We start from the raw sequence: 71,690 nt of genomic DNA, 5'->3' as shown, positions 1-71,690 counted from the left end.
GGCTGGATGGCAGCGTTCTGCTGCGGTCCAGCCTGTCATCTCGATGTAGCAGAGCTGAAGCTGTCCTGGGAACCATGGAAAGGTAAGGATGAGGTTGCTTTATTATTTTACTTTTATTGCAGGAGATCGTTGGCTTCAGCTGGAATGGGTGTGGCGGTAAGTATGGTTTAATTTAGAACAATAAAGAATTGTGTCTTTATTTCAATTAAAGGACTTTTTTCTGGGTGTTTGTGTTTTTTTTAAATACTTTACTAGAAATTCATGGCGGTCATGTCTAATATTGGCGTGACCCCATGAATTTCGGGCTTAGGGCCAGCTGATAATGCCAAGCTGGCCTTAACCCCTTTATTACCCAGTGAGCCACCGCACCAGGGCCCTGGATGAGTTGGGTACAGCGCCAGAAGATGGCGCTTCTATGAACGCGCCATTTTCCGGGGCGGCTGCGGACTGCAATTTGCAGCGGGTGGGACCCAGAAAGCTTGGGTCTCCCTGCGCTGCAGATTCCAGCCCCCAGCTGCCTAGTTGTACCTGGCTGGACACAAAAATAGGGCGAAGCGCCACACATTTTTTTTTTTAATTATTTCATGAAATTCATGGAATAATTAAGAAAAAAAGGGCTTCCCTATATTGTTGTGTCCGGCTAGGTACAAATAGGCAGCTGGTGGTTGGGGGCAGCCCGTTCCTGCCTGCTGTACCTGGCTGGACACAATTATAGGGCGAAGCCCCACATAATTTTTTTTTAATTATTTCATGAATTTCCTGAAATAATTAAAAAAAAATTGACGTGGGGCTTCACACTATATTTGTGTCCAGCCAGGTACAGCAGGCAGGAATGGGCTGCCCCCAACCACCAGCTGCCTATTTGTACCTAGCCGGACACAACAATATAGGGAAGCCCTTTTTTTCTTAATTATTCCATGAATTTCATGAAATAATTAAAAAAAAAAAAACGTGGAGCTTCTCCTTATTTTTGTGTCCAGCCAGGTACAACTAGGCAGCTGGGGGATGGAATCTGCAGCGCAGGGAGGCCCAAGCTTTTTGCCCTCCCCCCCCCGCTGAAAATTGCAGTCCGCGGCCGCCCCGGAAAATGGCGCGTTCATAGAAGCTGGATGCTGTACCTGGCTGGCATACAAAAATATGGCGAAGCCCACGTCAAAAGTTTTGGGAAAAATTTATTAAAAAATAAATAATAATTTAGGGACTGCATCTTTATTAAGTCCTCAAATGTCATTTAGTGTTAAAATAAAGGATTTATTTAAAAAAAAAATGGCGTGGGATCCCCCATAATTTTAGTCTCTAGCGGAGGTTAAGCAGACGGCTGGGGCAGATGTTTGAAGCCTGGGAAGGGGGTAAAACCCACGGAGCTTCCCAGGCTACTAATATCAGCCCCCAGCTGAATACCTAGCCTTTACTAGCTATTAAAATGGGGGACCCCCCAAAAAAAAATGACGTGGGGTCCCCTCTATTTTAATAGCTAGCAAAGGCTAGGCAGACAGCTGGGGGCTGATATTAATAGCTCAGGAAGGGTGCCATGAATATTGGCCCCCTCCCAGGCTAGAAACACCAGCCGTCAGCCGCCCCAGAAATGGCGCATCCATAGGATGCGCCAATTCTGGCACTTAGCCTCGCTCTTCCACGCTGCCCTGGTGCGGTGGCAGGGGGTAATAGTGGTGGGGTTCATGTCAGCGCCAGCTGCCATGAAGCCCAGGTTAGTAATGATGGCCGTCTATATGACACCCCCATTACTAACCTACAAAGTGTTAAAAAGAAAAAACACACTACACCCAGAAAAAAATAATTTATTTGAAATAAAACACCATTTTATTTAATTCTTAGTTTACTAAAAAAAAAATAGTTACCTGTCCACGTTCCTGCGCTGATCTCCCATGCACAGCTGTCACATCTGGAGATGGTGACAGCTGTGCATGGCTGCTGTAAGCTCACGCTGCCGGGAACACGTCCGCTCCCGGCAGCGGGAGCCACTGACTGAGGTCACCGGAGTGCATTCAGGCAGCGCAGCTCCGGAGACCTCCTTTACGGCAGTGCTGTACCGTGGGAATTTCTCACGATACAGCAGTGCCGTAAAGGAGCTAACCGGAGCAGCGCTGCCTGAACTCCGGTGAACCCTTACGGCCCCGTCATTCTAGCGGCGGCAGCGGTTCAGAGCGGTCACATTCTATGTGGCTGCTCTGAACTGGAGATCTTCGTGGGACACTCGTGGACTGCTACGGAGGGGTAAGGATAAGGTTGTGGTTTATTATTTTATATTTTATTACAGGAGATCGATGGCTTCGGGGAATTAGGTGTCTTGGTGAGTATAGGTGTAGTTTTTTATTTTTTACTTTATTTTAGGTGGCGATCGGCGGGGACAGGTAATGTATGAACTAATTTCTTTTAGGTAACCACTGGCCACCAATGACATGTATCTAACATTTATTGGGGACACAGTAGGGCAATTTAAATAGCAGGATCAGGCTGATGGGAACTACTGCTCCCATCGAGCTGATCCTGCTGGCAGGAGTGGACGGGGGACAGACATAGGCCGATGGGAGTAGTAGTGTCACATCGGCCTATGTCTGCCCGCACACACACCCGCACACATCGCACAGACACCCCGCACACACACCCCGCACACATCGCACAGACACCCCGCACACACACCCCGCACACACACCCGCACACACACACACCCGCACACACACACACCCGCACACACACCCGCACACATCGCACAGACACCCCGCACACACACCCCGCACACATCGCACAGACACCCCGCACACACACCCCGCACACACACACACCCGCACACACACACCCCGCACACACACACCCCGCACACACACTAATCATGACGGGTCTGGGAGGAGTGGCTGACCTGTGCGGCCGTGGGAAAGTTGATGTGAGTTCATGCAGTCAAGCATGAACTCACATGAACCCTCTGAGGGCACCGCGGCTACTTCAAATGAACAGCTGATCGGCATCACCTGATACCTCAGCTGTTCATTTGAAATAACCGGCGGGAAAGCGCAGCACAGAACGGGAAAGCCGGCGGTGAAGTCTTTTCACTGCCGGCTTCCCCGCCCGGGTCCTTCGCTCCTTGGTGCTGTGCTCCCCGCCCGGTCCTAATTTACGATCGGGATGGGAGGTGGCGAGGGGAGCGGAGGATCGGGGTGGGAGGCTGCGGGGAAGCAGTATGGGGCTGCGTGATTGTTTAAAAGCCGGCGGCTTTTTACCGCGCGCCGGCTTTTAAACAATCAGGAGAATTCTCCCACGCTGGGATGGCATTCTGATGACAAGCTGGATCGCAGCTGAGCGCTGCCATCCAGCTTGTCATCCTTCAGAGACACTGCAGAGCGCAGGCATTATGGGAACTTCCGATTCCGGTATTCGATATTATAAAAGTATCGGAATTAAGTATCGGAATTCCGATACAGTGAATATCGGCCGATACCCGATATTTCAGTATCGGAATGCTCAACACTAGTAAGCAGCACTCGGAACATCCGGATGCGGATACTGCTTCCTTGACTCAGGAGAACTACAGATTCCTGTATGGAACACAATAGGTTAAAGAAGTTACATCATTCCAATCACAACAAACTTTTAACCCTTCAGTGCCAGTATTCTCAGAGTTCGTTCTCAACAATGAGTGAACATTTAAACTCCTTGTGAACAGCGTATAAAGCTTGTACTGTTATTCACACAAGCACAGGGATTATTACTCCACAACAGGAGATTGTAGCCTCTCATCTAGAAGATGTGGTGGCTCTGAAAAGAGCCTTTGGGTTGTCAGGATGGAGCAGAGAATACAATTAACCTCCGAAGCCGTAGAGAGTGCGGCCCTGGCGCTTGAGCGCGTACACCACGTCCATAGCGGTGACGGTCTTCCTCTTGGCGTGCTCGGTGTAGGTGACGGCGTCACGGATCACGTTCTCCAGGAAGACTTTCAGGACACCGCGAGTCTCTTCATAGATGAGGCCGGAGATGCGCTTGACGCCTCCTCTGCGAGCGAGACGGCGGATGGCAGGCTTGGTGATGCCCTGGATGTTATCACGGAGCACCTTCCTGTGCCGCTTGGCACCGCCCTTCCCAAGACCTTTCCCTCCTTTACCGCGACCAGACATCTTCCAAATAGTCAGCAGAAAACTGTGATTAAACCACACGGACTCCTCTTTTATATAGCGTCAGGTGGACCGGAGAGAATGCTGCTGGGATGACGCGTTTCCAGGGCGGGTCTTACAGAATCGACATTAGCTCCTCCTTCCTCTGCTGATTGGCTGAACACAGGACTATTGGGGAGTTTGAATTTCCCGCTCATTGTGCAGTTTCCGCAGCTTCTAATATATATCTTTTACCTGTGATGAGAAATGTTTCAGAAACAGTCTATAAATAAAAGTGCAGACACGACACCAGCTGCAAGTGATCTACACTTCATATAGAAGCTTCAGATCACTGCTGAATATATATATATACATAACGGCACTGACAGTGATTAACCCCCACTTCCATCATACCAACATATTCGTAACATGCTATTCACTAATGTCCAGGAAGGGTCATTTCCGCACCTTACTACTCCCCTCATCATCCCTTGCATTCTGTACAATCTACATGTGACATTCTGGCTGCTCCCGGTGACTAATCTATAGGATCCTGACTGAGCTCTGACATTTCTAAGATGGGCTTGTCACTTCAGATAGAATTGCTCTTGGGGTGCGGTGATGTGAGGAGGATTGTGGCAGCCAGGATTATTGCCTCTTCTAAGGACAGTGCAGGGAGGAAGCCGCGGTCAGCAGCACTGCTCCGATACTGACACCAGCTCATAAGCCGGGAATCCCCTCAGTCTGGCTTACAGAGGGTCTCTCCCTGCAAACGATAATGGCACGACAGTACTGATATCAATTGGGAACAGAATTCTTCCTGTAGAAGATAATGACAACAGCTCAGATTGGTCAAATAAAAAAGGAACCGTATAAATAACATAATCACTGAGCAGCTGATTGATTCTCATTCCAGTGGTCCCATATCCAATGGAGAATACACTGTGATCTGGAAGGTGATTACATGAATGTGGTCAGTGGAGTTTATCTATAGACCGGACAATTCTCTTCACAGCAGAAGTAGTAACACAATTACATGTAGAAGCTGCGGAAACTACAAGGAGCGGAAAATTCAAACTCCCTAACGTCCTGTGTTCAGCCAATCAGCAGAGGAAGGGGAGGAGCTAATGTTAATAGTTACCGAATATGAAGTTCCCGCTCAGGGGCTGATGGCTTTTTCTGTTCTTTGTCCTTCTGGATCACGTGGTTTCAGGACGGTCGGATATCAGGAAATTTGCTTGTGTTGAGCGATCAATGGTCTCTTGGTTCCATACAGGAATTTCTATCATTTTCCAGGATCCAGGGAACAGTATCCGCTTTCTATAACACAAAGTGCAGAACTGATTCTAACAATGGTGACTCCATCACACCAGCAATATTCCGAGTGCCGGGAATATAAAGAAACGAGATACTGCAGTTTACAGAGAACTTTGAAAGGAGGTGGAGATTTTATAAAATGTAGGTTAATATTATCTAGATAAACCTACTACAGAGCTGCAGAGGATATTAGTCTCTTAATCCTGATGCGTTTTCAGGATCAGACCCGTGCGGCTGATAGGAGTCAGCGAGTGTTCACAGGAGATAGCGCTGGATAATGGACGTCCTATAATGATCGCATCATATACACCAAGAAATCTGCGCATGTTTCCTAGATTCCTTCACAACACAGTCCAGACTCCTAATAGATTATATAAAGATATTATTCAATAATCAGGGCAGAGAAGCTGATGTGAGGGATTAGCTCGTTATTATGGAGGATTTGGTGGCTCTGAGAAGAGCCTTTGTTATAGTCAGACGTGTAGGACGGATCTAAGCTCTCTCCCCACGGATCCGGCGGGCCAGCTGGATGTCTTTGGGCATGATGGTGACCCTCTTAGCGTGGATCGCGCACAGATTTGTGTCCTCAAACAGCCCCACCAGATAAGCCTCGCTGGCCTCCTGCAGCGCCATGACGGCCGAGCTCTGGAAGCGGAGATCGGTCTTGAAGTCCTGGGCGATCTCTCTCACCAGGCGCTGGAAGGGAAGCTTACGGATCAGCAGCTCGGTGGACTTCTGGTAACGGCGGATCTCACGGAGAGCGACTGTCCCTGGCCGGTAGCGGTGAGGCTTCTTCACTCCGCCAGTGGCGGGAGCGCTTTTCCTGGCGGCCTTAGTGGCCAGCTGCTTGCGGGGAGCTTTCCCTCCGGTGGATTTACGAGCGGTCTGCTTAGTTCTGGCCATAGCTCTGTATAGAGGAGAACAGAAGTGATGAGAGGAGCGGAGAGAGCGGGATATTTATACTCCTCTGCTCCTGTTACCGCGTCATGTGAACACGCCCCCTGCACTGCATTGGTCAATTTGTAGAACAAGCCGACAAATAGTGTGCGATATCCGCGACCAATCATCGTTCAGAAACTCAGCCTAGAACTCAGTAACCCCATCCTCCAAAAGAGGGAGCGGGGTCTGTCCAGTTCACACAAATTACCAGCTGCTCTGATCAACATGCGGCTTCTAGAGCAGGAGCCGCCGATGTCTCCGTATTCCCATGTTCTCCATACACGGAGCTGGACTATAGCTCCGCAGCCTTCACTCTCATTCCGGGCTATACTGATCTTCTTGGTCTCCCATAGGAATAATCCCCCCTTTACTAATTCAGACGCAGGTTATAAGGGTCGCAGCAGAAGTCTGCAGTAAGGATTGATGGGACGAGTGACAAGATTGCTGTAACACATCGGCCCTTCCCTTCTTGCGCTGTTGCCTATCGTTCTGCAGTCCATCCATACAATCCTGTCCCCAGTTCACGGACCTGTACAGTAGTCATCAGTCACATGCAGGGAGACGCTGGTTTTATAGGTATCACATTGGAGTTAGAACCACACACACCTTCCTTAAACGAAATTAGTTACAAGGATCACAGCCATATCAAGTGGTGAAGATGTGACAAAGCTTAGGTAGGAGATCGGCTTCTTCCAGTCCCTCCATGACACATCACTCCTGATGTACAGACACCAGAGGGAGCGCTGCCTGGAAGACAAGTGAATAAATGAAAAAATCACCGCACAGCTGTTGATGAGTGGTGCTCGAGTAGGGGCCGAACCCGTAACATATAAGAATAACCTCGGCACTCAATGGATATGCAAAGAAGGTAATTTTATTATGCAGTCCACACAAAAAATAAACGTTTCGGTCACAGTTGACCTTCATCAGTATTGCTGCAAAATAAGTAGATGCAGTCAGAAAATAATAAAATGAAAACAAAATAATACATTCAAGGATTATAACATAAAGTATAAATGCAACACAATGGGATCTGGGAAGGAAAGTGGAATAAGGGTGGAGGAGGATGTAGGGTAGAGGAGGATGTAGTTAATAGAGGCGGAAGAAAACATACCAAGAGGAAGGAGAAGGTGTATGTGGCTGGATGGTCCAGAAGAAAGGTTTCTGGAGTTACCTGTGTAAAAGTATATGCAGAGGTAAGGCGCCAGGTATAATGGAGACACACAGTCTAAAAGACATAGTAAAAATACCTGAGTAGTAGTAGAAGTAGTAGTGAATGAGGAGAACTGTATAACGCGGTATCCCCCGTTCGTATGATATGGACAAAAGGTAACAAGGCTTCCTGGAAGCGTATAAATTTAAAGAGGTGAGACGCTTGCTGAAGAGCAGTGTATGTCCAGGGAGAGACAGTACTATACCTGGGTGAAGAGGGCAGAGCTACGCGGTATCCCCCGCTAGTAGAAGGCACAGGTAAGAGGTGTGGAGGGTCCCTATTTATATATGTAGTGAGAGGAACGAGGCGCTGCAGAGCGCGCTAGAGCGGAAGAGGAAGTGACGTCACCGGATGTGACGCGTGCGGTCCAGAGGCTTGCGTTCCACCAACAGGAAGTGACCGGCCGAGAGAATCAGGAGATCTGGGCAAGCGCAGTAGTCAAGGAAACGGAGGAGGGGACTGGAGGGGAGAGCAGGAATGGAAGGCAGGGCTTTCTAGGGAGAAAAGAAACAACGAATGAGTACATGTAAACCGAGCATTGTGCATCATATACTATAGAAATATAGTCATGTTAAAGAGATACATTGAATGACAATATAAATCAGAGTTACTAGTTACATTACAGAAAACAGCGTGGCTGAGCATAAAATCACGATATAGAGCAGGGTACTATGTATCCTATTAGATGAAAGCAGATAAGTCATATTCCCTGTTCAGACCTTTGGGGGTCCTGGAATCCAACTCGTGGATCCAGAATGCTTCCCTTTGTTTGAGACGTAAGATCCGATTACCACCTCTGCGTAATGGTGGTACCTGTTCCAGGATTTGGAATCTAAGTTGTGATATATTATGTCCTACTGTAATGAAATGGTGCGGGATCGGTAGTAACATATTTCTACATCTGATTGTCGATTTGTGTTTAGAAATACGATCTTTTATAGGTTGTGTGGTTTCTCCAATGTAAATCATGCCACACGGACATTTAATGAGGTAAACCACAAACGAACTGTCACATGTGAAGTAATTTTTGATAGTGTATCTCTTGCCTGACTGGGGATGAAAAACGGAACTGCCTTTAAGCACATTATTGCATTGATGGCAATGAAGGCATGGGAATGTGCCTGATTTAGGATTGCAGAGAAAGCGTTGTGTCTGGCCTGTTTTGTTGCTGCCAATATCAGCATGTACCAGTGCATCTTTGATGTTGGGAGCTCTTTTGAAACAGGGCATAAAAGGTTGTTTAAATGACAATATGGTAGGGTGTGCTTCTTGTAGTAAGTGCCAATGTTTTTTTATGGTTTTGTGAATCAGATAGGCATAAGGATGAAATGTATGAACAAAAGGGATGCGTTCCTTGGAGCCCGAAGCCGTATTGTTGCTGGAATTCCCTGTTCCGAGTTGGAGAGTGGAAGAGGGGTAACCCCGTTCTCTAAATTTGGATTGCATCTCTTGTAGTCGAAGATTTCTTGTGTCTGGATCTGAGACAATACGTTCGACCCTTTTAAACTGGGATCTGGGGATAGATGTTTTCATAGGTTTGGGATGATTGCTAGTAAAATGTAGTAGACCATTCCGGTCCGTCGATTTGCGAAAAAGATCTGTGCTAAGGCGCCCCTCAGTGTCCTTAAGTACCAAGGTGTCTAAAATGCTAATCTGAAATTTGTCATGTGTCATGGTGAAGCCCAAATCAGGCCATGCACTGTTCAGGAAATTGTGAAATAACTCAAGGGACTCCAATGGACCGGCCCAGATGCAAAAAATGTCATCAATGAATCTTTTCCATACGATGGAGTATGACTGGAATAATTGGTTTGTGTACACCATGCAATTCTCAAAGTTGGCCATGTAGCAGTTCGCATATGGGGGGGCCACATTGGAGCCCATAGCAGTGCCCTTAATCTGAAGGTAGTAGGTGTCCTGAAATAAGAAATAGTTCTTGGTGAGGACGAGTGTGAGTAACTCGATGGAGAGGTCTATGATGGAAGGATCTATAGAAGACTCGGTCATGAGAGTCTTGACAGTGGCTATACCGGTGTCGTGAGGTATAGATGTATATAAATTTTGGACGTCAAATGTGACTAATAAAGCTTCTGGGGGCACTTGTCCCAAATTACCCAGTGTCGTCAGGAAGGCTCCTGTATCCAGTAGAAAAGCCGGACTTCTCTGAGTAAGAGGAGTCAAGATTTTCTCCAGGAAAATGGCCAGAGGAGAGAGAAGAGAGTCCGTGGAGGCTACGATCGGTCGGCCCGGAGGATTTATTAAGCTTTTGTGAATTTTCGGTAGTATGTAGAAGACCGGTGTCACAGGGTGTGTTTTAGTGAGGAATTCGCATGTTTTAGTGTCAATAACACCGGCTCCAGCAAATCGGTCAGTAACAGTCTTGATCAATTTGCTGAATTGAAAGGTGGGGTCATGAGATAGACGGCGATATGTGGTGGAGTCGTTAAGTTGTCGTTCGATTTCAGCGATGTATTGTGTACTGTCCATCACCACTATGGCACCCCCTTTATCAGCGGGTTTGATAATGATGTTTTTGTCCTGTCTCAGGCTGTTAAGGGCCTGTTGGTCAAGAGATGATAAATTGGATTCGTAGTGTAACTTGCCTCTGTCAGCTTTGGACCGAAGGTCCTGAAATGCACTGTCAACGAAACCAATGAATGTTTCGAGGGCATGTGAGCCTTGAGGTGGTCTATATGGGCTGCGAGTATAGAGGCCTAGGCTTTTGGAAGTAATGGCTACCTGGGGTTCTGAGGAAGATACTGACACGTGATCAGTGGCTACAGGACCGGTTGTTTGGGCAAAATGAACCTTCAATCTAAGTGAGCGATAGAACCGTTGAAGTTCCATCTCCAGTTTGAAGGTATTCGGGCGATAAGAGGGGCAAAAGGAAAGTCCTTTCTGTAATAGGGAGGTTTGGGCACCGTTCAAGGTTTTAGATGATATATTTACCACCAGGGGCGTTGGGTCTGCGAGCGAGTTATCCTGGTGAAATCCATGCCTCCTCTGATGCTGCCCGCCTCTTCGCGTCTTCTTCTGGATGGGCGTCTTTTGTACTGTCCTAAAAAACGAGAAGAGGAAACAGATTGGTCTCTTCTGTCGGTCTCCGAACCTGAAGAGGAGATATCTGTTGAGTGGAAAAAACGGCGAGAATTTCCCCCCGTTGTACGTTTCTCTTGCCATCGGTAGACTCTTTGTAGTTCGTAGTCCTCAGTGTCTCTCTGGAATTTTTGTCTTTTCCGGGTCTCGGTTTCCTGTCGGTGTAGATCAATGTTAGTTTTAATCTTAGCTTGTAAGGTGGACCACTCATCAGCATTGAATGTAGATGAGAGTTGTCTCTCGGTGTTCTTGATCTGTTCCCTCGTTGAAGAAATCGCCTTATTTAGAAAGTCTACAGTTAATGTCATGAGATCAAGTGAACATTTGTTAAGAATCTGTTCAAAACGGTTGCAGTAATCCGGTAGATCAGAGAAAAGGGTGGGTCTTAAGGGTACTCTGAGACCTCTGGGTATACGTTGGACCCTCAGATATTCTGTAAGGGTGGCACAGTGAAGTTCAAGATTGGTGAGGTGTCTCTGTTCTTTTTCAAGATCACGACCTCTGGTTTCCTTAGGGGGGACCCTCAAAAAATCACAAGATAAATTAGCTTGTGCAAGTATGGAAGAGGCTTCTTCCGCGTTGTAAGAAAAAGTGTTGGAAGTCATATCCCGACAGCGTGCAGGTGGACCGGTAAATCAGATAAATGAAAAAATCACCGCACAGCTGTTGATGAGTGGTGCTCGAGTAGGGGCCGAACCCGTAACATATAAGAATAACCTCGGCACTCAATGGATATGCAAAGAAGGTAATTTTATTATGCAGTCCACACAAAAAATAAACGTTTCGGTCACAGTTGACCTTCATCAGTATTGCTGCAAAATAAGTAGATGCAGTCAGAAAATAATAAAATGAAAACAAAATAATACATTCAAGGATTATAACATAAAGTATAAATGCAACTCAATGGGATCTGGGAAGGAAAGTGGAATAAGGGTGGAGGAGGATGTAGGGTAGAGGAGGATGTAGTTAATAGAGGCGGAAGAAAACATACCAAGAGGAAGGAGAAGGTGTATGTGGCTGGATGGTCCAGAAGAAAGGTTTCTGGAGTTACCTGTGTAAAAGTATATGCAGAGGTAAGGCGCCAGGTATAATGGAGACACACAGTCTAAAAGACATAGTAAAAATACCTGAGTAGTAGTAGAAGTAGTAGTGAATGAGGAGAACTGTATAACGCGGTATCCCCCGTTCGTATGATATGGACAAAAGGTAACAAGGCTTCCTGGAAGCGTATAAATTTAAAGAGGTGAGACGCTTGCTGAAGAGCAGTGTATGTCCAGGGAGAGACAGTACTATACCTGGGTGAAGAGGGCAGAGCTACGCGGTATCCCCCGCTAGTAGAAGGCACAGGTAAGAGGTGTGGAGGGTCCCTATTTATATATGTAGTGAGAGGAACGAGGCGCTGCAGAGCGCGCTAGAGCGGAAGAGGAAGTGACGTCACCGGATGTGACGCGTGCGGTCCAGAGGCTTGCGTTCCACCAACAGGAAGTGACCGGCCGAGAGAATCAGGAGATTCTCCTGATTCTCTCGGCCGGTCACTTCCTGTTGGTGGAACGCAAGCCTCTGGACCGCACGCGTCACATCCGGTGACGTCACTTCCTCTTCCGCTCTAGCGCGCTCTGCAGATTCTCCTGATTCTCTCGGCCGGTCACTTCCTGTTGGTGGAACGCAAGCCTCTGGACCGCACGCGTCACATCCGGTGACGTCACTTCCTCTTCCGCTCTAGCGCGCTCTGCAGCGCCTCGTTCCTCTCACTACATATATAAATAGGGACCCTCCACACCTCTTACCTGTGCCTTCTACTAGCGGGGGATACCGCGTAGCTCTGCCCTCTTCACCCAGGTATAGTACTGTCTCTCCCTGGACATACACTGCTCTTCAGCAAGCGTCTCACCTCTTTAAATTTATACGCTTCCAGGAAGCCTTGTTACCTTTTGTCCATATCATACGAACGGGGGATACCGCGTTATACAGTTCTCCTCATTCACTACTACTTCTACTACTACTCAGGTATTTTTACTATGTCTTTTAGACTGTGTGTCTCCATTATACCTGGCGCCTTACCTCTGCATATACTTTTACACAGGTAACTCCAGAAACCTTTCTTCTGGACCATCCAGCCACATACACCTTCTCCTTCCTCTTGGTATGTTTTCTTCCGCCTCTATTAACTACATCCTCCTCTACCCTACATCCTCCTCCACCCTTATTCCACTTTCCTTCCCAGATCCCATTGAGTTGCATTTATACTTTATGTTATAATCCTTGAATGTATTATTTTGTTTTCATTTTATTATTTTCTGACTGCATCTACTTATTTTGCAGCAATACTGATGAAGGTCAACTGTGACCGAAACGTTTATTTTTTGTGTGGACTGCATAATAAAATTACCTTCTTTGCATATCCATTGAGTGCCGAGGTTATTCTTATATGTTACGGGTTCGGCCCCTACTCGAGCACCACTCATCAACAGCTGTGCGGTGATTTTTTCATTTATCTGATTTACCGGTCCACCTGCACGCTGTCGGGATATGACTTCCAACACTTTTTCTTACAACGCGGAAGAAGCCTCTTCCATACTTGCACAAGCTAATTTATCTTGTGATTTTTTGAGGGTCCCCCCTAAGGAAACCAGAGGTCGTGATCTTGAAAAAGAACAGAGACACCTCACCAATCTTGAACTTCACTGTGCCACCCTTACAGAATATCTGAGGGTCCAACGTATACCCAGAGGTCTCAGAGTACCCTTAAGACCCACCCTTTTCTCTGATCTACCGGATTACTGCAACCGTTTTGAACAGATTCTTAACAAATGTTCACTTGATCTCATGACATTAACTGTAGACTTTCTAAATAAGGCGATTTCTTCAACGAGGGAACAGATCAAGAACACCGAGAGACAACTCTCATCTACATTCAATGCTGATGAGTGGTCCACCTTACAAGCTAAGATTAAAACTAACATTGATCTACACCGACAGGAAACCGAGACCCGGAAAAGACAAAAATTCCAGAGAGACACTGAGGACTACGAACTACAAAGAGTCTACCGATGGCAAGAGAAACGTACAACGGGGGGAAATTCTCGCCGTTTTTTCCACTCAACAGATATCTCCTCTTCAGGTTCGGAGACCGACAGAAGAGACCAATCTGTTTCCTCTTCTCGTTTTTTAGGACAGTACAAAAGACGCCCATCCAGAAGAAGACGCGAAGAGGCGGGCAGCATCAGAGGAGGCATGGATTTCACCAGGATAACTCGCTCGCAGACCCAACGCCCCTGGTGGTAAATATATCATCTAAAACCTTGAACGGTGCCCAAACCTCCCTATTACAGAAAGGACTTTCCTTTTGCCCCTCTTATCGCCCGAATACCTTCAAACTGGAGATGGAACTTCAACGGTTCTATCGCTCACTTAGATTGAAGGTTCATTTTGCCCAAACAACCGGTCCTGTAGCCACTGATCACGTGTCAGTATCTTCCTCAGAACCCCAGGTAGCCATTACTTCCAAAAGCCTAGGCCTCTATACTCGCAGCCCATATAGACCACCTCAAGGCTCACATGCCCTCGAAACATTCATTGGTTTCGTTGACAGTGCATTTCAGGACCTTCGGTCCAAAGCTGACAGAGGCAAGTTACACTACGAATCCAATTTATCATCTCTTGACCAACAGGCCCTTAACAGCCTGAGACAGGACAAAAACATCATTATCAAACCCGCTGATAAAGGGGGTGCCATAGTGGTGATGGACAGTACACAATACATCGCTGAAATCGAACGACAACTTAACGACTCCACCACATATCGCCGTCTATCTCATGACCCCACCTTTCAATTCAGCAAATTGATCAAGACTGTTACTGACCGATTTGCTGGAGCCGGTGTTATTGACACTAAAACATGCGAATTCCTCACTAAAACACACCCTGTGACACCGGTCTTCTACATACTACCGAAAATTCACAAAAGCTTAATAAATCCTCCGGGCCGACCGATCGTAGCCTCCACGGACTCTCTTCTCTCTCCTCTGGCCATTTTCCTGGAGAAAATCTTGACTCCTCTTACTCAGAGAAGTCCGGCTTTTCTACTGGATACAGGAGCCTTCCTGACGACACTGGGTAATTTGGAACAAGTGCCCCCAGAAGCTTTATTAGTCACATTTGACGTCCGAAATTTATATACATCTATACCTCACGACACCGGTATAGCCACTGTCAAGACTCTCATGACCGAGTCTTCTATAGATCCTTCCATCATAGACCTCTCCATCGAGTTACTCACACTCGTCCTCACCAAGAACTATTTCTTATTTCAGGACACCTACTACCTTCAGATTAAGGGCACTGCTATGGGTTCCAATGTGGCCCCCCCATATGCGAACTGCTACATGGCCAACTTTGAGAATTGCATGGTGTACACAAACCAATTATTCCAGTCATACTCCATCGTATGGAAAAGATTCATTGATGACATTTTTTGCATCTGGGCCGGTCCATTGGAGTCCCTTGAGTTATTTCACAATTTCCTGAACAGTGCATGGCCTGATTTGGGCTTCACCATGACACATGACAAATTTCAGATTAGCTTTTTAGACACCTTGGTACTTAAGGACACTGAGGGGCGCCTTAGCACAGATCTTTTTCGCAAATCGACGGACCGGAATGGTCTACTACATTTTACTAGCAATCATCCCAAACCTATGAAAACATCTATCCCCAGATCCCAGTTTAAAAGGGTCGAACGTATTGTCTCAGATCCAGACACAAGAAATCTTCGACTACAAGAGATGCAATCCAAATTTAGAGAACGGGGTTACCCCTCTTCCACTCTCCAACTCGGAACAGGGAATTCCAGCAACAATACGGCTTCGGGCTCCAAGGAACGCATCCCTTTTGTTCATACATTTCATCCTTATGCCTATCTGATTCACAAAACCATAAAAAAACATTGGCACTTACTACAAGAAGCACACCCTACCATATTGTCATTTAAACAACCTTTTATGCCCTGTTTCAAAAGAGCTCCCAACATCAAAGATGCACTGGTACATGCTGATATTGGCAGCAACAAAACAGGCCAGACACAACGCTTTCTCTGCAATCCTAAATCAGGCACATTCCCATGCCTTCATTGCCATCAATGCAATAATGTGCTTAAAGGCAGTTCCGTTTTTCATCCCCAGTCAGGCAAGAGATACACTATCAAAAATTACTTCACATGTGACAGTTCGTTTGTGGTTTACCTCATTAAATGTCCGTGTGGCATGATTTACATTGGAGAAACCACACAACCTATAAAAGATCGTATTTCTAAACACAAATCGACAATCAGATGTAGAAATATGTTACTACCGATCCCGCACCATTTCATTACAGTAGGACATAATATATCACAACTTAGATTCCAAATCCTGGAACAGGTACCACCATTACGCAGAGGTGGTAATCGGATCTTACGTCTCAAACAAAGGGAAGCATTCTGGATCCACGAGTTGGATTCCAGGACCCCCAAAGGTCTGAACAGGGAATATGACTTATCTGCTTTCATCTAATAGGATACATAGTACCCTGCTCTATATCGTGATTTTATGCTCAGCCACGCTGTTTTCTGTAATGTAACTAGTAACTCTGATTTATATTGTCATTCAATGTATCTCTTTAACATGACTATATTTCTATAGTATATGATGCACAATCCTCGGTTTACATGTACTCATTCGTTGTTTCTTTTCTCCCTAGAAAGCCCTGCCTTCCATTCCTGCTCTCCCCTCCAGTCCCCTCCTCCGTTTCCTTGACTACTGCGCTTGCCCAGATCTCCTGATTCTCTCGGCCGGTCACTTCCTGTTGGTGGAACGCAAGCCTCTGGACCGCACGCGTCACATCCGGTGACGTCACTTCCTCTTCCGCTCTAGCGCGCTCTGCAGCGCCTCGTTCCTCTCACTACATATATAAATAGGGACCCTCCACACCTCTTACCTGTGCCTTCTACTAGCGGGGGATACCGCGTAGCTCTGCCCTCTTCACCCTGGTATAGTACTGTCTCTCCCTGGACATACACTGCTCTTCAGCAAGCGTCTCACCTCTTTAAATTTATACGCTTCCAGGAAGCCTTGTTACCTTTTGTCCATATCATACGAACGGGGGATACCGCGTTATACAGTTCTCCTCATTCACTACTACTTCTACTACTACTCAGGTATTTTTACTATGGCTTTTAGACTGTGTGTCTCCATTATACCTGGCGCCTTACCTCTGCATATACTTTTACACAGGTAACTCCAGAAACCTTTCTTCTGGACCATCCAGCCACATACACCTTCTCCTTCCTCTTGGTATGTTTTCTTCCGCCTCTATTAACTACATCCTCCTCTACCCTACATCCTCCTCCACCCTTATTCCACTTTCCTTCCCAGATCCCATTGAGTTGCATTTATACTTTATGTTATAATCCTTGAATGTATTATTTTGTTTTCATTTTATTATTTTCTGACTGCATCTACTTATTTTGCAGCAATACTGATGAAGGTCAACTGTGACCGAAACGTTTATTTTTTGTGTGGACTGCATAATAAAATTACCTTCTTGGAAGACAAGTGACACCTGTGGTCGGGATACAGCGCAGCTCCGGGAGCGCTGTAGATTAGTAGGAAAAGACCCTCTTTATAGAAAAACTGTTCTGCCAGGGACAAGATGGTGGCTCTGTTTATACAGCTCTGCCGGGGACAAGGTGATGGCACTGATTATACAGCTCTGCAGGGTACAAGGTGGTGGCACTGATTATACAGCTCTGCCGAGGACAAAGTGATGGCACTGATAATACAGCTGTGCAGGGGACAAGGTGGTGGCACTGATTATACAGCTCTGCAGGGGACAAGGTGGTGGCTCTGAAAAGAGCCTTTGTGGTGTAATAACAGGGCGGCTTTGGCTTATTTCTTAGCCGCGGGCTTCTTGCCTTTAGCTTCCTTCTTAGCAGGACTCTTGGCAGCTTTGGGTTTGGCCGCTTTCTTAGCCGGACTCTTCGTCACCTTCTTGGGCTTCGGAGTGGCCTTTGGCTTCTTGGGGCTCTTGGTTGGCTTCTTGGCAACAAGAAGAAGAAGAAGCTTAACAAGACAGTTTAATGCCCCTTGGAAGAGAAGTCGTTGTCACAGTAGCTTGACAAGACGGTTTTAATGCCCCTTGGAAGAGACGTGGAGGTCACAGTAGCTTAACAAGACGGTTTTAATGCACCTTGGAAGAGACGTGGAAGTCACAGTAGCTTAACAAGAAGGTTTTAATGCCCCTTGGAAGAGATGTGGAGTACAGAGTGGTTTAACAAGACGGTTTTAATGCCCCTTGGTAGAGACATGGCCGTCACAGTAGCTTAACAAGACAGATTTAATGCCCCTTAGAAGAGTTACATAGTTACATAGTTTATAGTTACATAGTTTATAAGGCCGAAAAAAGACAAGCGTCCATCCAGTTCAGCCCATTTCTTGTGCACTGCAGCTATTCCGCTATTCCTATACCATGCGGTATAGGCCAATTTACATAATTGACGAAAAATTCACTTCCCGACACCAATCTGGCAGTTAGTTAATTAATCCAGGGATTTAATCTATCACTAAGCATAAGATGTAATTTTATTGTTCTCAAGAAAGGCGTCCAGGCCTCTCTTGAACTCATTAAGTGAGTTGGACATCACCACTTCCTCTCCCAGAGAGTTCCAGAGTCTCACGGCTCTGACCGTAAAGAATCCCCTTCTATGCTGGTGCAGGAACCTCCTTTCCTCCAGACGCATAGTGTGCCCCCTCGTCTTTGTCACCATCCTTGGTATAAACAGGTCATGGGAGAGATCTCTGTACAGCCCCCTGATGTATTTATACATGTTTATGAGGTCTCCCCTAAGCCTTCTCTTTTCCATTGTAAATAGGCCTAATTTTGACAACCTCTCTGGGTATTCTAGTCCCTCCATTCCCTTTATTACCTTAGTCGTCCTCCTTTGTAACCTCTCTAGCTCCAATATGTCTTTCCTGAGCACCGGAGCCCAGAACTGTGCACAATATTCTAAGTGCGGCCTTACCAGCGCTTTATACAGAGGAAGAACAATGTTCTCATCATATGCCCCTATTCCTCTTCTGATGCATGCCATGACTCTATTTGCCTTCGCAGCTGCTGCCTGACACTGGGCACTCCAATTTAATTTGCTATTAACCAAGACGCCCAGGTCCTTCTCCATGTCAGATTTCCCCAACGGTTTCCCATTTAATATGTATGGGTGACTGCTGTTTTTCTTTCCCATGTGCATGACCTTACATTTATCGGCATTGAACCCCATTTGCCATTTTTTGGCCCAACTCCCCAATTTATCTAAATCCTCCTGTAGCTGTGCCCTATCCTCATCTGTATTAACTACTTTACAAAGTTTATTATTATCTGCAAATATTGCTATTTTACTATGCAACCCTTCCACTAGATCATTAATAAATATATTAAATAATATAGGGCCCAAGACAGACCCTTGAGGCACCCAGCTAGTAACCCTGACACACCCTGAGCTTACTCCATTGATAACCACCCTCTGCTTTCTATCACTCAGCCAGCTATTTACCCACTTGCACACATTATCCCCCAGACCAAGCATTTTCATTTTATATACCAACCTTTTGTGTGACAAGGTATCAAACGCTTTGGAGAAGTCAAGGTATACAACATCCACTGACTCTCCCGGTCCAGCTGTGAGCTCACCTCCTCGTAGAAGGCGATCAGGTTTGTTTGGCAGGAGCGATCCCTCATGAATTCATGTTGATATGGAGTTAGACAGTTATTATCATTAAGATATTCTACAATAGCATCTCTAAGAAATCCTTCAAACAATTTACCCACAGCAGACGTTAAGCTTACTGGTCTATAGTTCCCAGGGTCACTTTTAGACCCCTTTTTGAATATTGGTACCACATTTGCTTGGCGCCAGTCTAGTGGGACAGTCCCTGTCCATAAAGAGTGCTTGAATATAAGATACAGCGGTCTGTCTATCACATTACTTAATTCTTTTAGTACCCGGGGGTGTATGTCATCTGGGCCTGGTGACCTGTCTATTTTGATATTATTTAGGCATTTCTGAACTTCCTCCTGGGTTAGGTGGGTGATATTTAGCGGAGGGTTTACTTTATCACTCTGCATTTCCTCCGATAAATTGTTTTCTTTTGTGAAAACAGTGGAAAAGAAGCTATTGAGTAGGTTTGCTTTACCCTCATCGCCCTCTATGATTTTACCCAGGTTATTTTTCAATGGGCCAACTCCATCCGTTTTAATCCTTTTACTGTTTATATAGTTAAAGAACAGTTTGGGATTCGTTTTACTTTCCTTGGCAATTAGTCTCTTTGTTTCCTCTTTTGCTATTCTTATTTGTTTCTTACAGATTTTGTTTTTTTCCCTATAAGATATTAGCGCTTCCTCGCTGCCTTCTTGTTTAAGTTTACCGAAAGCCCTTTTTTTGTTTTTCATTGCCCTCTTGACTTCCTTATTTAGCCACATTGGCTTCCTCCTATTCCTAGCCCTTTTATTCCCATAAGGTATGCACCTTCTACAGTGACTATGTAGGACTGTTTTGAAAATTTCCAATTTTCTATCCGTGCTCCTCTTACTGAAGATACTATCCCAGTCTATAAGGTGAAGGGCATCTCTTAGCTGATCAAACTTTGCCCTCCTGAAGTTCAGTGTTTTTGTGACTCCCTTGCTTGGCACCCTACTGAAGCACATGTGGAATTGTATAATGTTGTGGTCACTATTTCCCAGGTGGCCCCCGACCTGCACCTCAGTTATTCTGTCTGGCCTGTTAGTTAATATTAAGTCTAAAAGGGCCGTCCCTCTAGTTGGTTCCTGCACAAGTTGTGACAAATAATTGTCTTTGATAATTGACAGAAACCTGTTTCCTTTTTGAGATCTACAGCTTTCGGTTTCCCAGTCTATATCGGGGTAGTTGAAGTCCCCCATAAAAATCACCTCGTTTTTTTTTGCTACTTCGTCTCTTTGTCTCATTAATAGACTTTCCGTGGCTTCTGCTATATTTGGTGGTTTATAACAGACTCCTATGATAATTTTATTATTGTTTTTTGCCCCATGTATCTCCACCCATAAGGACTCGACCTCCTCATTTCCCTCCCATACATCCTCCCGTATTGTAGGCTTTAGACACGTCTTTACATATAGACAGACTCCACCCCCTTTCCGACTTCTTCGATCCCTTCTAAACAGACTGTAACCCTGTAAGTTAACTGCCCAGTCATAGCTTTCATCTAACCATGTCTCGGTTATTCCCACTATGTCATAGTTACCTGTAGATATTTTTGCTTCCAGTTCATCCATCTTATTTGTCAGGCTCCTGGCATTTGCTAGCACGCAGTTTACACGATTTTGTTTTGTTCCAATCTTCTCCCTGTGGATTGTATTAGAAATTTTCTTACCTCCCTTCCAAGCATCTTGTCTTGGACCTTCTTTGTCGCACTTCATATCTTTCATTAGTATGTTCTCTGGTTGCATGTTCGTGTCCGGCGTTTTTCTTCCCATCCCCTCTTCTTCTAGTTTAACGCCCTCCTGATGAGTGTTGCGAGTCTCCTGGCGAATGTGTGTTTCCCGAGTTTGTTGAGGTGTAGCCCGTCTCTGGCAAGGAGTCCGTCATAGAGGTAATTCACACCGTGGTCCAGGAATCCAAATCCTTGTTGTCTGCACCATCATCTCAGCCAGTTGTTCACATCAAGGATCCTGTTCCATCTCCTGACGCCATGCCCGTCTACTGGAAGGATAGAAGAAAAAACTACCTGCGCATCCAGTTCTTTTACTTTCTTCCCCAATGCTTCAAAGTCCTTGCAGATTGTCGGTAGGTCCTTCTTTGCCGTGTCATTGGTGCCAACATGAATCAGAAGAAATGGGTGGACATCCTTGGAACTGATGAGCTTCGGTATCCTATCGGTAACATCCTTGATCTTCGCCCATGGGAGGCAGCATACTTCTCTTGCGGTTATGTCCGGTCTGCAGATAGCTGCTTCTGTTCCTCTCAGTAGTGAGTCTCCCACCACCATCACTCTTCTTCCCTTCTTGGCTGTCCTTTTTTCTTGTCGCTTCTGGGTGTTTCTGGGTGCTCTTTTCTTTTTTGCTTGCTGGTAGTTCCTCATCCTTAGGTGTGCCATCTTCGTCCTCCACAAGTCCTTGGAATCTGTTTGGTGGAGGTCCAAGTGTAATAACAAGACAATATTAATGCCCCTTAGAAGAGTGGTGGAGGTCGCAGTGTAATAAAAAGACAATATCAATGCCACGTGGAAGACGTGGAGGACGATTTTAATGCCCCTTGGAAAAGACGTGGAGTTCAAAGTTGTTTAACAAGACAGTTTTAATGCCCCTTAGAAGAGACGTGGAGTTCAGGGTGGTTTAACAAGACGGTTTTAATGCCCGTTGGAAGAGACGTGGAGGTCACTGTAGCTTAACAAGACAGTTTTAGTGCCCCTTGGAAGAGACGTGGAGGTCACAGTAGCTTAACAAGACCATTTTAATGTCCCTTGGAAGAGACGTGGAGGTTCCAGTGGAATAAAAAGACAATATCAATGCCCCTTGGAAAAGTGGTGGAGGTCCGAGTGGAATAAAAAGACAATATTAATGCCCCTGGGAAGAGTGGTGGAGGTCGCAGTGGAATAAAAAGACAATATCAATGCCCCTGGGAAGAGTGGTGAAAGTCCCAGTGGAATAAAAACACAATATCAATACCCCTTGGAAGAGACGTGGAGTTCAGAGTGGTTTAACAAGACGGTTTTAATGCAACTTGGAAGAGACGTGGAGTTCAGATTGACTTAACAATACGGTTTTAATGCCCCTTGGAAGAGACATGGAGGTCACCGTACCTAAATAAGATGGTTTTATTGCCCCTTGGAAGAGACGTGGAGGTCACAGTATCTTAACAAGACGGTTTTAATGCCCCTTGGAAGAGAAGTGGAGTAGAGATTGGTTTAACACGATGGTTTTAATGCCCCTTGGAAGAGTGGTGGAGGTCCCAGTGGAATGAAAAGAAAATATCAATGCCCCTTGGAAGAGACGTGGAGTTCAGAGTGGTTTAACAAGACAGTTTTAATGCCCCTTGGAAGAGACGTGGTGGTCACAGTAGCTTAACAAGACGGTTTTAATGCCCCTTGGAAGAGACATGGAATTCAGAGTGGTTTAACAAGACGGTTTTAATGCCCCTTGGAAGAGACGTGGAGTTCAGAGAGGTTTAACAAGACAGTTTTAATGCGACTTGGAAGAGACGTAGAGTTCAGAGTGGTCTAATAAGACGATTTTAATGCCCCTTGGAAGAGATGTGGAGGTCACAGTAGCTTAACAAGATGGTTTTAATGCCCCTTGGAAGAGACCTGGAGGTCACAGTAGCTTAACAAGAAGGTTTTAATGCCCCTTGGAAGAGATGTGGAGTACAGAGTGGTTTAACAAGACGGTTTTAAATGCCCCTTGGTAGAGACATGGCGGTCACAGTAGCTTAACAAGACAGATTTAATGCCCCTTAGAAGAGTGGTGGAGGTCCAAGTGTAATAATAAGACAATATTAATGCCCCTTAGAAGAGTGGTGGAGGTCGCAGTGTAATAAAAAGACAATATCAATGCCACGTGGAAGACGTAGAGGACACAGTAGCATTACAAGACGGTTTTAATGCCCCTTGGAAAAGACGTGGAGTTCAGAGCTGTTTAACAAGACAGTTTTAATGCCCCTTGGAAGAGACGTGGAGTTCAGGGTGGTTTAACAAGACGGTTTTAATGCCCCTTGGAAGAGACGTGGAGGTCACAGTAGCTTAACAAGACCATTTTAATGTCCCTTGGAAGAGACGTGGAGGTTCCAGTGGAATAAAAAGACAATATCAATGCCCCTTGGAAAAGTGGTGGAGGTCCGAGTGGAATAAAAAGACAATATTAATGCCCCTGGGAAGAGTGGTGGAAGTCCCAGTGGAATAAAAACACAATATCAATACCCCTTGGAAGAGACGTGGAGTTCAGAGTGGTTTAACAAGACGGTTTTAATGCAACTTGTTAGAGACATGGAAGTCACCGTACCTAAATAAGATGTTTTTATTGCCCCTTGGAAGAGATGTGGAGGTCACAGTAGCTTAACAAGACTGTTTTAATGCCCCTTGGAAGAGATGTGGACGTCACAGTAGCTTAGCAAGACGGTTTTAATGCCCCTTGGAAGAGACGTGGACGTCACAGTAGCTTAACAAGATGGTTTTAATGCCCCTTGGAAGAGTGGTGGAGGTCCCAGTGGAATGAAAAGAAAATATCAATGTCCCTTGGAAGAGACGTGGAGTTCAGACTTGTTTAACAAGACGGTGTTAATGCCACTTGAAAGAGACCGTGGAGTTCAGACTTGTTTAACAAGACGGTTTTAATGCCCGTTGGAAGAGACGTGGAGGTCACAGTAGCTTAACAAGACAGTTTTAATGCCCCTTGGAAGAGACGTGGAATTCAGAGTGGTTTAACAACACGGTTTTCATGCCCCTTGGAAGAGACGTAGAGTTCAAGGTGGTTTAACAAGACGGTTTTAATGCCACTTGGAAGAGACGTGGAGGTCACAGTAGCTTAACAAGATGGTTTTAATGCCCCTTGGAAGAGATGTGGTGGTCACAGTAGCTTAACAAGACGGTTTTAATGCCCCTTGGAAGAGACGTGGAGTTCAGAGTGGTTTAACAAGACAGTTTTAATGCCCCTTGGAAGAGACGTAGAGTTCAGAGTGGTCTAACAAGACGATTTTAATGCCCCTTGGAAGAGATGTGGAGGTCACAGTAGCTTAACAAGATGGTTTTAATGCCCCTTGGAAGAGATGTGGTGGTCACAGTAGCTTAACAAGACGGTTTTAATGCCCCTTGGAAAAGACGTGGAGTTCAGAGTTGTTTAACAAGACAGTTTTAATGCCACTTGGAAGAGACGTGGAGGTCACAGTAGCTTAACAAAATGGTTTTAATGCCCGTTGGAAGAGACGTGGAGGTCACTGTAGCTTATCAAGACGGTTTTAATACCCTTTGGAAGAGACGTGGAGGTCGCAGTAGCTTAACAATACCATTTTAATGTCCCTTGGAAGAGACGTGGAGGTTCCAGTGGAATAAAAAGACAATATCAATGCCCCTGGGAAGAGTGGTGGAAGTCCCAGTGTAATAAAAACACAATATCAATACCCCTTGGAAGAGACGTGGAGTTCAGATTGACTTAACAATACGGTTTTAATGCCCCTTGGAAGAGACGTGGAGGTCACAGTAGCTTAACAAGACAGATTTAATGCCCCTTAGAAGAGTGGTGGAGGTCGCAGTGTAATAAAAAGACAATATCAATGCCACATGGAAGACGTGGAGGACACAGTAGCATTACAAGACAGTTTTAATGCCCCTTGGAAGAGACGTGGAGGTCACAGTAGCTTAACAAGACGGATTCAATGCCCCTTGGATGAGACGTAGAGATCACAGTGGTTTAAAAAGACGGTTTTAATGCCACTTGAAAGAGACGTGGAATTCAGAGCTGTTTAACAAGACGGTTTTAATGCCCGTTGGAAGAGACATGGAGGTCACACTAGCTTAACAAGACAGTTTTAATGCCCCTTGGAAGAGACGTGGAATTCAGAGTGGTTTAACATGACGGTTTTAATGCCCCTTGGAAGAGACATGGAGTTCAGGGTGGTTTAACAAGACGGTTTTAATGCCACTTGGAAGAGACGTGGAGGTCACAGTAGCTTAACAAGATGGTTTTAATGCCCGTTGGAAGAGACGTGGAGGTCAATGTAGCTTAACAAGACAGTTTTAATGCCTCTTGGAAGAGACGTGGAGTTCAGAATGGTTTAACAAGAAGGTTTTAATACCACTTGGAAGAGACATGGAGGTCACAGTTGCTTATCAAGACGGTTTTAATGCCCCTTGTGTAACGGGTCTGGGAGAAGGAACCTCTGAGCAACTATACAAGGGGGCAGTGCTTATAAGGAAGCGGGTGGCTCCCAGGGAAGGCGGGCAGGTAGTCACGGCTAGTGACGGGGACAGTCTCTTGACAGGCGGGTTGTCACGGCAAGTGACGGCAGAGCCTCCAGGTAGGCTAGCAGGCAGGTAGCAGGTGGACGCTCCCAGGTGAGCGGGCAAGAGTCTCTGGACAGGCCGGTGGTTACAGCAGGTGACGGCTCCAGGTAGGCTAGCAGGCAGGTAGCAGGTGAGCACTCCCAGGTGAGCGGGCAAGAGTCTCTGGACGGGCAGGTGGTCACAGCACGTGACAGCGGAGCCTCCAGGTAGGCTAACAGGCAGGTAGCAGGTGAGCGCTCCCAGGTGAGCAGGCAAGAGTCTCTGGACAGGCAGGTGGTCACAGCACGTGACGGCGTAGTCTCCAGGTAGGCTAGCAGACAGGTAGTAGGTGAGCGCTCCCAGGTGAGCGGGCAGACTGATCCATAGACAGACTGTCGGACTGCAGATAGATAAGTAACAGGCAGGAATCTGGCAGGTGACTGGCAGGTGACTGGTAACGGGACCTGAGGGCTGAAGCAGAGTTGAAAGGCTTTGCAACAACATTGCTCGGGCACCTCCATTTTGGAGAAGGTGCCTTATATATGGTGAGGTCTTCCCGGCCATTGGCCGGGGACTGCTTAGGACGGCGCGCGCGGCCACTTTAAGAGAGGGGGAGCGCGCGCGCGCCCTAAGCACAGTGGCCGGGAAGCAGCGCGCGCTGCCAGCAGAGCGGGAGAAGGACACCGGGCACGGAGCGGAGAGGTGAGGGGAACAGCGTCCCGGCCTAGCAGGAGGCAGGGACGCCGATGCTACAGTACCCCTCCCTTTAGGCCCCCCCTTTTTTAGGCCAGACAGAAATTTATCAAGGATGAGAGGGGCATGGATGTTCTCCCGGGGCTCCCAAGTTCTCTCCTCAGGACCAAACCCCTTCCAATCCACTAGAAAAAAGGTCTTTCCTCTTACCATTTTGGTGGCCAGAATGTTCTCTACCTCAAACTCGTTTTCAGCGGAAACCGGAGCAGGAGGCGTACCTGTAGACTTGGAAAAAGAGTTAAGTACCACGGGTTTGAGGAGAGATACATGGAAGGAGTTAGGGATCCGCAAGTTGGCCGGGAGTTTCAATTTATAGGCCACTGGGTTGATTTGTTTGATAACTTCCAGTGGGCCGATGAACCGAGGCCCTACCTTGTAGGAAGGAATCTTGAGCCGGACATACGTGGACGAGAGCCAGACTTTATCTCCAGGACGGAATTGTGGAGGATCCAGGCGGTTTTTGTCAGCGTGTTTTTTCATCCGCTCGGACGACTGAAGGAGTGCGGATCGGGTACTCTCCCAAATGGAGGAGAATTCGCTAAAGAGAGATTCCGCAGCCGGATTGTCCACCGAGGTGGAGACGGGAAATGGGATCCGAGGATGCTGACCGAAGACAACGAAAAACGGGGATTTGGAGGAAGATTCGCTCTCGTGATTATTGTAAGAGAACTCGGCCCATGGTAGGAGATCCACCCTGTCCGAATGGTGGGCATTAACGAAGTGCCGGAGGTAACTGGTCAGGATCTGATTGATCCGCTCCACTTGACCATTGGACTGTGGGTGGTAAGCGGAGGAGAAGTCCATGGTGACGTCCAGCAGCTTGCATGTGGCTCTCCAGAAGCGTGAGGTGAACTGAACCCCACGATCCGACACGATGTGGAGGGGCAGGCCATGGAGACGGAAGATGTGGGGGATAAAGTCTTTAGCCAACTCTGTTGCAGACAGGAGGCCCGGCAGGGGAATGAAGTGAGCCATCTTGGAAAAGCGGTCAGTGACCACCCAAATGACCGTACAACCGGCAGAGACAGGGAGATCCGTTATAAAGTCCATAGCTATATGCTGCCACGGGGCAGCAGGTACTGGAAGAGGAAGGAGGCGACCGGCTGGCAGATGTCTCGGAACCTTGTTGCGGGCGCAGGACACAGGCTGAAACAAAGTCTATTACGTCCTTGTGCAGGGTAGGCCACCAGTAATGCCGGGTAATAAGCTGGAGGGTCTTTTTCTGACCGGCGTGGCCAGCTAGCTTAGACGAGTGACCCCAGTATAGGATCTTCTTCCGATCAGGTACTGTTACGAACGTCTTACCGGGAGGGAGACGATTTAGATTCACGGGGGCCACCTGCATTACTCTGGCGGGATCAATGATGTGCTTAGGCTCCTCCTCTAGATCAGACACCAGGAAGGATCGGGACAAGGCGTCAGCTTTGATGTTTTTGTCTGCCGGGCGAAAATGAAGAACGAAATCAAAGCGGGCAAAAAACAAGGACCACCGGGCCTGGCGCGGGTTAAGTCTCTGGGCGCTCTGGAGGTAAGCCAAGTTCTTGTGGTCCGTGTAAATAATTACCGGTGAAGTGCCCCCTCGAGCAGGTAACGCCACTCCTCCAGTGCCAGCTTAATGGTCAATAACTCTTGGTCTCCTATAGAATAATTGCGCTCAGAAGGGGAGAAGAGTTTGGAGAAGAAGCCGCAAGTTACCATTCTACCGGAAGACGACTTTTGGGTAAGTACCGCTCCGGCTCCAGAGGAGGAGGCGTCCACTTCCAGGAAAAATTGTTTGTTGCCGTCCAGACGATGCAGCACAGGGGCGGAAGAGAAAGCCTGTTTTAAGGAAAGGCTTCCTCGGCTTCGGGCGGCCATTCTCTGGGATTAGTGCCCTTACGGGTGAGCGCAGAGATTGGGGCAGTCCGGGAAGAGAAGTGCGGTATGAAGAGGCGATAGTTGTTAGCGAAGCCCAGGAACCGCTGAATAGCCTTCAACCCCTCTGGTCGGGGCCACTTCTGGATGGCAGACAGTTTCTCAGGATCCATTCGTAGGCCGGTCTGAGAGATTATGTAGCCCAAGAACGGAAGTGAAGTCTGCTCAAAGAGGCACTTCTCATATTTAGCGTAGAGGTGGTTCTGCCTGAGCCTGAGCAGGACCTGACGAACATCCCTCCGGTGAGTGAGAAGATCCGGAGAGAAGACCAAGATGTCGTCCAGGTACACCACTATGCAGGAGTAGAGAAGGTCCCGGAAGATGTCATTGATAGTGTTGAGCATTCCGATACTGAAATATCGGGTATCGGCCGATATTCGCGGTATCGGAATTCCGATACTTTTGCAATATCGTATACCGGAATCGGAAGTTCCCATAATGCAATGAGCCATTTTCATTTTATTCAGCCAATGAGGATCCTAAGAAGTGTGGGCACATCCTGTTAGGCATGTAGGCATCTTAACTAATGGCATGGCTGTGATTGGCTGCTGAAATGATGTCATGATGCACTATAAAAGCCGCTGCCGCTATTTTGAGCTCACTCTGCTGTGAATTCAGTTAGGGATAGGACGCTGTTGTTCTGAGGGACAGTTTTAGCTACCTATTTGGTCTATTCTGCTTTACGCAAGCTACTTTATAAATCGCTGTGCCTTGCAGTGCTAGTGCACAGTTCTCTGTGCTGTTCACCGCTTTCTGCAAGGTCTCTGTGTGTGAGTGCGGCTCACCCTGTAGTGTGTGCTTCAACCACGTCTGGTTGTAGTGCACTCAGTGTGTGTCACTGCCTCATACATTGTCCTTTTTTGCCAATTCATAATTTTTCCTGATATCTCCTATTAGTGTGGTGGTTCCATCCGTATTCAGCTAAATTGGTTCCAAACACACTATATAGGAGTAGATAGAGGAGCCTTTCTGCAGCATTGGGCCCTGCAGCCCCAGCCAGATTAGTATTAGCCTATTTTTTGCAGCCTCATCTATTGCATTGTAGGTTACCTTCCTACATTGTAATAGCTACAAAAAGTTTGTGATACTATCGTTATTACATCTTTAGGCACATCCAGTGTCTTTTTGTGACAAAAAAAAAACTAAATAAAGTTCACCAAACACTCCACTTTACAGTTGTGTAGGCCACATTACCTCATATTAAAGTCTAGTCCACACTTTATAAAATTAGTGTTTCTTATACCTGTTAGCAGCTGTTCAGGAATAAGCACACTAAGCCCTTAGTACTTTGCTGCCTATCTTTATCAGTCTACCAAGATGAAGAAGGCAGGGAGTAAGGCATGTGGGCGTGGAGTTTCTGCAGGGAGAGCATGTGAGGATTCTGTGCCTGCAGGGAGAGGACGTGGGGATTCTGTGCCTGCTGCGAGCACCAGTGACTCAGCATCCCCAAGTTTTACCAGGGAACAGTGCTTTATGCGCAGCTTTGTAGGAGCTAGCCGTACCCCACTGCTGCGGGAGGACCAAATAGAAGCCGTTGTCGGATGGATGGCAGCTAACGCATCGACTTCAATTAGTTCCAGATCCTCTCAGGTCCTGAGCACTGAAGAGCACCCATCTGTCTCTTCACCACCTGCCAAATTGCTCAGGCAGTCAGAGAGCCCTGGACAGGAGCCATCTCTACTTCTGTTCTTTGAATCTCTTGGCTTGGAAAGAGGGGGCCAGCCAAGCAGAATTCGAGAATTTGAAGAGGTAGTATGCAGTGATGCGCAACCGTTTTGTCTCTCTGAATCTGAAGAGGCGGGTGGGCCAGTGCCTATGGTCAGCAGCACACCTCAGTACGCATCGGATGATGAGACTCAGGTGCCACTTTCTGGTGCGTACTGTGCTGTCGAGACTACCCAGGAGAAGCAGTTGTTTGAAGAGGGTGGTGTAGATGATGAGGTCCTTGACCCATCATGGCGTGAGGGACAGGAAGGTGGTGGGAGCAGCTCTGAGGAAGAGATTCCCCGAACAGCCCAAAAAGGAGGGAGAGGGAGGAGGCAGACTTGGTTGCCTGTAGCCTCCACTTCGGCACCCATTAGGAGCATGGCTCTTCCAAAATCCAAAGCGGGCGCTCCAAAGACTTGCAGTGCCTGGTCCTTTTTTGACACAGTTGCAGATGACGTTTGCTTTGTCAAATGCAAGCTGTGTAATCAGAAGGTGAAAAGAGGGAAAAGTGTCAGCAACCTCAATACCACAAATATGTGGAAACATGTGCGGACCAAGCACGTGGTGGAGTTACAAAAACACACTGAAGACCTAGGCCAACCTACAGCACCACCTACCACCTCTTCAGCTCGTGTTGTAGCCTCTTCCTCCAGCTCACACACAGCTGGTTCGACTTCCTCACAGAATCGCCATGGAAGAATCTCTGGCACTGTTGTACAGAGACACAGTGTAATTCCACCCACAGCACCACTTTCCCAGTCATCCTCACACTCCCAGGCCAGTCTACAGCCACCGTTAGCACATGCATGGGAGAAAAGGCGCCCATACTCGGCAAACCACCCCCGAGCACAGGCTCTGAATGCTGGCATTGCTAAACTACTGGCCCTTGAAATGCTATCATTCAGGCTGGTGGAGACTGACACATTCCGTAACTTTATGGCATTGGCAGTCCCACAATACAACGTGCCCAGCCACTTTTATTTCAGCAGGCAAGCCGTCCCTGCCCTGCAACGTCATGTGGAGGGAAAAATTAAACATGCGCTACAAAACGCCGTCAGTAGCAAGGTCCACCTGACCACCGATGCGTGGACCAGTAAGCATGGACAGGGACGATACCTTTCCCTCACTGCCCATTGGGTAAATGTTGTGGAGCCAGGTACAGATCTTGAGAGTGGCGCTGTACGTGTTCTGCCAACTCCAAGGATTGCAGGAATCCAGTCTGTACACATTGACTCCTCCTCATACTCCAGTTCCTCTGAATCAGCGCTGCAGGAGCCGTCACGGTCTACCTCCACATCGACCCGTGAACGGTTACCTGTTATGGTGACCAATATGAGCACAGCCGTGGCCAAACGTCAACAGGCCGTATTAAAATTTCTTTGGGGAATCGAAGCCACACAGCGCAGGAGCTCTGGAATGCCATCAAGCAGCAGAGCGACGTGTGGTTTGTGCCAGCGAATCTCCAGCCAGGCATGGTAGTGTGTGACAATGGCCGAAATCTGGTGGCAGCTCTGGGCCTAGGCAACCTCACTCACATCCCATGTCTGGCACATGTGCTCAACTTGGTCGTGCAGAGTTTTTTGACGGACTATCCGGATCTTGATGCACTGCATCACAAGGTCCGCATAGAGTGCGCTCACTTGCGGCGTTCCAGCAATGCAAGATCACGCATTGCAGCTCTGCAGCGCCGATTACGTCTTCCGGAACATCGCATCATATGTGACCTAGCCACCAGGTGGAATTCAACGTTACATATGTTGGAGAGGTTGTGTGAGCAGCAGGCAGCAGTAATGGAGTACCAGCTGCAGCAGGCACAAACAAGTCGCAGTGCGCGCCGTTCACACTTCACCACCACTGAGTGGGCCTCTATGAAGGACATTTGCCACGTTTTGCGTGCCTTCAATTATTCCACGCGGATGGCGAGTGCAGATGATGCACTAGTCAGCATGACTATCCCCCTTATCTGCCTGCTTGAAAAAACACTGCAAGCACTAAGGGACGAGGTTTTGGAAGAGGTGGAGGATGAGGAGTCAAATGCCATCTGCTTCTCTACAGTCTGCGCAACGTGGTTCCTCACAAAGGCCTAGGCAGGGGACACTTTGTGAGGAGGATGAGGAGGAGTCAATGGATGAGGAAGACATCTGTCCAGAGGAGGGAGGTACACAATGCTCTAGTAGTCAGTATCTAGAGCGAGGGTGGGGTGATGCAGAGCAGGCAGAGATCACGCCTCAAGCAAGGGACAGCGTTTCTTGGCCAGTTGGCAGTCTGCAGCACATGGTTGATTTCATGCTGCAGTGCCTGAGAAACGACCGCCGCATCGCCCACATTCTCAACACGGCTGATTATTGGGTGTCCACCCTCCTAGATCCTCGCTACCGGGACAACTTACAAAGCCTCATAACACCGTTGAACCGGGAGCGTAAAATGCGGGAGTACCAAGACGCACTGGTGCATTCCATCATGTTCTCCATTCCAACCGAGAGCAGTGCTGCTAGTGCTTTACAAAGCAGCTCAGTGCGTCGAGGCAGTGGAGGAAGCTCTGCATAAAGAGGGAGCAGAAGCAGCGCCTCAGCACAAGGCAAGACCAGTATGGCCGAAATGTGGCAAAGTTTTGTGTCCCCGCCGCCACAAATGTCTACACCATCACAGACGGCTCCAGTCAGCAGGAGGCAACGTTTCCGTCAGATGGTGACAGACTACATGTCTTGCCCTCTTAGTGTACTCCCAGACGGCTCTTCTCCCTTCAAGTTTTGGGTCTGTAAGCTGGATACATGGCCAGAGCTTAGTCAGTATGCATTGGAGGTGCTAGCTTGCCCTGCTGCTGGTGTATTATCGGAACGCGTCTTTAGTGCCGCAGGTGGTGTACTAACAGACCGTCGCATGCGACTATCCTCCGATAACGTTGACCGGCTTACTTTTCTCAAAATGAACAAGGCCTGGATCTCTCATGAATTTGCCAGTCCTCTTCCAGAATAAATAATTGGTTGGCAACAGTATCCAGGTCTCCTGTTCTGTTCATGTTTCTACCACCTGAACTGTAATCCCTGAGCTCCAACACCGCCAGTTGGCGCTCGGAAGTGCCGTCTGCACAGTCAACACTTGCTGCCGTGTTATTGGGGGTTCGGTAACGTCAGCTGTTCCCCTGCTGTGTGTCCGGCAAATTCTCCTGCTTTGTCCACATCCACTGTACTACTGATTTAAAACTTGCTCCAATTACACCTCTGGCTACACTCTGTTTTTAGTATTTACCCTGGGTTCCAGCACCGCCAGCTGGTTCTCGGTAGTTCCATTTGATCTTGTACCTTCTACTACCCATCCGGGTTCCAGTACCGTCAGCTGGTTCTCGGCCGTGTCTTTGGCACGGGTACTCCCTCCTGCCCAGCCTGGTTCCAGCACGCCAGCTGTTTCCGGGTAGTGTCAACGTCACTTTGCCTCCAATGTGTTATCCTGTCGTGTTGCGGTCGGGTTAGCCGACTCTATGGTGCCTGCAGTTTAGGTGACTCCTATGTGGGCTGCGGGATCTGGCAATGAAGGCTGGTTCCATAGTGCCAATAGGACAAGCACCCCCTGTAGGACTGTGGGTTTTGGTAACTGCGGCCGGCTCGCGGCCTTGAACTTTTTTTACATGGGTACCTTCTGCTACCCATCCGGGTTCCAGTACCGTCAGCTGGTTCTCGGCAGTGCCTTTGGATTAGGTGCCTCCTTCTCGGTATCCAAGTTCCACCAACGTCTGCTGGTCCTTGGTAGTGCTTTCTGGCACAGGTACCTTCTGCTTAGTAACCGAGTTCCAGTACCGTCAGCTAGTCTTCGGCAGTTCCATTAGCTCTTGTACCTTCTGCTACCCATCCGGGTTCCAGTACCGTCAGCTGGTCCTCGGTAGTTCCTCAGCTTTCTTGTACCATCTGCTACATTTCCAAGTTCAAGCTTTTTGAAATGGTTCTTGGTAATCACTCTGGATCTCCCTGACGAGGACCCTGAAGACGAGGACCCTGAAGACCAACCCTAAGAAGACGAGGACCCCGAAGACGACGACCCTGAAGACGAGGACCCTGAAGACCACCCCGAAGAAGACGAGGATCCCGAAGACCACCCCAAAGAAGACGAGGACCCCGAAGACCACCCCAAAGAAGACGAGGACCCCGAAGACCACCCCAAAGAAGACAAGGACCCCGAAGACGAGGACCCAGAAGACCAACCCGAAGAAGACGAGGACCCCGAAGACCACCCCAAAGAAGACAAGGACCCCGAAGACGAGGACCCAGAAGACCAACCCGAAGAAGACGAGGACCCCGAAGACGAGGACCCCCGAAGACGACGACCCTGAAGACCACCCCGAAGAAGACCAAGAAGATGACCCTGAAGAAGTTGACCAAGAAGACAAAGAAGAGAAGACAAGCACCAAGATACAGAAGAGCAAGAGACAGAAAACCAAGAAGCAGAAATACAAGAAGCTGCAGAACAAAAAGCGGAAGAACATTAAGCATAAGACTAAAAATCTGAGCAAAAGATAATATCTAAATTATAAGCAGATGATGACTAGGCAGTGTATGGGGGGTGAGTCCGTTCCTCCTCGTGGTGCCCCTGGAAAAGACCTGCTGCTGCAGGCCAAACTGAACGCTGACAAATCCTGTTGTAAATCTTTTGTGACGGGCAGAACGAAAGGTGTAATGTCCAACCTTTTATAGATAACAACTACAGGAATGCCTGTCACAAATAAGAATATGATGAAGAAGAAGAATATGAAGAAGATGAAGAAGTAGAATATGAAGAATGAAAAAAAGAGAATTATACGAAGAAGGTGAAGAAGAAGAAGATGAAGAATGTGAAGAAGTGGATGAAAAAGATGCTGAGGATGATGAAGGAGAAAGTGTGGGAGAAGTAAAAAAGAAGGTGAAGAGCATGGAAGTAGTGAAACATAAATATCTGACAAAATATAAAAATACTTAACATAGTCAATATTTCCGTAACTCAGAACGTATTAAAAAAAATATTAAATTCCTGCTATTCCATTTGATTGGGCTAAACCTCTATGCCTTTATTGTCTCCCCCACCTCCCCCAATACATTCTACATTATTCTTAGTTGTTTTCCTTCGTGTAGAATTAACCTACAAGGAAAGAAAGGGTTTATTTTCATTCCGATATTTCTGTCCCATTGACTTGCATTGGTTTCCGGTATCGGAATCGGCGATATCCGATACTTTTTGGGTATCGGTCCGATCCAATCCGATCCGATATTTCCCGATATCGGAAGGTATCGCTCAACACTAGTCATTGACCAACTCTTGAAAGATGGCAGGAGCGTTACAGAGACCGAAGGGCATTACCAGATATTCATAGTGGCCGTCCCGGGTGTTGAATGCCGTCTTCCATTCATCCCCCTGACGGATACGGACCAGGTTATACGCCCCACGGAGGTCCAGCTTGGTGAAGATTCTAGCCCCCCTCAGACGGTCAAATAATTCCGGAATGAGCGGAAGGGGGTATTTATTCTTCACCGTGATCTGGTTAATGCCTCTATAGTCTATACAGGGACGGAGTGAGCCGTCCTTCTTTTTGACGAAGAAGAAGCCTGCTCCTGCTGGGGAGGTCGATTTCCGGATAAATCCCCGGGCCAGATTCTCCTCAATATATTCAGACATGGACCGGGTCTCAGCAGCGGACAAAGGGTAAATACGCCCACGGGGAGGAGTAGCGCCAGGCATCAGGTCGATTGGGCAGTCGTATGGTCTATGAGGGGGTAATGTCTCTGCCTCCTTTTTATTAAAGACGTCCTCATAAGACCAATAGGGAACCGGAAGACCAGGTAGATTGGCTGGGGTAGGAGAAGGACGGACAGCGTGGACGGGAACTAAACAAGTCTTATGGCAGTCCTGTCCCCAGCGAAGGACTTCTCCGGTCTGCCAATCAAGCACGGGTGCATGTTTCTGAAGCCAAGGTAGGCCTAGCAAGAGGGCGTGAGAGAGTCCAAGGCAGAACATGAAAGAAGATGCTCTCAGAGTGCAGCATTCCCACCTGCAGGGTTATGGATTCGGTGATGAGTTGGATGGGATGTGGTAAGAGGCCCCCATCCACGGCAGCGACATATAAGGGTACAGCCAGAGGTTTGGTGGGAATGCAGTATTTCTCTACCAGGGACTGAGAAATGAAATTTCCGGCAGCTCCAGAGTCAAATTGAGTCAGTTCAAAATAACGGTTCTCCCCGCAGATGATAGAGACCGACAGCAACAGAGATGGAGAGGGTTTACTCTTGTCTAGGACAACCTCTCTGAGCGATCCTAGACACAGGCGTTTCCTGACCTCTCCGGGCAGGAACGGATCCGGTGCTCCTTACTGCCACAGTAGAAGCAGCTCCCCTCGGCTCGGCGTAACTCTTGACGGGTCTTGACCATCTTGGTCTGGTCGACCTGCATAGGCTCGGGTGAGTGCGCCTGGGGAGTAGCGGGAGAAGTGACAGGTTTCTGAAAGGTTGGGGCTAGACGTGGAAACCTCCTCTCACGGGTGACCTCTTTGGCGCGTTCCTGGAACCGGATGTCAATCCGGGTGGCAAGAGTTATTAAGTCGTCGAGAGTGGTAGGTATGTCCCGACCGGCGAGTTCATCTTTAATACGGCCGGACAGACCCTCCCAAAAGACAGACACCAGGGCGTCGTTATCCCAGGCCAGCTCCGAAGCAAGGGTACGGAACCGTATGGCATATTGGCCCACGGTGAGATTTCCTTGATGGAGGCGTAGCAGAGATGATGCGGATGAGGTCTTCGGTCCGGGTTCGTCGAAGACTTTCCGGAAAGCCGTGAGAAAGGCAGGCAGGTTGGACACCAGGGGGTCTCCTCTCTCCCATAGAGGATTTAGCCAAGTCAGTGCCTCCCCCGTGAGATGGGACAAGATGAAGGCTACTTTGGCCCGGTCGGAGATAAACTGGTGGGACAGGAGTTCAAAGTGCAGGGTGCACTGGTTTATGAAGCCCCGAGCTTGAGCGGGGTCGCCTCCGAAGCGAGGAGGTGCAGAAAGCCGGGGTCCGGGGCAGGATGCCATGGTATTGGTGGGCAGCGGCGCTGCCGGGTTGCAAGTCATGACACTAGCGGTGGTTGCTGGTGGAGCAGTCAGAGTGTCCAGGCGAGAGTTGACATTCCGCAGATGACTCAGCATGGACTCCTGTTGGGACCTTTGACGGGACAGTTCATGACATAGCTCCGAGAGCGAGGGAGCTTGGGTGCCACCGGGTTCCATGGCCCGAGCAAACTGTAACGGGTCTGGGAGGTGGAACCTCTGAGCAACTATACAAGGGGGCAGTCCTTGTAAGGAAGCGAGTGGCTCCCAGGGAAGGCGGGCAGGGAGTCATGGCTAGTGACGGGGACAGTCTCTGGGTAGAAGGGCAGGAGGTCACGGCAAGTGACGGGGACAGTCTCTTGACAGGCGGGTGGTCATGGCAAGTGACGGCAGAGCCTCCAGGTAGGCTAGCAGGCAGGTAGCAGGTGGACGCTCCCAGGTGAGCGGGCTAGAGTCTCTGGACAGGCCGGTGGTCACAGCAAGTGACGGCTCCAGGTAGGCTAGCAGGCAGGTAGCAGAGGAGCGCTCCCAGGTGAGCGGGCAAGAGTCTCTGGACAGGCAGGTGGTCATGGCAGGTGACGGCAGAGCCTCCAGGTAGGCTAACAGGCAGGTAGCAGGTGAGCGCTCCCAGGTGAGCGGGCAGACTGATCCATAGACAGACTGGCCGGGCTGGTAGGCAGACTGTCGGACCGCAGATAGATAAGTAACAGGCAGGAATCTGGCAGGTGACTGGTAACGGGACCTGAGGGCTGAAGCAGAGTTGAAAGGCTTTGCAACAACATTGCTCGGGCACCTCCATTTTGGAGGAGGTGCCTTATATATGGTGAGGTCCTCCGGCCATTGGCCGGGGACTACTTAGGATGGCGCGCGCGCGCCCTAAGCACAGTGGCTGGGAAACAGCGCGCGTTGCCAGCAGAGCGGGAGGAGGACGCCGGGCATGGAGCGGAGAGGTGAGGGGAACAGAGTCCCTGCCTAGCAGGAGGCAGGGACGCCGACGCTACACCTTGGAAGAGAAGTGGAGGTCACAGTAGCTTAACAAGACGGTTTTAATGCACCTTGGTAGAGACGTGGAGGTCACAGTAGCTTACCAAGATGGATTTAATGCCCATTGGAAGAGACGTAGACTTCACAGTGGTTTAAAAAGACCGTTTTAATGCCCCTTGGTAGAGACGTGGAGTTCAGAGTGGTTTAACAAGACTGTTTTAATGCCCTTGGAAGAGTGGTGGAGGCCCCAGTGGAATAAAAAGACAATATCAATGCCCCTTGGAAGAGTGGTGGAGATTGCAGAGGAATAAAAAGACAATATAAATGCTGCGTGAAGAGACGTGGAGGTCACAGTAGCTCAACAAGACGGTTTTAATGTCCCTTGGAAGAGACGTGGTGTTCAGAGTGGTTTAACAAGACCGATTTAATGCACCTTGGAAGAGACCTGGAATTCAAAGTAGTTTAACAAGATGGTTTTAATGCCCATTGGCAGAGACATGGAGGTCACAGTAGCTTAACAAGATGATTTTAATGCCCCTTGGAAGAGCTTTGGAGTTCAGAGTGGTTTAACAAGATGGTTTTAATGCCCCTTGGCGGAAACGTGGAGGTCACAGTAGCTTAGCAAGATGGTTTTAATGCCCCTTGAAAGAGACTTGGAGGTCACAGTAGCTTAACAAGATGGTTTTAATGCCCCTTGGAAAAGACGTGGAGTTCAGAGTGGTTTAACAAGATGGTTTTAATGCCCCTTGGAAGAGATGTGGAGGTCACAGTAGATTTACAATACAGTTTTAATTCCCCTTGGAGGACACAGTAGCTTAACAAGATGGTTTTAATGTCCCTTTGAAGAGACGTGGAGGTCAGAGTGGTTTAACAAGATGGTTTTAATGCCCCTTGGAAGAGACGTGGAGTTCACAGTAGCTTAACAAGACGGTTTTAATGCCCCTTGGAAGAGACGTGGAGTTCAGAGTGGTTTAACAAGATGGTTTTAATGCCCTTTGGAAGAGTGGTGGAGGTCCCAGTGGAATAAAAAGAGAATTTCAATGCCCCGTGGAAGAGACGTGGAAGTCACAATAGCTTAACAAGATGGTTTCAATGCCCTGTGGAAGAGACGTGGAGTTCAGAGTGGTTTAACAACACGGTTTTAATGCACCTTGGGAGAGTCGTGGAGGTCATAGTAGCTTAACAAGACAGTTTTAATGCCCCTTGGGAGAGTCGTGGAGGTCACAGTAGCTTAACAAGACAGTATTAATGCCCCTTGAAAGAGTGGTGGATGACCCAGTGGAATAAAAACACAATATCAATGCCCCTTGATAGAGTGGTGTAGGTCGCAGTGGCACAAAGACAATATCAATGCCCCGATGAAGAGACGTGGAGGTCACAGTAGCTTAGCAAGGCGGTTTTAATTCGCCTTGGAAAAGACGTGGAGTTTAGAGTGGTTTAATAAGACGGTTTTAATGCCCCTTGGAAGAGACGAGGAGTTCAGAGTGTTTTAACAAGACAGTTTTATTGCCCCTTGGAAAAGTGGTGGAGATCGCAGAGGAATTAAAAGACAATATAAATGCTGCGTGAAGAGACATGGAGGTCACAGTAGCTCAACAAGACGGTTTTAATGCCCCTTGGAAGAGACGTGGTGTTCAGAGTGGTTTAACAAGACCGTTTTAATGCACATTGGAAGAGACGTGGAGGTCACAGTAGCTTAACAAGATGGTTTTAATGCTCCTTGCAAGAGACGTGGAGTTCAGAGTGGTTTAACAAGATGGTTTTAATGCCCCTTGGAAGAGACGTGGAGGTCACAGTAGCTTAACAAGATTGAGGAGGCCACACATACCAGGATTGGGGGGGATTGAGGAGGCCACACATACCAGGATTGGGGGGATTGAGGAGGCCACACATACCAGGATTGGGGGGATTGAGGAGGCCACACATACCAGGATTGGGGGGATTGAGGAGGCCACACATACCAGGATTGGGGGGATTGAGGAGGCCACACATACCAGGATTGGGGGGATTGAGGAGGCCACACATACCAGGATTGGGGGGATTGAGGAGGCTACACCAGGATTTGGGGATTGAGGAGGCCACACCAGGATTTGGGGATTGAGGAGGCCACACATACCAGGATTGAGGGATTGAGGAGGCTACACATACCAGGGATTGTGGGATTGAGGGGGCCACACATACTAGGGATTGGGGGATTGAGAAGGCTACACATACCTGGGATTGTGGGGGCCACAGACACCAGGGATTGTGGGATTGAGGGGGCCACACTTACCAGGATGGGAAATTTAGCTGCTGCTGCTGCATTTCCCACCCTAGGCTTATACTCAAGTCAATAGGTTTTCCCATTTTTATGTGGTAAAATTAGGGGCCTCGGCTTATATTCAGGTCAGTTTATTTAAAATATACGGTATTTTAAAATCAGTGAGTACGTGGTGCCCATAATACTGCAGGACTGTGGCGTGCATTATACTATATGGGGGCTGCATTTTACAAAATAAGGTGTGTAATATACTGTATGGAGGACTATGGGGAGTGCATTATAGTCTATGGAGGACCATGGGTAGTTCATTATACTATATGGAGGATTATGGGGGGCGCATTATACTATATGGAGGATTATGGGGGCGCATTATACTATATGGAGGATTATCGGTAGTGTATTATACTATTTGGAAGGCTATGCTGGGCCATTATAATATTTGAGGGCTATGTGGGGGGCCATTATACTGTATGAAAGCAATTATACAGTGTGAATGTTTGTGTGGGGTCCATTATACTGTTTGGAGGGCTGTGTGGGGTCCATGAGAGTGTATGGAGGGCTCTGTGGGGTTCACAGTTGGGGGATTATACTGCGTTATGGTCACCTTACTTTGCCGTGGGAGTTGAAGTGGGGTACAATAGGGTCATTATACTGTGCATGTGGAGGAATGCACCATAGGGGTATCATACTGTTTGGGGGGCACTTTTGTTGGCATCATACTTTATGGGGCAATGAAAGAGGAATCTACGACTTCAGAAGGAGGAAAATTTCTATGTAAAGGCTGGAACGTTATGAGATCTGCTCTTCTGAGACAGACAAATATTTATTTATGTTTTGTGGGTGGGGGGGGCCCAATTAGAGCTTCTGCTATGGGGCCCCATGACTTCTATGTACACCCCTGGTAGTGATACAAAAAATATACACAATAACGAGACACTGCACGACTAGTGCATTCAATTTAACATATTCAGAGATTTGTAAGAGGAATCCGAATAGAAATAAACAAAAGAAAAAATTTTATATATATACGTATATGCAAAAATATACCTCAAGTCAAGATATGTTATAGTAAGGGCCAAATAGTGAGGCCCAATATAACAACCCTCATCTCTGGGTCCTGTAACCAAAAAGACATATGAGAGTATACAGTGGTACCTTATGATTATATGGAAAAACAGGAAGTGAGCAATGCTATAGGGATATCCAAAACCCAATAAAATACCCTTAATAGGGCTATGATTTGCTATGCCCAGATAACAGAAAAATATGTCCGAAATGGGACTCTTTATATAAAAATGGAGCAAACCTTTATTTAGAAGCAATTCTCTTTAGTAGAGGAACAGTGTTCCGTAGTTCCCAGACAGGAAATGTGAAGTGGATATCAGGCTGTAGGAAGAGGAGGGGGAAAAAGGACAGGTGACGATTTGTCTCATGAAAATACTCAGACTCAGGGTGAGAGTCAGGAGACCATTGCTGCCTACCTTAATGCTGTGCCGTATAGGGAGTGCAAGCCGTAGTGCCGTCAGATGTGCTGTCGGTATCGCGCGTCGCGTTTAAATATGCTTGTGCCGGCAAGAGGGGGAAATGAGAGAACACGTAACTTCCGGTTTCCGGACTATGGAACGCAAACGTGGAATGCAGGACCGTGCGTGCGCACGGCCATTGTAAACGGAGACTATAGGCAGCATAGGAAAACAGCAGTGGTAACACCCCCTGATGGTGACATCCTGTATAGCACACGAAAAGTTTCAGTTCTACAATAAAGGAGAACACATTGTACGTGAGTTACATTAGATTGAATAAGAAAAGCATATCATGCAAATTACAAGATCCATACAGGGGTCAAAACACGTCATGTCCTCTGGATCAATACATCATACTCCCGGTTAAGGCCCATTGGTTCTAAGGTCTGTAAGGAGTGAATCCAATACGCCTCTCTTTGGCGCAATTGTAAAATTCTATTGCCCCCTCTCCTTCCCAATGGTGCATGTTCCAAAACTTGGAACCGTAATTGTGAAATGTTATGTCCCATGGAAATAAAGTGGTGGGGGATGGGGAGAACAGTTTGTTTACACCTAATGGTGGATTTGTGTTTAGAAATCCGGTCTCGGATATGTTGGGTGGTCTCCCCAACATATCCGAGACCGCAGGGGCATTTAATCAAGTAAACAACGAATGATGAATCACATGTGAAGTATCCCTGTACAGGGAATAATTTTCCTGTACGTGGGTGCGAAAAATGTGTACCTTTGATAATATGTGAACATTGAAGACAATGCAGACATGGAAAATTCCCTTTCCGTGTAGTAGTCAAATGGGTCTGTCTGGGTGAGGTAGAGAAGGAACCAATGTCAGCCCCAACTAGGGTATCCCTTAGGTTTCAGGCTCTTTTGTTACAAATTAGGGGTGGCAGACTGAACTCCGGTATTGAAGGATATGCCTGTTTAAGTAATGGCCAATGCTTGCGTATGACACCACATATACTGTAAGTTAACCAACATACGTCACAGCAATGATAGGGTCACTCCAAAATTCATATAATAACACAAATCACTCCTTGTAGGCAACACTAAGGAGTATAGTGGAGTCTAGACACAGTAAAAATTAAAATTTGCTTTTTATTGAATCATATTAAAACCAATCATTACAGACATTAAAAAGTTTAAGCAGGAAAGAATTTTGAAAACGTACCAGGGTTAAGAGACTAATATCCTCTGCAGCTCTGTAGTAGGTTTATCTAGATAATATTAACCTACATTTTATAAAATCCCCACCTCCTTCTTTCAAAGTTCTCTGTAAACTGCAGTATCTCGTTTCTTTATATTCCCGGCACTCGGAATATTGCTGGTGTGATGGAGTCACCATTGTTAGGATCGGGTCTGCACTTTGTGTTATAGAAAGCGGATACTGTTCCCTGGATCCTGGAAAACAAGATTCCTGTATGGAACCAAGAGACCATTGATCGCTCAACACAAGCAAATTTCCTGATATCCGACCGTCCTGAAACCACGTGATCCAGAAGGGCAGAAAAAGCCTTCAGCCCCTGAGCGGGAACTTCCTATTCGGTAACTATTAACATTAGCTCCTCCCCTTCCTCTGCTGATTGGCTGAACACAGGACGTTAGGGAGTTTGAATTTCCCGCTCCTTGTAGTTTCCGCAGCTTCTACATGTAATTGTGTTACTACTTCTGCTGTGAAGAGAAGTGTCCGGTCTATAGATAAACTCCACTGACCACATTCATGTAATCACCTTCCAGATCACAGTGTATTCTCCATTGGATATGGGACCACTGGAATGAGAATCAATCAGCTGCTCAGTGATTTTGTTATTTATACGGTTCCTTTTTTTATTTGACCTGAGCTGTTGTCATTATCTTCTACATGAAAATAACAAATGTTCTCTAAATGCAAATCTTCATATGAAGAAACAAGTGATATCTGAGTTTTATGATCTCTGTCAATTACAATACAAGTGTTATTAGGAGAAAGTAAATATTGTCATTTCTGATGAGCGGAAAATCCCAGTGGTGGCAAAATATTTAGTATCGGAGCAGTGCTGCTGACCGCGGCTTCCTCCCTGCACTGTCCTTAGAAGAGGCAATAATCCTGGCAGCCACAATCCTCCTCTGATCGTGTCCAGGCATGGTCACATGCTGCTGCTCCTGGCAAATCACCGCACCCCAAGAGCAATTCTATCTGAAGTGACAAGCCCATCTTAGAAATGTCAGAGCTCAGTCAGGATCCTATAGATTAGTCGACGGGAGCAGCCAGAATGTCCCATGTAGATTGTACAGAATGCAAGGGATGATGAGGGGAGTAGTAAGGTGCGGAAATGACCCTTCCTGGACATTAGTGAATAGCATGTTACGAATATGCTGGTATGATGTAAGTGGGGGTTAATCACTGTCAGTGCCGTTATAGGTATATTCAGCAGTGATCTGAAGCTTCTATATGAAGTGTAGATCACTTGCAGCTGGTGTCGTGTCTGCCCTTCTATTTATAGACTGTTTCTGAAACATTTCTCATCACAATGAAAAATATATAATTAGAAGCTGCGGAAACTGCACAATGAGCGGGAAATTCAAACTCCCCAACAGTTCAGTGTTCAGCCAATCAGCAGAGGAAGGAGGAGCTAATGTAGATTCTGTAAGACCCGCCCTGGAAACGCGTCATCCCAGCAGCATTCTCTCCGGTCCACCTGACGCTATATAAAAGAGGAGTCCGTGTGGTTTAGTTATATTTTCCTGCTGACTATTTGGAAGATGTCTGGTCGGGGTAAAGGAGGGAAAGGTCTCGGGAAGGGCGGTGCCAAGCGGCACAGGAAGGTGCTCCGTGATAACATCCAGGGCATCACCAAGCCTGCCATCCGCCGTCTCGCTCGCAGAGGAGGCGTCAAGCGCATCTCCGGCCTCATCTATGAAGAGACTCGCGGTGTCCTGAAAGTCTTCCTGGAGAACGTGATCCGTGACGCCGTCACCTACACCGAGCACGCCAAGAGGAAGACCGTCACCGCTATGGACGTGGTGTACGCGCTCAAGCGCCAGGGCCGCACTCTCTACGGCTTCGGAGGTTAATTGTATTCTCTGCTCCATCCTGACAACCCAAAGGCTCTTTTCAGAGCCACCACATCTTCTAAGTGAGAGGCTACAATCTCCTGTTCCTTCTGCTGTGCCGGGAGCTGATCTGTCCTTCACTCTAGTGAACTATCTGTGTTGATTGAACGTTCAGGTATATGGTTCTCCTCAGAAGGGTTTTTGTGCTTTCCATATTCTGGAGAACTGGGGTCGGTAATTCTAAAATGATAACCGCGTACTGGGCATTAAATCTCGTTTGGATGAAGGATCATAACCTCACCAGAATAATAATGGCGGCTCCTCCACCGGCCGACCAGGAGAAGTATGATCGTGTTTGGGGTAAAGGGGGCTCCGGAGAGCAAGAACCTGTATCCTCAGAGGGTAGCGCTTCCCCCAGACCTGATTGCGATCTCCACTACAAACAGTGGGGCCGGTAATAATCCGACGAATTTAGAACAATTGAGCGGGAAATTCAAAACCATCAACGGATCTGTGAACAGCCAACAACCGAGAGACTGCGCCGACTAATAAACGGAAAAAGTTCGGGTAACTCCTTTAGTGGCCATGTGTGTGTGCGGGTCCCCGCTCCATTCATGCTTTACTGCTCACATCAGGCTCCTGGTAGAACATGTGAGGCTTGTTTTAGTCTGGTAGGATGTTTAGTGGGTGGATGAGGAGCCTCCTGCCTGTGTAGATCGAGCACAATAGAGGCACTGACAGGGATCAACCCCCTTTCCCGCAGATCTGAGTGTAGCTCTCAGAACCCTGCGCTATTTTATGGAATGGTTCAGTAGTAGCCGTACTATGTTATTTTAACAGCCGGCTTCTCCGCTCTTGGGCAACAGTTTATAAAGGGGGTGACAAACTGTACAGTCCGCTGTAGGTATCAGTCATGTGTATATGATCTTAATAACAGGATGAATTCATTTCACTCCATATATCACTGCTCTATGGTGATCACAGTACAGTACAGAACGTGTATATAACATCTATAGATATATTCACACAAGCGCAACCAATAGTATGGACCATCGGTTGCTATCTGCAGTTCGTTGGACAACCAAGGAGTACCGGCGAGAGAGAGACAAATCCAATCCAGCAGAGGCAGGGGAACACTGTCAAAGTTCTGGGACAGTTTTCTCAGATCCTCCCATCGCACATGCCCTGAGGCGTGGGGTACTCTCACAAGGACTGACATGTTTCGGAAGATGAGGAGGGAGTACCTTGCCGACCGTACAAACGTCCTCCGTGATTCCTCTGTGCCTTATAATTATTGGGTATCCAAGCTGGACATGTGGCATGAACTGGCTCTCTATGCCCTGCCCTGCCACTAGCGTTTTGTCAGAGCAGGTTTTTAGTGCTTCTGATGGAATTATAACTGATAGGCGCATCCGCCTGTCAACTGAAAATGCTGACAGGCTGACTCTTAGTTTAAGTGCACACATAGCGTTTTTGACGCGTTTCCGCTGCGTTTTTCCATGCGTAAATGCATTAAATACTCTATGTAATCCATCTGCCATCTAATGCAATGACAATCCTGAATTTTCCATTCAGAATTGTCATTGCGTTTAAAACTGCAGCATGTCTTTTCTATGTAGCGTTTCTGCAGCGTTTCCTGCCCATTAACTTTAATTGGACTGCAGAAAATCTGAAGATATCTAATATATATAATCGTCTTATCCCGTCTGTCTGTCTTTCTGTCCAGGAAATCCAGCGTCGCTGATTGGTCCTGCCGCGGCCAATCAGCGACGCGGGATTTCAGAAAAAGATGGCGGCCGTTAGCGGCTCATCTGCCGCACGGAGGTCAGCGGCGATGCAGCTGGGAGATGACCGGCGCTAGCCGGTCATCACCCGGCTGCTCGCAGCGGAAGGACCCCGACCGGCGGTGCCGCTGACCTCAATGTGGCTACCGTCGGGAGATCAGCAGTGGAAGTAGCCGCACAGGCAGCGCCTCTCCCCGGTCCTCACTAATACGATTCGCTGATTGGTCGCGGCCGGCGTCAGTGACTTTAGCGCCAAATTTAAACACTGCTTTGCTGATTAGTCGCGGTTGCCGGCCGCGACGAATCAGCGATTTTGGCGCCAAATTTAAACACGCTTTCCGGTCCTCACTAACACGGTTTGCTGATTGGTCGCGGCCGCCAGCCGGCTAGGGCCGAAGATCACCCAACGGCAAGTGAGAAGGGAAGACTGGGGAGTGGCGCCGCCGGTCAGAATACTTCTTCGAGCAGCCGGTCATCTCCCGCAGCGTCGCAGCGGAAGTACCCGCACAGGCAGCGCCGCACCCCTGTCCTCACTAATACGATTCGCCGGTGGCCGCGACCAATCAGCGATATTGCCGCCAAATTTAAACACCGCTTTGCTGAGTGGTCGCGGTCGGCGGTCGCGACCAATCAGCAATATTGGCACCAAATTTAAACACTGCTTTGCTGATTGGTCGCCGGCCGCGACCAATCAGCGATTTTGGCGCCAAATTTAAACAACGCTCTGCTGATTGTGCCCGGTCGACCGCATATATATACTAGAATACCCGATACGTTAGAATCGGGCCACCATCTACTAATATTTATACTTGTGGATTTGCTGCAGTTCAATTAAAGTCAATGGGCGGCAAACGCTGCAGAAACGCACATAGAGTGGTACCCGGATTGGCTGGGGAGGGCGACTACTCCCATCATCCGACCACCAGTCCCGCAGATAATAGCGAGAGCGGCGCGGCTGAGGGGATCAGCAGTGTTCTCAGCCGAGTCGGGGCTGCGCGCTGTGTAAGAAAAGATAAAAAAATCACTATCTTCACCTGTCTGACAGCTCCCGATGTCCTCCTGGTCCTTGCAATGTCCCCGGTGACGTGTTCAACCCGGAGGTCGGCGGTACACTGCTGGGAGAGTGCTCGCTTCCAGCAGTGTACTTTGCTGCGCTGCCAGGACCTGAGGTCACATGAGCTCTCAGCTGAAGATCAGCTCAGAGCTCACGTGACCTCACTTTACGGCACCGGTGCTGCGTGGGAACATTCTCAAGAATGTTCCCACATTCCACAAAGGCTGAGATAACCGGGCTGGGGCTGATCTTCTGATCTTCAGCTTATGAAACCAAGTGACCTCACTCTTGCAGCTGCAATGTATACTGGCAGTAGTGATTACACCCCTGTCAGTGTACATTGCTGTCTTCTACAGCAGTGACATCAGTGATTGCTGATGTCACTGCTGTAGAATTGACCCGGATCGCCGAGGGACAATCTGGATTGCGTGATGATGGCGGATATGTGAGAGATATGGTTGTTTTTTATTTATTTCACAGAAGATCGAGGGCTTCGGGGACTGAGCATATAATAGAAAAAATATTAAAACCGTGGGTATTTTTATTTCATTAAAATACTTTATTCTGGCCTTGTCTTTTATTTAATTTAAAAAGCAGTGAAAACTTTTTTTTATTTTACAAAGCGGTGAAAACTTTACTACACGGTTAGTAATGGGGGCGTCTTATAGACGCCCTCCATTACTAACCTGAGCTTCACGTCAGCCGCCAATACAAGGCTGACATGAATCCTGACCCCATTACCCCACTCGCCACCGCTACAGGGCAGTGAGAAAAGCGGATGCGCCATTTCTGGGACTGCTGAGGGGTGATATTATTTGCCGCGGAGGGGACAGGATCCATGGCCCCTTCCTTGGCTATTAATATCAGCATGCAGCTGTCTGTATAGCCTCTTCTGGTTAGAATTAATAGGAGGACCCTATGTCAATTTTTTTCTGGGATCCCACTGTAATCTAGCCAGTAAAGGCTAAGCAAACAGCTATAGGCTGTTATTAATAGCCAGGGAACATTGTTGGGCTAATGGCCCCTTCCCAAGCTACTAATATCAGCTCCCAGCGGCCGGCTTTCCCTTTGCTGGTTATAAAAATGACGCAGGAGCCCATGCCATATTTTTTAAAAAATTTTAGGCTCTGTGCCCATGATTCAGACTTTGCAGGGCTTTAGACACATATTCTTCCAAACCGTTGCATTCTGTTGAACGCAGGTAAATCCACATGTGTTCACTAAAATATGCGGATTTACCACATTTAATGCATTCTAGTGGTCACATTTCGGTTATGGAGACTAGCGTCTCTGCAAGAGAATTTGACATGCTGCGGTCCTGAAAGACGCGCCACATGACAATGTCCACGGGTGATCCGCACACTCAGATGCATGCATAGTGGACATGGGATTTCTAGAAATCCCATCCACTATCCTGTAACATCTCAACGCTGCAGGTTTCATCCTTTAAAAACACGCAGCGTCAAACCTGCAGCGCTCCTGATCGTGGCCACATGCCCAAACTCACCCGCAGCATGTCAATTTCTGTAACAGACATGCTAGTTTCTACTGCAAATTTTAACCGATTGAAGTTTCATTTTATGCGGTGGATTCACATGTACCGACAACAAAAGTGCGGCAATAGAACACCGTGTTTTTGAGACAGAAAAAATATGCTACGTCATAGGCGTTGCTGAGTGCTAATCGGGGGGACGTAGTGGCTAATGAAACAACTGTGAGCTGTTATTATAGCCAGAGAATATGTTTGACTAATGGCACCTTCCTAGGCTAAAAGTAGCAGCTTTCAGCTGCCCCAGAAATTACATGAATGGGAATGCTGATGAAAATTGGGTGAATTGGATTAGCTGACACCTAGCTCTTTTGTTTGGTGATGACACAATGTAAATCAGACCCTTTCATTACCAAACTTAAATAAAATAAAGTAAAGAATTGAATAAACACACAGACACAGAGTAAACACTTTATTTGAAATACAACAGACACATTATTTTAAGGGATTCTGTCACCCCCTGGGAGATATCAGATCTCTACTATGGGCATACAGGTTAAAGAAAAGAAAATATATACATACCTGTATGGCCCATAGTAGAGGTTTGATTTCAGAGAAAAGAGCTTTCATCTACTTTGTTTTCCACAGGATTGGTGTCCCCCGGAAACCAATAAATCCCCATCTAACTGTTTATTGTTCCCCAAAATATCCGCCTATATGCTTAGTTACCATATTATCCCACTGCCCTGCACGTCACAGGGACCTGTGATGAGCTCTGTTCTACCTCACTACTCGGGCATGCGTAAAATGACACTCACATAAGGCGCGCTTTGCTTCATCCTGGCCCCGTCTCGCCGTGCACTGTGCCGCAGGGTTCCATTGTGCAGGCGCCGGGAATTGACATTTACTGCATACGCAATAACAGTAAAGGAGACCCACTTTTTAATAATGGGAACAACAAAGCATAGCCGGTTGATGGCCCTCTAACAATAGTGAGGGCCAACTGTTGATCCTTTAAGAATAGTAAGGGCCGCTGCAGAGGACTCATAGCTTGGTCCTCGTACATGTTACTCCTGTTATAGCGCAATGGTTGCTTTACTCATGCTGGACAGTGATATAGTCTAAACTGAAGAGTACAAGGGACAACGGGGAAGGGTGAACATTAGGTCCTTGCCCGTGAGAAGACAGTTTTTCATACATACAATGCGGCTGCTAATAAGGTAAGTCATACAATTGACAGCCTTCCTCGCTAAACTGTCTACAAACTTGCACAAAGACAACTTGCTGGACCTCCGGATCTGTGGGAAAAGAGCTTAGATCTGCCCCTGACTCACCCCCTTAGCCGTGGGGCACTCGGAACCGGGCTTTAGTGCGATGATGGGGGTAGTAGTGGCAAACCCATCCTGTGGCTCAGGGTGGTCAGACCAAATGCTGTGGCAGTCTATTCGTAGAGTTATGCATGTCCGACTACGCCACCCGTGGGTTGCAGTCAGGGATGACAGCCACTGCAAGGCAGACCGCTGAGGCTGATGTTGGTGTGCAGCACAGGGATAGGATAACTCCCCACGGGAAGAGTGTAGCCTCAGGGCAGCGTATGTGAATGCTGGTGGTGATAGTGCAGGCCGCAATAATAAGAGTTCAGAATCCGCTTCAAACAGTCCAGGGTCTTTATTGTAGGTATTACTAATGACCCGACAGGAGTACTGGGTAGGAATGGGCCTGGGTGTCTGAGAGCATTCGGGCGAGCCCCACTGGTCAGGGTGAGTGTGAAGGCCTACCGTTCTCTCTCTGCCCTTGCTGACTATCCACCTTTTCGAGGTGTAATAGCCCACGTCCTTGAGCTGGAAGTGTACTTCACCTGTATGGCTTGCGACTCGGGCCTTGGGTACCTTTTGCTTCCTCGTGCTGTACCGGTCCCTCTGTGTGGCGGAGCCTCCAGGCTTCTTAGGCCAAGGGACCTGAAATCCCTTGCGGGTTGGTTCTCTGCTGCTGGGCTTGCAACCCTGACAGCCTCGGACCCCAATGTCCGGTGGTGTAGTTCTCTCAGCCAGGACCGGCTCTAGTCGCCTCTGTCCCTGGCTCGCAGCTTCTCCTCTGCCTCACGGACTCCTTGGCTACAGCTGAACTGTCCCTCCTTCTCTGGGACTAGTCTCAGTCCTGAGCTAGGTCATCCAGTCCTCTCTAACCCTGCCCTCAGTTCCAGCTTCTAAAGGGGCAGCCAGCTCCACCTACTGGCCTGGGACAGGAGGTGCTGTATGCTAATTGTCCCTGACCAGGGAACCTAACTCCTGCTCTCAGACACAGCCTATAATATTTGTGGCATCCAGGCCTGGGGTGACACACCCCGATCACCTGAGGATAACAAGGTCCTAATTCTAGAAGAGCGAACTTTTAAAAATCTGACTTATTTTGGGAGTGGGTTCTATGAGCCCCATTCAATCCTCAAGTAGGGGATGGCAGGAGAAGGGGTTAATTCCATTCAGTGCCGTTATCTGTATATTCAGCAGTGATCTGATGCTTCTGCTCCGCTCCATCTACACATCCAGGAGGCTCCCCATTCACCCACTAATCTACATTGATTCCCTGTGGTGTTCGCGCCGATCCGATCACAGACTAAGGAGAAGTCTCACAGGTTCTGCCAGGAGCCTGATGTGATCGCCTCCGGGTCTGGGGAAGACCCCGCTTCTGTAAAGACCCCGCTTCTGTAAAGCATGTGTAAGTGTGGAGTGGGGATCAACAAAACACATGGCTACTAAAGAGTTAAACGGTGGAAGAAATACTTCTATCCGGTATTGATCGGCACCTGAGGAGGTCTGGCATTGGCTGATCACAGATCCGTTGGTGGTTTTGAATTTCCCGCTCAATCGTTCTTTGTCCTTTGTCATATTACCGGCTCCTCTGCTTGTAGGGAGATCGCAATCTGGTCTGGGGGAAGCTCTACCCCACTGTACGGGGCAGAGCCGCTTGCCCCAATCACAGTGATCGTAGAGAGGAGGGTGGGCTCCATTATTCATTATTTTCGGGTGAACAATCTTCACCATCATTCAAGGTTTTCTCCAAGCAGCACTTGGAACATCGCTACTGATGGGAGCAGGAATGTACCTTGTATTACAGAAAGCGGATACTGCTTCCATAACTCGGGAGATCTACAGATTCCTGTATAGGACGTAATCGGTCATTGACTAGAAATCATTCCAACCGCAAGAAACTGTTAACCCTTCAGTGCCAGTATTCTCAGAGCTCCTTGTGAACAATGAGTGAATATTTTAATTCTTATTAAACAATGTATAAAGCTCGCACTGACATTCACAGAAGCACAGGGATTATTACTCGCCAGCAGGAAATTGTAGCCTCTCTTAGAAGATGTGGTGGCTCTGAAAAGAGCCTTTGGGTTGTCAGGATGGAGCAGAGAATACAATTAACCTCCGAAGCCGTAGAGAGTGCGGCCCTGGCGCTTGAGCGCGTACACCACGTCCATAGCGGTGACGGTCTTCCTCTTGGCGTGCTCGGTGTAGGTGACGGCGTCACGGATCACGTTCTCCAGGAAGACTTTCAGGACACCGCGAGTCTCTTCATAGATGAGGCCGGAGATGCGCTTGACGCCTCCTCTGCGAGCGAGACGGCGGATGGCAGGCTTGGTGATGCCCTGGATGTTATCACGGAGCACCTTCCTGTGCCGCTTGGCACCGCCCTTCCCGAGACCTTTACCGCGACCAGACATCTTCTACTGAGCAGAAAGCAATGTTGAAACAAACGGGCTCCTCTTCATATAGCGTATAGGTGGACCAGAGAGAGTACTGCAGAGAAGAGGCGGATCCTGGGCGGGTCTTATACAGAATCTACATTAGCTCCTCCTTCCTCTGCTGATTGGCTGAACACAGAACTGTTATGGAGTTTGAATTTCCCGCTCATTGTGCAGTTCCCGCAGTTCTTTCCAGTTTCTACTCAATGTAACTTCTTTCCCTGTGAAGAGAAATATCCCAAATATTGTCATCACCTTTCCAGATCATGGTGGAGAAATCTAATCAATGAAATTCATAGTTGGAGAAATTACCTGAGAATCATAAATGAAAATGAATATATTTTTATAACACGAATACAAAACGACTGAGGATCAGACAACATCACAGATTTGAAGAGCAAGAAATTCAACAAAAAAAGTCTCAGGATGTAGTGCCTTTCAATGAGAATTAACCAGGTGTTTGCTGAAAATTCCGCTGAGCACTGAAAGAACAATTTTACAGATATAGTTATACCACATATGTGTATTTTTTATTTTTAAAGATTCTCTGATTTAAATGGGGGTTAAGGGGAAGTGATTCCACCCTGCGATCATCTGTTTGCTTGTACTATGCACAGCGCTGTATACAGCTATAGTATATAGCTATAGCCATGGTTACCTATGAACATCAGCCATGGGCTGGCTCACATAGAAGTGAAACATGACAGATATGAGGGTCTTCAGCAGACCACTGGCTTTCATGGCACCCTATTGGTTATTTTAACTGCCCATCACACGCTGTAAACGCCACTGTGATAGATTGAATAAGTTAAACTCCTCTCAAGACTGTTACAGGCGGATGATGGCTGAATAACTCAACCATCTTCTGTCGGAAAAGATACCAGCTTCGTTCCCTACACTCCAGGAGTATAATAATTAAATAACATCCCACTGGTGTATAAACTTATACTGACATTACGTTAAATAACATCCACCTGGAATATAATCATATACGCCTCTTGCAGAAAAACAATGTCCCCTTGAAATCTATAGTGGCCAGTGTGAACATGGGGCTACAGAGAGCATGCACATCTATTTATTTTCCAGTTTATCTCCTTAGGCTTCTGTTTCAGGATTTTTGCACTCTTTGCAAATAAAGGAGTGGTTTCCTTTTTCCTTGAGCTGGACATTACATTCATATATTTCTCCATGTCTGGGTGTCCATTAGCCAGGTCTCAGGCCTTCTCATCCCTTATTCACATTACATCGCTTTATATATGGTAAGGTTTTAATACTAGAGGTTAGGACCATCCCGAAAAGGGTCACCTTGATGTGGTGGGATGGCTTTTACGTTTTTTAAATAAAATTATGTTAACTATGTGCCCTATATTATTTTCATGCATTATTGCTCTTTATTTATTTACTGCAGGGTATTTGCTTATTTTGGTTTTATCTTACGTTTGGCAGATTTCTAAAGTTGCGGCCATAATTATGTGTATTTTTTTGCTTATTTTGTTTAACATAAATATACATATTTATGGGTATAATATTATATATTTGTTTTTTAATTTTGTAATATTTTCCTTAAATATTTTTCCATTTTTTTTTTACTTTTTTACTTAGTCACTCTATGAGACTCTAAATTCTATTGCTCTGATTGGTGGTGTATTGCCTTGTGATGCACCAGCATTGCAAAGCATTATAGCTGTCAGTGTGACACTGACAGAATTCATTTTAGACCATGTTCCTGGCATGGTCAAACTGACCACCATAGCTACTGTAGCAGACCCGGAAGTCATCATTTAACCTTGGGTTGCCATGAATATAATAGGCGGCTGGCAATTAAGTCTGGGGGAGGGGCGATCTGATGGGAGAGGGAGCCCCCTTCCTCTCCTAGCTTCTAATAGCTGCAATCAATATTGATCGTGGCATTTAGAGGGTAAACAGCAGGTGGTGGTATGGGCACCGTCACTGCTCCTCTGCCCAGCACGATAAACATGACATAAATGTACTTCATAGGTCATAAACCCTTTCCCGACCATTACTGTGTTCTCACACATTCTCCCTCCCCATTCTGTTTACTCAAACATTTCCACTCATATTGTATTACACATTCCTCTGCTTTCACATTGCCTTCACACACTTTCCACTTTCAAAATGGCCTTTTAACACATTCAACCTCTCCCCATACTGTCCCCTCACACATTCCCCCATCATCCCTATGCTGTTTCATCATGCATTTTCTCCCTCTGCTTAAGTTTTCTTCACAAATTACCCTACTTAATCCCATATTGTTTCATCACACATTCCCCCTATTCAAACCGTCTCCTAACACATTCCCCTTCTCCATACTGTCTCCTAACACATTCCACCTCTCCCCATATTGTGTCCTCACACACTCTCCACGTACTCATACTGTCACCTCACACATTCCTCACTCCTTATAATGTCTCCTCACTCATTGACCCTTTTCCCATTCAGTATCCTCACACATACTCCCCTCCCCATACTGTCTCCTCACACTTTACCCCCTCCTCCTTATACTGTATCAAACATTTTTTTGCCATACTTTCTCCTAAACCTTTCCCACCCTTTTACTCACACTTTGTCCTCACACATTATCCCTCCTTATACTGTTTCCTCACTTGTTCTCCCCTCTCAACATACTGTCTTCTCACAAATTCTCCTCTTTCTATACTGTCTCCCCGCACATTACCCCCCCTACCCATTCAATCGTGTCACACATCCCCCTTATAGACAGTTTTTCCTCAAACATTCCCCTATGCACACTGTGTCCTCACTCATTCTAACCTCTCATCATAATGTCTTCTTACACATTACTCCACTCCTCCACTTACTGTGTCTTCACACACCCCCTTCTTATTTACCCCCCTTTTTATTTCATCAATCAATAAAAATAAGAAGAGCAATATTAAGAATATATATGGCTAAAAAACACAGTGCCCAGTATGAGGGACTAGCTCCTGACCAAGGCTTCAATTATAATAAAGGCTCATAAATAAATATAACTATCGTAATATAGTATATCAGCATTTATAGAAAATTCCCCTAAAACAAATTCTTCAACATAGTATACATGATTACAGGCTGTCTATAGTATAACGGGTGCAGCATAAGATATTATAATGGGACAAAAGTTAACCCTATGATCAGATCCAAATAAATAATGCCCAAACACTATTAGAAGCCATAGTGACAGTAAGAAATACTGAAAGAAAAGTCTTGGAGGAAAAGCCATATACCTGATAAAGATGATGCCAAACAAGGAACCTAAATAGGAAATAACCATGACCCAGAGCAGGACACTGTCCCCCTTCACAACGACACGCGTTTTGCTTGCTTGATTCTTCCGAGGACGTCATCCGCAATTTTGTAGTTTCCTATGCACCACAGCATTCCTGAATCACTTGAGCTCCGAGTACCGTGCTACAAAGGCCTGAGTGAGTACTGCTGGGAAAATTAAAGGGGGGAGAGACTGTCTGAATCGTTCTGTCCTCTGGTATAGCCGACTTTACAGAAAAAGTTGCCACTGCAACTCGTAAAGGGGCCATACTCCGATTTCCTGGCTGTTGCCCATAGCAGCAGCCCCCAAACTTTCAAATTTGCTCAAATTGATCCATCTGGTCTGGTGCAGGATATCAAAAGCAATGTCTCACAGTGAATATAGCTACACCGTGGAGCAGGAGGACCTCAGCAGCCACAGCAGCCAGCTGTATCCTGTCTCTGACCATGATATATTACTTTGGGACCCCTTTGCTTCCCTGCTATGAAGGAGCGCTTCACACCTACATTGAGTTCAGAGAGAGAATGCAGGATACCTTCTAACTGTACCCTGCCTCTGAAGAGCAGAAAGAGGAGATCTTAATCGGTCAGCTAATTGGGAGCAGCACTCCGGGAAGTCAAGCCCTGACCTTGCTCTGAACGCCAATTCGTAGATCAGATCTTGAAGAGACTGAAGGTCACTTTGAATCAAGGACTGCTTGAGAGCTGAGGAAGCATTTTTATGGAAAGAGGAAAAAACCTCAAGAGTCCCTCAGAGACTTTTCCCTGTCACTGCAGGAAATTTTGAGGGCCATCATCCATGTGGACCCTCGAGAGGCTGAGAGTCAAGATCAGACTCTTCGAGAACAATTCATAGAAGGTGTGTTGGACAAGACTCTGAAGTATCAACTAAACATGCGGTCCATCCATCACCCGGGTACCTATTTCCTGGAATTCAAGGAACTGGCATAGAGGTCCTGGAGGAGGAGTCTGAGACCAAAGAATATGGAAGGGTTAGACCTCCCTGCGAGTTCTAACTTTTAATTTGTATTGCTAAGCAAGGAGCCCGGGTCCCATCTTCAGAAGATGAAGCCACCCTGGCCTGTCAAGGCTCTTGTCTAGCTGCAAAACCTGGAAAAGGTGATGGAGCGGTTGGATTGACTGGAGTACCCCTCTAGAAAGAGAAGATTCTCCAAGATTAGAACGGGAATGGCCACCTCCAGAACCAATAGAGAACAGACGCCGACCCACAGAGAGGTCTTCAGATACCTTGTACAAAAGTACCCAAAGACTAGAATGTGGATGCTGTCTTTGACGTGGACACCAAGAAGAGGATTGCTGGCAGTTAAACGATTATCCCCTGAGGCAGCGGGACACCCCTCAAGAGGAGGGACCTTACGTCCCCTAGATCCAGCCTGGATGCCGAAGTACATGGACGCTTGCTCCATGGTTTAAGTCAGCGTAACGGCGTGAGTTTCCCTGGCGTGCTTGACATGGGGACTCAAGTGACCACTATCCGCATACGGTATTTAAAGAGTGCCAAAAAGGAGCCCAACTGACAAAACTTCCAAAGGCCTGGCTCCACATCATAGCCACCAATGGAAAGTCAGTAGCATTAAGCCACTACTGGGAACCGACACTTCAGATTGGAGGGACCGAACACACGCCAAGGGGTAGTAGTGATCTAAGTTCCAGAAAATGACAACTTTCCATTGATTCTAGGCACTAAAGTTTTTCGAATCTGCTATACCGAAGTGCTGGAATCCCTACGACAGTCCCTGCCAAATGTACCCAAACACTATCAGAAGGATATCCATGAGACCATGCAGGTGTTGGCGGCTCAACAGTTGTTTACCAACAAAAAAGGGGAGATTGCCATGCCCGCATCAAGGATGCCCAACCTGTCCGGTTACAACCTGGAACAGAGACTCTGGTGTGGTGTAGATCCTGCGTGGGAGTGCGAGGACAAGCCTATAAGGTCCTTGTATAGCCTCTCTTGATGAACTGCCTCTCTTGATGAACTAGCAGCAAAAAGCCTAGTTACTGTGTCCAGAGGGCAAGTACCCATTCATCTGATCAATCTAGGGGACCAACCAGTGGACCTGAAGAAATATTATGCCATAGCCAACCTATATAATGTACAACCAGAAGATCTAGTGGAAACCTCTCTTATGGCTTCACAACAAGCAACATCAGCAGAGAATGCAGCTGAAGATCCTGCCTCACCGCCCTAGTGGGTCACATTGAAAGTTGGCAATGACATCACTCCAGATTAATAGATCCAAGGAGTACTAGAGGTAGATAAACAGCACCAACAAGCCTTCAGCCAGCACCCCATGGGCTATGGGCAAGCCAGTCTAATCCACCATACTCTCTCGACTGGCGACCATTTCCCCATCAAGGAAAGCTACAGGCTGGTACCCCATGCCATGTACCAACAGGTGAAGAAAATGGTCCAGGACATGAAGACAGCAAATGTGCTCAGGGATAGCCAAAATTCGTGGGCTACCCGCTTGTTTTAGTGAAGAAGAAAGATGGGACCATACGGTTCTGCATGGACTATCGTAAAATAAAAAATATCACGCATAAAGATGCCTATTAGTGATGAGCGAGCATGCTCGCCACTGCTCGGTACTCGCCCGAGCATCTCAGTACTCGAGATGCTCGGAGCTCGCCGAGTACTTTCGAGATGCTCGGGCGTGAGCTCGGGTCCCCGTCCAGCATATTTGGCGCTATTTAGAGCACCAATCATGGAGGGATTGTCTGCCACTCACTGTAATGCCACAGCCATGGTGGTTGTGGCATTACAGTGATTGCCCAAATCGATGGGAACAGTGCTCACAGTGAAACTTGAAAAGCCGGCAATTCATCAGCGGCATACATCGGTAACCGACAATTTAGAACAGAAAGAATAGATCATAACACATAGATTAAATAGATAGAAACATGTCAGTCACATATATAAGAAGTACAGTGACAGTGTTGGTTACTGTACTTGTCATTTAGTGTTAAAGGATTTATTTAAAAAAATAATAGTGTTTTCTTGCACCGTCTCTTTAAAAAAGCCGGTCTGCAATTCAGCATCGGTACCCGACAATTTAGAACAGAAAGAACAGAGCATCACACATAGATTAGATAGATAGAAACATGTCAGTCACATATATAATAAGTACAGCGATAGTGTTGATTACTGTACTTGTCATTTAGTGCTAAAAGAAAGGATTTATTAAAAAAAAAATTGGCGTCGGGTTCCCCGTAATTTTAGTCTCTAGCTGCGGTTAAGCAGATGGCTGGGGCAGATGTTTGAAGGCTGGGAAGGGAGTAATACCCACGGAGCTTCCCAGGCTACTAATATCAGCCTCCAGATGAATACCTAGCCTTTACTAGCTATTAAAATGGGGGACCTGAAAAAAAAAGGATCTGGGGTCCCTCCTATTTTAATAGCTAGCAAAGGCTAGGCAGACAGCCGGGGGCTGATATTAATAGCCCAGGAAGGGTGCCCTGAATATTGGCCCCCTCCCAGGCTAGAAACACCAGCCGCCCCAGAAATGGGCTGGGGTTGATGTCAGCTTATAATTAGAGATGAGCGGTGTTCGACTCGAACTGTTCGCCAATCTCAAATTTGAGCTGTTTTGGGCGGTGTTCGAGCCGTTCGACGAACACTAACGATTTGCAAAAAATCCGGCTGTTCGAGGTTATGTTCGATAACTGTTCGTGCACCAAAATTGTAACTGGATTTTTTCACAGTAATACTGTTAATGCACATTTTCAGTGTACAACGGGCGGGGGGAGGGGCAGGGGATGGATCTCTGCAGAAATAATGCCGAACTCCATGTTTTTTTTCTTTCCCGCATTTACAGTGGGGCGGTGCAGTCTGTCAGCCTATCAGCAGTGCACACACGCAGCAAAGTACTTTTTTTTCACACAAGCAATGGCATGTGTCATTGGCTGTGTATGTCACATGTCCTTGCCCTATAAGACCCAGCCATTTTCCCCGTCGCCACCATTTTCTCACTGCTGCAGCTGCGTGTTAGACGGCACCGTTGTTGCTGTTAGCCCTATATTGTGTAACTGTGAATTGCAAGTGAATTTTCTCTTAAATAGACAGAAAGGTTTAGGGAGTAGGGACTAGTTGTAATTGCAGCCCTTTTGAGGGCTAGGTTACAGCAGTACCTAGCGCTTTTTGCCAGGCAGGTCTGTGCTCTTAAATAGACAGATAGGTTTAGGGAGTAGGGACTAGTTGTAATTGCAGCCCTTTTGAGGGCTAGGTTACAGCAGTTCCTAGCACTTTTTGCCAGGCAGGTCTGTGCCAGTGCTGTGCAAGTGTTTTTAACAGCATTTGGCTAAATCTAACTAAGCCAATCCTTTTGGGCCTCTAGCAGTGTGTGTTAGTCAGTGGAGTAGCCTATCTGTGTTGCAAGCTACACCACCTGTGTATCTAATACCATTTTTTTACTGCACCTAGCCAAGTAAAACCTTTTGGGCATAGTAGCAGTGTCTATTACTCATTGTTGCAGCCCATCTTTACCAAGCTCCACCACCTTTGAATTTAATAACACTTTTTTACTGCATCTAGCCCAGTAAATAATTTTGGGCATAGTAGCAGTGTCTATTACTCATTGTAGTAGCCCATCTGTACAAAGCTCTACCACCTTTGAATTTAATAACAATTTTTTCTGCATCTAGCCCAGTAAATAATTTTGGGACTGTAGCAGTGTCTGTTACTCATTGTAGTAGCCCATCTGTACCAAGTTGCACCACCTTTGAATTTAATAACAATTTTTTACTGCATCTAGCCCGGTAAATAATTTTGGGCCTGTAGCAGTGTCTGTTACTCATTGTAGTAGCACATCTGTACCAAGCTACACCCCCTTTAAATTTAATAACAATTTTATACTGCATCTAGCCCAGTAAATAATTTTGGGCCTGTAGCAGTGTCTGTTACTCATTGTAGTAGCCCATCTGTACCAAGCTCCACCACCTTTGAATTTAATAACATTTTTTTTACTCCATCTAGCCCAGTAAATATTTTTGGGCCTGTAGCAGTGTCTGTTACTCATTGAAGTAGCCCATCTGTACCAAGCTCCACCACCTTTGAATTTAATAAAAAAAATTTACTGCATCTAGCCCAGTAAATAATTTTGGGCCTGTAGCAGTGTCTGTTACTCATTGTAGTAGCCCATCTGTACCAAGCTCCACCACCTTTGAATTTAATAACAATTTTTTACTGAGTCTAGCCCAGTAAATAATTTTGGGCATAGTAGCAGCGTCTATTACTCATTGTAGTAGCCCATCTGTACCAAGCTCCACCACCTTTGAATTTAATAACAATTTTTTACTGCATCTAGCCCAGTAAATAATTTTGGGCCTGTAGCAGTGTCTGTTACTCATTGTAGTAGCCCATCTGTACCAAGCAACACCACCTTTGAATTTAATAAAAAATTTATACTGCATCTAGCCCAGTAAATAATTTTGGGCCTGTAGCAGTGTCTGTTAATCATTGTAGTAGCCCATCTGTGCCAAGCTCCACCACCTTTGAATTTAATAACATTTTTTTTACTGCATCTAGCCCAGTAAATAATTTTGGGCATGTAGCAGTGTCTGTTACTCATTGTAGTAGCCCATCTGTACCAAGCTCCACCACCTTTGAATTTAATAAAAAAAAAATTCTGCATCTAGCCCAGAAAATAATTTTGGGCCTGTAGCAGTGTCTGTTACTCATTGTAGCAGCCCATCTGTACCAAGCTACAACACCTTTGAATTTAATAACAATTTTTTACTGCATCTAGCCCAGTAAATAATTTTGGGCCTGTAGCAGTGTCTCTTACTCATTGTAGTAGCCCATCTGTACCAAGCTCCACCACCTTTGAATTTAATAACAATTTTTTACTGCATCCAGCCTATTAAATACTTTTTGGCCTGTAGCAGTGTCTGTTACTCATTGTAGTAGCCCATCTGTACCAAGCTCCACCACCTTTGAATTTAATAACTTTTTTTACTGCATCTAGCCCAATAAATAATTTTGGGCCTGTAACAGTGTCTCTTACTCATTGTAGTAGCCCATCTGTACCAAGCTACACCACCTTTGTATTTAATATCAATTTTTTACAGCATAAAGCCAAGTAAATACTTTGGGCCTGTAGCAGTGTCTGTTACTCATTGTAGTAGCGCATCTGTACCAAGCTACACCACCTTTGTATTTAATATCAATTTTTAACTGCACCTAGCTAAGTAAAACCTTTTGGGCATAATAGCAGTGTCTGTTACTCATTGTAGTAGCCCATCTGTACGAAGCTCCACCACCTTTGAATTTAATAATTTATTAACATTTTTTTACTGCATCTAGCCCGTAAATAATTTTGGGCCTGTAGCAGTGTCTGTTACTCATTGTAGTAGCCCATCTGTACCAAGCTACACCACCTTTGAATTTAATGTGAATTTTTTGCAGCATCTAGCCCAGTAAATACTTGTGGGCCTGTAGCAGTGTCTGTTACTCATTGTAGTAGCCCATCTGTACCAAGCTACACCACCTTTGATTTTAATATAAATTTTTTACTGCACATAGCCAAGTAAAACCTTTTGGGCATGGTAGCAGTGTCTGTTATTCATTGGAGTAGCCCATCTGTACCAATCTCCACCACCTTTGAATTTAATAACAATTTTTTACTGCATCTAGCCAAGTAAAACATTTTGGGCCTGTAGCGGTGCCTGTTACTCATTGGAGTAGGCCATCTGTACGGATATGCAACGATACTAAATAACCATTGGTGCCCAAGCTTATGGCCTCCGTATTGGGCAGAACAAGTGCTGACAAAAAACAGACACTCCTGGAACTCTTCCCAATAGTGGTAGCAATAGAAAAATTTGGCGCGAGCCCGGCTAACAAAAATATACGCTTCATAACAAAAAACACCAGCCTAGTGCGCTGCATTAATAAGATGGCATCATCGTCTCTCCCTGTGCTAGGCCTACTACGCTGGCTAGCATTCCTGTGCCTAAAACACAATGCATTGTTTCGCACTAGCCACGATGCTGAGGGGTCTAACGCTGCTGCTAACGCTTTATCACAATTCAATTGGCAGATTTTCATAGAGCTCCTCCCCAACGCCCACCCATCGGGCAACAGTTGCCCACCCTCCCTATGGGATCTAGTGGCGAATAGTTGATGCCATTAATCAGAGCGTCAGTTGCCCCGTCGACATGGCTAGCGTACGGTAAGGCATGGTAAGAGTGGACACGACTAGTAGCAGGCAGATGGGTTGACCAATGTGAACAAGCCAGATTACAAGTCACCATAGAATTTCTCCACCAGCTAATGATGAGGGGCATATCAGGGGCGTCAGCGCAGCGGTGTCTGACCGGAGTAGCATTTCACTTCCAACTACTGAATTGGGGAGATGTGACAAAGAGATTCATCATCAGACAATCCATAAAAGGGTGGAAAAGGGGTCAGCCAAACCAGGAGTGTAGACGTCTCATCCCTAAAACTGATTTCTCACATCATATCCCTAACACCATTAACATGACACTCACAATTTGAAGCAACACTACTGTCTACTGCATTTGCGATCGCCTTCTTCAGGGCTCTATGCACAAGCGAATTAGTCCCTCAATCCAATATTACCACCAGTGGAGGCTTATTACACCAGGACGTAGTCATAGCCAATAATGCGCTAAGTCTACGCATACGCAAATCGAAAACGGTTCCAGCGAACAGGGGCACTTGGGTACTTCTACAACCCACAAACGGTACACTGAGTCGGGTAACAATAGTAAAAACATATACTGTATAACCATCAGATCACAAAGTAATAAATGCCTAACATCGGCAGGGAACCACCCCAAAGATTACAGGACACACTCATTCCGCATAGCCGCGGCCATGGAAGCAGCAAGAGCAGGACTGTCAGAAACGGAAGTTCAAGGATAGGGAGATGGCGATCCACGTGTTTGGCGAGATACATAAAACCGGACTTGTTATCCTAACGTGGTTTGTTTCTTTTACAGGTGACGCTAAGCCAATAGTGTGGGTGATAGGCCACTCGTATATATATTGGGCAGAAAAAAGGGCGAAAGTCCGCCCAAGCGGGAGGAAATTAGAGTTTCATAACAAATATTTCAACTGGAGAGGTATTAGAGGCCTGCAATGGCCACAGGTACTAATGGAGGAAATCAAGGTAGGGAGAGAGGCAAGAGGTCCGGTCATCTTAGTTATACAGGCCGGGGGAAACGACCTAGGTCATCACAAGAGCGCATAACTAATGGCAATAATGAAACTAGACACTGAGCGCTTCAGAGAATTTTTCACAAAACTAACTATATTATGGTCAGAGATTGTGCCGATAGCGGTATGGCAAGGTGCGCGAGACATCATCACGGCCATCGAACGGACAAGGCGGTTAATAAATATTCGGATGGCAAAATTTAGAAGAGACAGAGGCGGTGTAGTGATACGACACCGACAACTGGAAGGAGATAAAGCAGGCCTCATACGGCCCGGCGGTGTTCACTTAATGGATATTGGACTGGACATATTCCTGTCAGGACTCCAGGACGGAGTGGAACAAGCGTAAAGAGTGATGGATGGGGGTCAGAGTCCTGCATACGAGGATCCTCCGTGGCCTGGAAATAGAAAGGACATGTTGGAGAGTTACACTTGTTGGCCAACTTGCCGATGTGGAGACACAGGGCATGCTGCAGCAAGCTGAATTATATTAGAAATAAAATGCCTTACTAATGGAATGAGTATAAAGAGTTAATAAAGCTGTGACCGATCCTCACCCATCCAGTTGTAAGAGTTACATTATTGTATTGTCAAGGAAAGGGGGGTGATAGGGAGGCTGAGCGTCTGGGTTTGGTTGGGGGACCCACAGTCTGCCTAGGCTAGATGCAGTTAAAAATTCTTATTAGATACACAGGCGGTGCAGCTTGCTTCGCAGCTGGGCTACTATGCCCAAAGTATTGCCTAGGCTAGATGCAGTTAAAAATTCTTATTAGATATACAGGCGGTGTAGCTTGCTTCAGAGCTGGGCTACTACGCTGACTAGCAGACACTGAAGCTTTGAAGCAGACCTCTGAGTAAACAGCTCTTCATACTCAACTATCTGTGTTACCCCAAGCCATAGTGTATGTAGTTTCTTACGGTTAAAAGGGGGGGGGGAGCGACCCAACCCACCAGGAATTGACGATGCTAACGTCACGTAAAACACAGGGAGGGGACTCCAAAAAGAGTCTCCATTTTTTCCAAAAATTGTGGCACAGACACCACTTAAGTGGCATCAGTTGCCCCAGAGTTGCTTAAAACGGTTGGTGAGGTGATTTTACCAAATCCTCAAGCTTTTAGTCTCCCCAGGATGACACAGGGGTAGAAAAGTTCTTGCGGACCCATGATTTGTTCATCTTTATGAACGTGAGTCTGTCTACATTCTCAGTGGACAGCCGCGTGCGCTTATCTGTCAGCACACCACCAGCAGCGCTGAACACACGTTCAGTGAGAACGCTGGCTGCAGGGCATGACAAGATCTCCAATGCGTGAGTGGTGAGCTCTAGACATTTTTCCAGATTGGAAGCCCAAAATGAGCAAGAGTCCAGTGACACAGTCATGGCTTCGATGTTCACTTGGAAATACTCCTGTACCATCCTCTCTAGGCGTTTACTATGTGTCAGACTTCTTGTCTCCTGTGGCCTTGCAAATTATGGTCTAAAAAAGTGGTGAAACGATTCCACAAAATTTCTGTTACCAGCAGATACTGTGTTACTGTTACGGTTTGAGTGTCCCCCGGTTGGCAAGTTAGAACTGTGAGGTTCACTACGTGCACCACTGGTGTTTTGAGGAAAAGCACATGAAAGATTCTGCAACAGCCTCTGCTGATACTCCTGCATGCGTGAATCCCTTTCTATGGCAGGAATTATTTCGGCAAATTTACTTTTGTACCGGGGATCTAAGAGTGTGGCAACCCAGTACTCGGGATTACTTCGAATTCTGACAATCCGAGGGTCATGTTGCAGGTAGTGCAGCAAGAAGGCACTCATGTGTCTTGCGCATCCAGGAGGACCAAGTCCTTGTTGTGTTGGTAGCAAGGTAAGAATCATTATTCCTTCCTCTGCCCTCTCCCCCCAACCTAGCACAACAGCAATGTGATCAAGGTCTCCCTCATCTGATGAGTCTTCCATGCCCATCGCCAGTTCGTCCTCCACTTCTTCCTTGGCTCCTGCACCTTCCTCAACAGTTTGGCTGCTACAATGCGCCCTGGTTAATCCGTCCCCCCCACCCTCCCATGCCTGCCGCCTTGGTACTGCCGACCGTCTGGACCTTGGAGATGTTATCCCTTCCGCATACGACTCCACCTCTACTTCCTCCACCACCTCTTGTCCCACAACCTGACTCCGAATTCTGTTTAACGTGTGCTCCAGCATGTAAATCTCCGGAATAGTCATGCTGATAATGGTATCGTCAGCACTAGACATCTTCGTCGCCATTTCAAAACTGTGCATAAGGGTGCATATTTCCCTGATCTGAGACCACTCCTGCAGCGTGATTTGCCCCACCTCTGGATCTCGTTGGCCCAGGCTATACGTCAGAACGTATTGCACCAGGGCGTGTCGGTGCTGCCACAGTCGCTGCAACATGTGCAGAGTTGAATTCCACCGTGTCGGCACATCACATTTCAGCCGGTGAACTGGCAGGCCCAACGACTTCTGTAGAGATGTAAGTCGTTGAGCTGCGGGATGCGAACGGCGGAAGTGAGCACACAGCGACCGTGCCCTCTGCAGAAGCCCTTCTAGTCCAGGATAGTGGGCTAAAAATTGCTGGACAACCAGGTTCAACACGTGAGCCATACAAGGCACGTGTGTGACATTGCCCCGGCGAAGGGCCGCACCCAGGTTTGCAGCATTGTCGCACACGGCCTTCCCTGGTTGCAGGTCCAGTGGAGAAAACCATTCATGAAACTGGGTCTCCAGAGCTGACCACAACTCCTCAGCTGTGTGACTCACATTTCCCAGACATTTCAAAGTAAACACCGCCTGATGCCGTTGAGCCCTGCTGCCAGCATAGTAAGGAGGTGTGCAGGATTCCTTCTGCGCAGTTAGAAAGCGGGTGGCATTACCAGACAGGCTTTGGGTGCAGGTGGAGGACCGAGAGGAGGTTGAGGAGGCAGAAGCAGTGGAGGAACTTCTAGATAAAGAGGATTGACGCACAACTCGTGGGGACGGCAAGACTTGGACAGCAGCCCCTTGTTCTGCTGTCACCAAAGTTACCCAGTGCCCAGTCAGCGACATGTAACGCCCCTGTCCATGTGACGCGCCCCCTGGGCCTCTGTTGTGTAGCGTTGCGCACGTGGGGACTACCCGGAGCCGGATCTGATAGGAGTAGTAGTCCTCGTGGCGACGATCCGGTCCGTGCCCAGGGTGTCAAACCAAGTGGCAGAATTTAGTAGAAGATGTTATAGTGTTTGACTACGCCACCCGTTGAATGCGGTTATGAAGCCGCCGCTGCAGGGCAGACCGCTGAGGCCGGTGGTACGGTTGTGCAGCGTGGATAGTATAACCCCCAACGGGAGGGGTATGGCCTCAGGGCAGCGGACGTGGATGATGGGGATAGCAGAATTGCACGCAGGCACTAGGAACCACTCAGAGACGGTGCGGTGTAGTTCAGGGTCTTTACTGGTGGCAAAGGTAGACCCTCCCGGGAGTACTGGCTAGCGATCGGGGCCTGGTCAGTCTGTGAGCAGATAGGATCTCCCCCGGCCAGGCGGAGTTGTAGGCCTCCCCAACTTATTGTACTCTCCCTGGCTACCTTGCTAGAAGCGGGTAAAAGTAGCCCACATCCCTGAGTGTACCGTGTGGTGCTCACCCATATGGCCGGTGACTCGGGGCCTTCTGGTAGCCTCCGCTCCACAACGGCGGTGCTGGTCCCTTGCGTGTGACCGTGCCTTCGGGTTTCTTGGCCAGAGGACCTGAAATCCCCTGCCGGTCGGTTTCTGCTGCTGGGTATGGATCAGTCCCCACTGCCTCGGACTCCGTGTCCGGTGAGATCTCTTCAGTCAGGACGAGCTCTACAGCTTCCAGTCTCTGACCCCTTTTATCACTGCTCCCACAGAGCTCCTGATCTTGCTCTCCCTGTATCTGCTCCACTCCAGACCAGACTGTGTCTCTGTCTGGGACTCCTCTTCTTCTCCTCTAACCCCGCCTCAGCCCCAGTTTATATAGGGGAAGTTCTTCCCCTCCCAGGACTGGGCAGGAAGTGTTGCATGCTTAGGGTTTCTGACCAGGAGACCTCCCACCTGCTCTCAGACGTAATATTGCTATTACTGTGGTAACCAGACCCCTGGGGTGCCACACATGCCTACTCGTCCAAGTGTCTTTTGTGAAATGCACCCTGTCACACACAGAGTTTCTCAAAGAAGCGGTGATGTTGCGTGCAACATGCTGGTGTAGCACAGGCACACCTTTCCTTGAGAAGTAGTGCCCACTGGGCATCTGGTACTGGGGCACTGCGACGGACATAAGGTCTCGAAAATCCTTTGTGTCCACCAAGCGGAAAGGCAGCATTTCTGTAGCCAACAGCTTGCAGATGGTGAAATTCAACCTCTTAGCTTTGTCATGGCTAGGAGGAAATGGTCTTTTACTTGTCCACATCTGAGGGACCGAGTGCTGGCTGTTGTGCTTAGACGGGGTTGAGTAGGGTGTCCCCGGCAAACTGCCGGTCTGTGAGGAAGATGCAGGCGGAAAAGTTAGGTTGCCTTTATCCAAATGTGGTGCTCTCGATGTCGGAGAGCGCTCAACACCAGCTGGTGCTTCCACTTCCAAATGAAGTGATGACCTGCCAATCACACTGGCTGTTGCGGTTAAAGAGGTGGCAGGTCTGCGTCCAAAAACATGCGTGACTGGAGTCCCCCCAGCCACAGAGGATGAAGAGGCCGCGGATGCACAAGATGGGGCAGACGGTGGTTGGCCCGGCCCGCTAGGCCGCATTGTAGCCCAGTGAGCTTCCCACTGCAACTTATGCTTCATATCCATGTGACGGTTCATGCATGAAGTACTCAAACTATGGATTTTTTGGCCTCTACTTAGCTTTTGGTGAGAATTATTACAGATAACTCGAGTTGGGTCATCCTTATCGATCTGAAAAAATTCCCAGGCTATGCAAGGCTTAGAGCCCATGCGACCTGAAGAGCCACCACGACTTGTGGTCAGAGGCAGAGTTGTGTTTGAGGATGCAGTTGTTGACGTGCTTCCAGTACTATGTTTCTGTCCAGGAAGGAGCAACCTAACCTCGTTGTCAATAGCATCCTCCTCCACCTCCTCTGCTGACCTCATTGACTGGCTGACTGTGGGTTGACAGTAAGTGGGATCTCCAACCTCGTCATCATCACCCTGTGTGTTCTCACACTCGTTGTCCTCAGAGCCAACCTCTTCCTGCCCTGACCCAAAAGTTAAGTTGTCGCTCCAATCAGGTATTTGAGTCTCATCATCATCTTCATCATTGTCTCCACCAAGAGGAGTTACAGTTTGGGAACGAGGGTCTACATTATGCTCAGAACCTTCTTCATCTGGTCCTGGATCCGACTCATAAAGATTCTGGGCATCAGTGCGGATCATTTCCTCGTCTGGATTAACAGAAGCTCTGGAGCAGACCTCCGTTTCCCAGGCTATAGTATGAGTAAACAGCTCTGCAGACTCAACCATGTGTTACCCAATACTCAGACCGGCAGCTGTAGACTTGGGAGCTGTGAGGAAGCAAGTGCGATTGGGGTGACACCTCTGAGGACTGGAGTATTTGTGATGTTGAAGTTGAGGTGGAGGAGAGCCCACACGAAGGAGCACTTGATATCCGTTGAAGCACCTGCTGTTTTTGTGCCTCATCTGGAATTTGTAGCGATGGACGTGTCTGTAAGAAAGGGATCTTATCACATTGTCCACGAAAAGAAGTAGACATCTTAGTTTGGCTGGAAGATTGTCTTTCTTCTGCAGATGTTACTCCCCCCCCACCGTGGGGGGGCTCGACCCACCAGCGGACAGGCACCAGTATTGGGAGAGGGGGGCTGGCCGTCAGGGTCCACCGCGGCTCTGGCACAAACCCGGCGACACGGAGGTCGCACGGGCAGGAACGGACTGGCCGTGTCGGCTTCGCACTCCAGCATAGTCCCTCTGCCCGCTCGCGCCCGTAACCTCAAAGGGATGCGCAAGCGGCTTTTCTTCCCAGGGCTGTTCCCCGCCCAGCAGGAACGTGGGGGAGCTCTGGTCGGCCTTCCACTGTACTCCCTTACCTCCCTCGCCCTCTTTCCTTCTTCCGTTCTCCATCTAACCCCTCGGTTCTGTGGTGTCCGCTCTCCCTCCTGCTCTCTCCTTCTCACAGTTGGACTACCGCGTGTATTCACACTGTGGCGAATCTTTTGGGCCCAGGCATAAGAAGTTTTCGAGGTAATGGATAATATGTGCCCCCTTAGAAACGTCCATTACAACCCATTCGAGGAAGCAACTAAACGCCTCAAATAGTGAGCAGGATCTGGACCACCCCATGGGCAAACAGCGATCTATATAGTATGCTGCTTCCCAGAAGCAGCCCAATAGGTGGACACTATTCAGAGGCACAGGTAGTAAGTTACCGAAATGCCGCATCAATGTCTGTTTTGGCCATTAGGGTGACCCTTCCCAACTTCTTGATCCGCCTGATTGCCTTGTCAAAGGATGTACAGTATATTATACTGCACTTAGTTCCGCATCGATGTTGTCGTTTACTGACCTGCCCCTTGGATATGACAAATGGTGGATTAGTCCGAATGTATTGGGTTCCGTTTTTGGCACAACTCACAACGGGGATACCACTACGTCTTGTAAGGAAAGTGTTCTGAATGGAACTGCCATTCTACCTAAAGATATTTCTTTTTTTAATTTTCTTGTCACGACGTCTGGGTGTTGGTAGGCTGATTTTAGATTTTTACTCCAGACTTTCTTGATTTTAGAAGGGTATGGCATGCCGATATCTGTGTCTCCCCCTCCTTTTACTCCTCCACCTCTTTTCTTTTCGCATGACTACATGTACTTGTCACTTTTCCATGTGTTAGTTGTGTCTTCTGAGCAGTTTGTCAGCTTTCGGACACCTTTGAAGGTGTTTTCTATGTGTTTCTATGTGTTTTTGTTTGCCTGCCATTGGTTTTAACGGTGTTCGACGGTGTTCGACGAACAGTTCGACGAACAGTTCGGCGAATATACCGGTGTTCGACGAACCGTACTCGAACACTACGGGGGTGGCTTAACTCTACTTATAATGCAAGCCCAGGTTAGTAATGGAGAGGAGTCTATAAGACACCCCAATTACTAACCCCATAGTCTAAGTTAAAAGAAACACAAACACCCAGAATAAAGTCCTTTAATTGAAATAAACACACAAATCTTTAATGTTCTAAATTAAACCAAACTTACCGTATCGCCC

The 71,690-nt window shown here is 47.3% G+C and overlaps 4 protein-coding genes and 1 long non-coding RNA gene across 5 annotated transcripts; 1 reads left to right on the top strand and 4 right to left on the bottom strand.

Moving 5' to 3' along the window:
• Positions 1-3,815: 3,815 nt before the first annotated feature.
• Positions 3,816-4,127, bottom strand: LOC141161135 (histone H4). Its single transcript, XM_073645906.1, has one exon. It carries the CDS (start codon positions 4,125-4,127, stop codon positions 3,816-3,818), a length of 312 nt encoding a protein of 103 aa, XP_073502007.1.
• A 1,785-nt stretch (positions 4,128-5,912) lies between these two features.
• Positions 5,913-6,343, bottom strand: LOC141161134 (histone H3). The gene has a single exon (XM_073645905.1). The coding sequence runs from the start codon at positions 6,321-6,323 to the stop codon at positions 5,913-5,915; it is 411 nt and encodes a 136-aa protein (XP_073502006.1). The 5' UTR covers positions 6,324-6,343.
• A 32,515-nt stretch (positions 6,344-38,858) lies between these two features.
• On the bottom strand, positions 38,859-41,965 carry LOC141161133 (uncharacterized). The gene is made up of 4 exons (XR_012250620.1): positions 41,853-41,965; positions 41,678-41,757; positions 41,419-41,488; positions 38,859-39,208 (listed from the first exon to the last, which is right to left on the bottom strand). It is a non-coding gene; the product is annotated as an uncharacterized lncRNA (long non-coding RNA).
• Positions 41,966-44,633: 2,668 nt separating this feature from the next.
• On the top strand, positions 44,634-44,945 carry LOC141161131 (histone H4). Its single transcript, XM_073645904.1, has one exon. It carries the CDS (start codon positions 44,634-44,636, stop codon positions 44,943-44,945), a length of 312 nt encoding a protein of 103 aa, XP_073502005.1.
• Positions 44,946-52,669: 7,724 nt separating this feature from the next.
• Positions 52,670-52,972, bottom strand: LOC141161130 (histone H4-like). Its single transcript, XM_073645903.1, has one exon. The coding sequence runs from the start codon at positions 52,970-52,972 to the stop codon at positions 52,670-52,672; it is 303 nt and encodes a 100-aa protein (XP_073502004.1).
• Between the last annotated feature and the right edge of the window lie 18,718 nt (positions 52,973-71,690).

Source organism: Phyllobates terribilis, unplaced genomic scaffold (genome assembly GCF_046119375.1).
Source record: "Phyllobates terribilis strain yellow unplaced genomic scaffold, ASM4611937v1 Scaffold_9__5_contigs__length_417890890, whole genome shotgun sequence".
NCBI classification, from domain to species: domain Eukaryota; kingdom Metazoa; phylum Chordata; class Amphibia; order Anura; family Dendrobatidae; genus Phyllobates; species Phyllobates terribilis.
This window is presented reverse-complemented; position numbering and strand designations above follow the sequence as displayed.

What these genes read in the sequence shown, in the direction of transcription:
- LOC141161135 (XM_073645906.1), bottom strand. Translation starts at nt 4,127, where the DNA reads ATGTCTGGTCGCGGTAAAGGAGGGAAAGGTCTTGGGAAGGGCGGTGCC.
- LOC141161134 (XM_073645905.1), bottom strand. Translation starts at nt 6,323, where the DNA reads ATGGCCAGAACTAAGCAGACCGCTCGTAAATCCACCGGAGGGAAAGCT.
- LOC141161131 (XM_073645904.1), top strand. Translation starts at nt 44,634, where the DNA reads ATGTCTGGTCGGGGTAAAGGAGGGAAAGGTCTCGGGAAGGGCGGTGCC.
- LOC141161130 (XM_073645903.1), bottom strand. Translation starts at nt 52,972, where the DNA reads ATGTCTGGTCGCGGTAAAGGTCTCGGGAAGGGCGGTGCCAAGCGGCAC.